This window comes from Anomalospiza imberbis, chromosome 3 (assembly GCF_031753505.1).
Source record: "Anomalospiza imberbis isolate Cuckoo-Finch-1a 21T00152 chromosome 3, ASM3175350v1, whole genome shotgun sequence".
Lineage (NCBI taxonomy): Eukaryota > Metazoa > Chordata > Aves > Passeriformes > Viduidae > Anomalospiza > Anomalospiza imberbis.
The window spans coordinates 86,274,959-86,346,253 of NC_089683.1; the positions used below are offsets into that span (position 1 = coordinate 86,274,959).

Genomic DNA, 71,295 nt, shown 5'->3' on the forward strand with positions numbered 1-71,295 from the left:
TTGGAGGCTCCTCTCAAATCTTTGAAATACAAATTCAGATTCTGCTTCTTGGATGGGGAAAAATCATGGTTCCGGCTGTTTCTGGTTAAGTTCAACTCCCAGCAGAACCCCTTGTGCAACTCAGGAGCAGGACAAAAGTGTGATGGGGGTGTTTAGCCATATGGGTTAGTAGAGTTGGGCTCAAGAATGAAGATGAATAAAGGAAGAGGCTCAGCATAATGATGTCCTGTCCCATGGGAAAAAATAAAGCTTGAGCTGACTTCAATATACAGGAAAAGCAGCAGTGGAACAGAGGAGGAGCAGCAGCAGCAGCAAAATAGTCTGGTGTGAGAAAAGATACAAGATCAATTTAAATCAGGAATGCTATTGTCAAGGGGTGGCTTCAAGAGGTGTCTGTAAGTACCCGGCTTCTGCCTGAAAAGAAAAGGATCACTTGCCAAACAGAAGAAACTCAGAGAAGCCACTGGGTAAATCTATCCCTTTAGGAACTGCCTTTTTGGAGCAAACTCTGCTCTGCTTGTATTACACACGCCAGCTCTTAAAACCTTCCATATATATGAAGATTTTTGATTTACACAAACATCAATTTTTGTCAGAGTCCACGTGCTGCATTTAAACCAAAGCACTGTGCACGCTACCTACTGGCCATATGGTCAAGGTTTCAGCAAGAATATCTTTGTATGCAGGGGTATGAACATGATCTATACAGCAAGTGAAGCTCTTTGCCCTGGGTCTGGGGGAGCAGGTGAGCCTTCTAATGTGCATTCAAGCACCCTCATCGCTTGGGCCAGCACAGATGGGTTTTGATCTGCTTTTCCATGAACCTAATCACCATTACACTTCCCTTGAGCAGTCACCTGCAGGTGGATTCGTATCATATGCTATCCTTAGCCTACATATCTCATTTCTGGGTGTTAATAGAAACTGGATTAGAAACAGGTACTCAGCATAAACAGGCAAGCTGCTCGAAATGCCCTGAGACTGCAGTTTCAGCAGCCTGCATCCAGCAAAAGAATAAACTTGAGTTTCAAGTGGTTTAACAGAGCAGAGGAACAAAGTAATATATTCATAGTTGAAAGAGTGCATATACACCTGCATATACATCCAAACAGCTGCACAATCACCAAAACACTTCCACAATTTAAAAGCACAATTAAGGCTGATATATAGATATTTTTTGACTTAAAGAACATTTTAAGGTCTTACCTCACATTCACTTCACTGAAAATGAAACTGAGAGCTCTTAAGACAGCATTTCATTTTCAGAATATAAAAAATAAACCTAAAAGTGTCCCCCCTCATCAAGTCTACAGCTATGCTGAGTTTATTCTGTACCTCAGAAGAGCAGAATGTGATGCTACACAGCTTTCAAAAATATATATTCTTTATGCATAGAACTGCAACCAGCTGTCCAAACATTAGGTACTCAAGGGCCTTAGGGAATTGATGCCTCATAAATTTGAGAGTATATATTAGGTGAGTACAGAACTGGAAGTTTTGTAGCAGGGGAAAGTAAGTATGATAATGAGGTAAATACATGTTCCAAAGAAAATACGAGCTAATCATGCCCCCTGTGCAGGAGACAGCAGCTTTAAACAATCACTTGGGGAATGCTGGAGCAAGGCCTGCAAGCTGCTACAGGATGGGCTCCTCGTTAATGACATCTCTCTGTGTCCTGTAGGTTTTTAATGCTGTAAACACAATTCTACAAGGGGGTAACCAGATAGCTGTTCTGCTCCTCTGAGTGCTTTGAAGAACCTTTTGAATGCTCCTTTCTGTTCCAAAAAGTGGAGTGTTACATGCAGCCTCAGTTTGCCTTAGACAAGTAAGACGAAGCATCCTTCAGGGACCATAACCACAGGTACAGCCGGGGGTCCTCCTTGGGTCGCAGGACACCTCAGGTGTGGTGAGGTCTGTGCATCGTGGGCTCCATCTGGAGGTTGTTTGCTCTAATCTGTGCTTTCGGAAGAAATTGAGAGGAAATGCAGCAGTGCTGGGTTAAAGTCACCAAGTCATCTGGAAAAAAATGACCGTGCAAGCTGATGTGGAGGTGTCACACAGAGGTTGGTGGGTGAGCTCTTCTTGCCCTTAATAAGGGGAACCTTACAGCTATGCCTGAGATTAAGCCTTTACTGTAAGTTTCCTTCTTATCCATTGGTTAATGCAGCAAACATGAGACAGAAAACTCAGCACACAGCCAAGACTGTCCTGTCAGACTGCTTATGGCGGAAGCAGCTGCCCTGACAAGTCCCCAGGGTGCGTATTTGAAAGTCTGTCTCTATCCCCACCTTCCAATGTAAAGAGGATGGTAGAGGAGACATCAGCCCGATCTGTGGCTTCCACAGAGCAAACACAGCAGTGGGAATGGTCACTCCAGAGGTTCAGGGTAAGGTAGCATGTGAAAAAGGAGAGGTTTGGTAATTTGAATTAGGTACTGATGCATGCAGCTCACAAAGCACTTGTTTGAGATGGGACAGAGCAAGTTCCTGATGACTTATTCCAAATGTCTGATCCTGGTGGTGCTGCTCAGGTCTTTCCCACAGTTTCCACTGCAGTCTTCCACTGTTATCTTAAGCAATAGGAATGATGAGAAAAATTTCAGACTGAGTCATTATGCTTGTGCAAAGTCAAAGAGAACTAACATGTGACCAGGCTTTCTGCCCACTACTCTGACAGTAAAAGCTGTTGGGAGTGGGGTACACAGGACCCCACAGCCTATCTCTGTTTTCATGTTAGACAAAAATTAGTGCTGCCTGGTTAAAACCCACCAGTGATGGTTCTTTCTGTTTTGCTGGAGGTCTCTGAGTGCTTGTAGCAGTGAGGGGTTGGAGTGGTGCACAACTGTTGAGCAGACCAAGAGAGCTTCATGAAAAACCAGCGTTCTGTGCATAGGAATGTCATGCTGAGTGGGATCTCTTTGTTCGAGGACCTGCTGCATGTTAATGTACTCATCATCCTCTTATCTGAATGGAAAAAAATGCTGGGGGATTCTTAAGCCAAGGAACCATTCTAGATATTTTGGGGCCCTTTCTGATGCAGTGAACATCACTGTGGGGTTAGGGAGGTCAGGAAAAGTATTTGGGGTGAGAAATATCTGTGACATTTGCCATACACCCTATAATCACAGCCATAGCTGTAAATATTATTGCCAGCTCTGCTTGCTGCATGACCATGCACTTCACACCACCAGAAGAAGGAGATGCACCAGCTGCAGACTGCTGCATGGGCCTGGGGAACCCAGATTGTTTAGTTCTGATTTTATATGAAAAAGCACCTCAAAGGTAGAGGCTGGAAGTGCAGTCTGTGCCATGAACAGGCCTGTAACAAGCCAGCAGCAGAGCTCCATGTCTGGGTTCAAAACCCCATGAGCAGGGCTCGGCTCTCCTCTCGAGATGGAACGTGCAGGAAACTGTGCGTAGCCCAAATTACATTTTTGCCATGGAGTGAGTGCCAGATGTCCCATGGGATGAAGGAGTGCCATGGAAAATTGAAGGAGAATGGGAGCTTTAGGGGACACGGTGACTTTAGTCAGCTACTTAATGACACAAGTTTCAGGGCTACACTTCTCTAACACCAGAGGCTATCATGGCTGCTCCATTGTCAGGCAGCTTCTGAAAGAAAAAAACATCTGCAATTAATTACCCAGGGTGTTAAACTGATGTGCAAGCAGAGTTTTCATTTTTTTTTTACATTTTTTAGTCATGAAACTAAGCAGTCTTCCCTAAGTTGTGGGTATTAAGTTATTGCAAAAGTTATTTCCTCCATTTTTTCAACAAAAAATCAGAGTTACGTAGGCCCACTTCCACAAGAGGATTATTATAGGCAGTACAGTGTGGTGCTTAAGGAAAAAAAAAAAGCAATTATTGACATGTACACAGACCATTAGGAGATCTTTGACTTGCAGGAAGAGCTGAGTTACTATTGCCAGCAAGATGTAAAAATTTGGAGGGAAGTTTACAGCTCATAGAGATAAGATTATGGTGATGGCCTATCACACAGTGGATGAGAAAGGAGTTGATGAAAAGATGTGTAGTATGTGCCCATGGGGAAGACAGTGTGGGAATGCCATGGGAAACTACAGTTGTTTAGGATGAGGCATTTCCCCAGAGTCCTCTGCCCCCATTGCAAATGAGCACATGCCCATCACCTGTCAGTTTGTGGTTGTCATCTCCCCATGTTCTGGAAAGTTCCCCATTCTCGTTGTTTCTAATGGTTCCCTCTGTAAACCACTTCTTCCCTTTTCCCTCATTGGCCCAGTTTATGTTACCCCATCCCTGCTCCTCCCTTACACCCTCTTCCCATTGGATCATTGGTACCCTAGGCACTCCTTCCTTCCCCAGTTATATACTCTGACCCCTCCTTCCCTGGGGCTCTCAAGAGTCTGCCTTCCCTGAGTGTGGTTGTCTCCCTGCTCCTATTTCTGCCTCCCTACTCCTTCAATCAATCCATAATAAACCTGCTTGGATTCCAGCAGCTCAAGAGTCCTTCCGTCTTTCTGGTGGGGATTTTAAATTTCACTATCCAGGCACCCATTGACCAGCCAACTGAGGGTCACCCTGTGGAACTCGGTCCAGGGTAGCCCACAAGATGAAGCTTTATTGCTGTGTAGATCCCTTTGTGTGTAACATGGTGACCTCTACTCCCATGTCTACATACTGGTTTATAGCTCTTATTGGAGGAAAGAGGTTTTTGATGAATGACATACATACCTGGCCCAAAATAAGAACATCAAACCTGTCATGCATTACACAGCTGTTGAGTATCAAGAGAGAAATTGCTTTGGGGATGGCAAAGTGATCATTGATGGGAGGACAACTTTCAAATATAATGGGTGCTTTTTCCATGGTTTTATCAAATGCCACCATGAAAATGACTGGAACCATCCGGTGGGGGTGACCTTTGGGTGTTCATGGTACATAATGAAGTAAAAGATGGATGGCCTAACAAAAGCGGGGTTTACCATCAGATTCAGATGGGAGCACAAGTGAGCTGCTATGAAAAGAAACAGATGGGGAGCTCATGGTCTTAGCCAGGACCAAACTGTCCAGGCCCTTATCCCCAGAGATGTTTTCTGGCAGCAGGTCAATGCCCTTTGTCTGTACTACAAAGCAGCCCCTGATGAAAAGATACACCAACCACCTACTTCAGGATGGTAACAATAAAGGTGCACTTACATTGGCTCTTTCCCCTAGTGCTTTTCATGAGCATAAATGGCAAATTATTATTTTCCCTGTCTGAAACCTGCCAGGCCTGCTGGTGCTGAATGGAACTCCCTTGCAGTTGCCTGGTACACCCTGGAACTGAACAACACTGTGGGGAAGTGCTACAGCTGTGAAACCTAAGAGGTCTGGCATTTTGAATAGAGAGGCAGCAGTCTTTCCTTGGATTACATAAAGATACGCCTCTGCCAGAAGCAGGAAGCTTTAGGCTGCCCAGCCTGGTGTGCAGATGCAGATGCTACATATGCTGAAGATTACAGGCAGAAAGATGCTGTTTCGTAGCTTGAGCCTGTTAAGTAAGGAGCTGTATGGTTATCCCTTCACCCCAGCTTCTGATGAAATCTCCTGTGATTTGTCCATGAGGATGCAACCACTGGCTGCTGGAAGCACCCCAAAGGATGTGTGTCTCTGATTTTCAAGACTGTAATTTCTAGTTTTCTTTGTCCCTGTATGGTTGTGCCTACAGCTGTTTAAACCCTCACACTTCCTGCATGACCTTGCCTTTACCACAGCACAGGCTCTGGGACAATCCCGAGTCACCCAGGAGATTCCTCCAGACAAAGACTATTTACCAGGCATGCCTTGAACTGCATTAAGATGGCACTTTGCTCATGTTGTAACACAAGAAGAACAGGCTCCATTATAGAATTTTCCAGGATATCCTTCCATCTGTTTCTTCTGTTACCCCCTGTGCCAAGGAGTGGCAGCCTCTTCAGTTCTTTGGCATTTCTGGACCTTTATAACACTATACACTCACTATTTCCTGTCCACTCCATACCAGGTATTCCAACAACTGCATAAGGGAGAAATGAAAACAATTTTCTTTTCAAAATACAAGTTGTTCTTTTTTCCACAGAAAATGAAAAAAAAAATGAACCCTCAAGTTTTAGGTTGTGTTTACCAGTATATTCAAACAGCAGCCACAGAAAGAAACCAGTAGTGTTTCCTATTTTAATTGCATAAACCCAATATGAATAAATTTTATCAAGCCTGTAAGTATACAGAGGTGTATTCCTTTAATATTTTTGTCTACTGTTATTTACAAAAGGAAAAATAAGCTTACAGTTTCAAGCCAAATTAAAAAAAAACAATCAAACAAGGCTAAAAGTAAAAGAAGAGGCAGAAGAATGTGTGGGCTTTTACTTTAAAAAAGTATCTGGAAGACAAACACGACACACAGGGAGAGCTAAGAGCCAGAGCAGCTGCTGATGCCCTTGAATTTAAATAGCATCTGAAAATCCAAGTCTCTTATCTGTCACTTACATGTTAAGTGAGAGAGTCCAAAACAGAGCAGTCCTTCAAGCCTCAGATGTACTCTGGGGCACTGGAAGCTTAGTAGCCATATTTTTCATTGAGATGGGTCTTGCCATCACCACTTTGACCTAATGGACAAAGAGGAAGAATTGAATTATTCCTTTTACCCCTCACCTAAGAGAAATGTGTATTCCTGTATGAAAAAGTCTCTAGGTAGCACCAGCCATACAAGCACAGAGGATAAAAAGTCAGACTGCATATTGCAATGTGTCTTTTGATTTACTCTTGGAATTCATTTAAATTTTACTAACAGTGTTAGGATTACATCAGGTACTCCTGTTTCTGTAGCTGTTTTGTTTGGGTTTTTTTTCTGGAGTCCTCATAATGCCAGCTTAGAAGGAACATTTGACTATTTATTGTCAGGCAGAACCAAAAAAACAGAGCTCCCTCTTATGGACAGCGCTTGCTTAACTATCCCAGATTGTACTGTGGAGTTACTGAATCCAGTATTCTGCTCCTGTGGATTCATATGTCAGAGATGTGCAGTCTTTTCACTGAAGGATGATTCACCAGATAACAGTTTTCTTCAGTGTAATTTATTTTTATTTCTATAACCTTGCAACAGCCTTACAGAAATTATAGTAATGAATCTATCAAGTGAAGGCTTAGCTTTGAACTTACTCTGAAAATCTCAATGCACAAAAATAAGTTTTCTATTTTAGAGGAACTGAACATTCATTACCCTGTTTACAAATAACTTCACCTAGCTAAAAACACCCTGGAACTAAAGATTAAAAAATATTCAAATTTAATCTATGTTGGATGAGTGCATTAATTATTCAGTGCCTTCATCGAAGCATTATTGAGACTTTCTCTGAAACAGCTGACCCAGTGTTTGTATTTCAATGATTTTTTCAAAAAACTGCAAAGAAGCATTTTTGAATTTCACAGACTTCTGTGAAAACTGAGAATACTAACAATGCTGAAGCATTTATCCCTAGGGAAGGTTTAAGCTCATCTTTCAACTAGGTTATCATACTACTATGTGTGAATGCAGTTAGCTCTCTCAGATGTTACAAAACTGAAAAACAAACTTCAGGTGTATCTCTCCATTGCCACGAAGCTACTAGAGATATGGTCTGTATTTTCACTGCAAGACTTGCATGGCCATACAACAAACATGGGGCATAGCATGCCACAAAACATCAGGTTCCGGGTAAAGTATTCCTGAAATAGCTTTTTTTAAAGGACTTGCAAGGACATCCTGACGACTTATTAGGAAGATTCCTGAGTTATGAGACTAAAACTAGTAAGGAAATGGTTGATACCTGCAGGAGGAATCCATATGCAGTAATCTGGGTCATCATCTGGGTACTGTGAGGAAAAAAAAGGTTGTTGGACCTGCAAAGAGAGGAAGATTTTTTAAGGTGATATACCCCTCCACCACTGTGTCACAGCCACTAAATCCCTCACTAATTCAGAGACAAATAGAGGTGAGGATTATTTGTACAAGAGTCAGGGATGAAAACAGTAATACAGAAGAAAAATCAATCTCTCAAATAGATCCAGTTCATTTCCATTAGAGTCACAGACTAATAAAAACACTGTTTAGAGGGGACCTCTGGAGGTCACCCAGTCCAATTCCCCCCTCAAAACAGAACCTGTCCACTTCTGGACAGTTTAATCCTAATGTTTGGTGATGTCATTTGACATAGGATTTCTTTATGCAGGGAAAAGCTTTAGAGTACGATTTTCAATAGGTGCTCTATTGATTTCAATGCACAATACCACTAAAGACTTTGGGTTTAAGGTGACTTTCAAACTGAAGCTTATAAAAGTTCAGGAGTTATATAAGGGTAACTTAGTTTTCAAAAAGAAAATAATGCTCATTGTTTTCAGGTCTCACTGGCATCCTGAAATGTTAAAGCAAACCACAACAGGTCACTTGCAATGGAATTGTTGACACAGCAGTATCTTTTTGTCCCTAGATTTTTAGATTTTCCCACATCAGCATCATTTTCTCAACAACTTCTGTTTTCAACAACTGCAGGTAAAAAAAATCATACAACTGTAGAGTTTGTAAGACTTAAGTGCTCAAAATAATACCAAGTTACACAGCACTGATTTGCATTACTCTGTAGCATCATTCCAGTCTAAAGTTATGCAGTTAAAACAAATTTTCATTCCCTCAATAACTTTTTTAGAAGACTAATGTTTTCCAAAACATTAGACATTAGACTGCAGAGTTGTACAGCTTTTAAATACGGCATGTGAACAATCACTTGAAAGTTGTTTTTCCAGTTTTACATGATTCAAAGTTATTGAAATATTACAAAAAAAAAAAACAAAAACAAAAACAAAAACAAAAACCCATAAAAACCCAACTGACTTCTGGTTGATACTTTCCATGCAAGATCTGAGCCCAAAGGCAGAGACAGCATGTGGAAAAAGTGATTTTTGATGGGAGAAAGAATACATCTAAGCCATCTGGCATTTGGAGAATGCTCAGTGTTAGAGCAAACTCTGTGCTGATGAGAGGTGCTGACTTGACTGACTCAGCATGAAAATCTGCCTTGTCCTCCCAGACTCATCAAAGTGGTAAAACTTGGGCTTTACCAGCATAAATAAACTCTCGATTTCTTCAGCATCTTTGGTGAGGCCAGCAACAATAGACAGTTCTGAGGACTGTGCCTACCCAATCCCTGGGTCCTCGGCCAGAACTAACAAAGCAGCAGTCAGCACACACAGGATGCAGGGATCTGAGGTTCAGTAAATGCTGCAGGGATAAAATTAGATGATCCCCACAAAGAAACTGTCCCAGTGGTCAGAACTCATAGTCCACCAAGTACAGTCACCAAGTCAGCTGAAGGGTGGGATGCCCTCTGAAGGGAAGAGCCTTACAATAATCATTAGGCTCTCAGAGAAGATATTTCCCAACTCCAGGAAGACAACAATTTACTGAGTCCCAAAATGTGCAAAGTTTACATACTTTACTACAAATTACTTCCTCTTAAGCCGCAGGAGTCGTGGTGGTGTAACTGACCTTGCTTGAGCTATTGATTTTCTTAACTTTCTCAGATGTCTCTTCAGGTTCCTTATTTACTACCTTGGATGCTGGGAAGAAAGCAGAATTGTTTTATGACACAGCAGAAACGACCAGTTCTACAGATATAAACTTATAGGAAGTTCACATAAAAAATTAATACATCCATAAGGAAATCCAAGATATCTCACTGCACCTCAGTTCTTACTTGAGAATAATACTGCTGAACATATTATTGTTTTTCCTAGATTTAACTTATGTTAAATACACTCTCAGTCGTGTAACTGAATGTAGTTTAGTAAGATCCTCTATTAGTGATTCTGTAATATTAACTTTTATTAACTTTTTAGCTGAGTTAATATCAAGATATTTATTTTCTAAAAGACACTACCTGTAATCACTGCAGTGATTGATTTAGAAAGGAAGGAGTAGGAAATGTGCAGGACAAATTTGCTTTTTTAAAAAAACAAACAAACAAACTCCAAACTTTAAGAGTTGATAGGTGAAAAGAATTCCTTGGTTTTCTGCCACTTAGCATTTGAAATACTGATACTCTCATGGCTCTCTATGGGTAAGATGATGAGGACAGATTCTAAGGAGTCTGAGTTACAAAAAAATAGCAAGGTCATAAAAATCTCCTCCATGTACACCGAACATTCTTCATTTTCAAGATCTGATTTTTTTGTGCATACATGCAGAGGCATCATCTAGGTCACCACCAGATTATTATCTAATGTTACTTGTCACTTTATAAAAGAAAGTTTTGTCCTTCTGCAGTGTTAAGAGCTAGTGCAAAAGAATAACGGAGGAAAAAGCATCATCATAGTCTTCTAAATTAATTATTCTTCTCATGCTGATTTTTTGGAACAAAAAACCTCTAAAAAGTTAATGACTATGAAAAGCAAGGACAGCTGTAATATAATGGAAGTGTCCAGTCTTTACCATACCCTTTCCACTTCCCAAGCAAAACACAATCTTCATTTCAATTCTAAATTCTTTAGGTTCTAGATTAGGCTCAGTTTCCTGTGACCCACATAAGATAGTAAGTCCTTTAGTCAGTTTCTAAACCTACATGCCATTACAAAATAGTCTGTATTGTACTGTTCACCTTGGGATTTCTCTTGTGAGGGTCCCATTTGACATTCAGTCCTCAGTACCTTTGGCTCAGGCAGAAAATCAATCCCTGTAACACAAAAAAGGAAGAGCTTAGCGGCACTACAGTAACTCAGATGAGGAGAGTGCATCCGTGAGACCAAGCACAAAAGAGAATTCTTTGCTACATTTGTCTCAGGAAGAACTCCTCTCTCAAAAATCTTCCAAATTATTTCATCCACCAAGTCCACTGCAATACAATAAAGAAAATTCTGTGATCTGTTAAAGCACTTTTCTGCAGCAACACATCCAGCATTAAGCCAAAAAGCTAGAACTAGCTTTCTGTTATCAAACATATTGTTCACTGAGAAACATCATTACTGACTTTTCGAATGCATCAGGCTGATACAGGAGAGGAGGGATTGGAGATACCTCACATGTACCTTTCCATTACCACTTTTGAAATTGTTTTTCCTCCTTACAAATGGATCTCAAGTTTTGCACAGACATTTGTTTTCTTATTATGCCACTTCTACTGCCAACAAAGCATTGCAGTTGTTTTCATTTGGACAATCAATTGAATGGAAACAGGGCGTATCAAAACAGGACTTCCTTACATCCAGGAGATTTGTTCTATTTCACCAAAAAGCATTAAAAACTGACTGCCAAGCAGTGTTTCACCTAGAACCATGTGAAACTCAGCTGCTACCACATGGACTCCGGACTCATGGCAAAAAAACTTATGGAAAAGAAATAGTCTGGAGAACCTGTGACTTAAACATTTGATTCACATAGCTCTTAAAAGTTCAGCAGTAACAGACTCATCTTCATTACTAGAAAAATCAGAAACAGTGGTTTACCATCCTGAAGGGATTCTAGATTTTTGTTACTGCAAGGGGAGCCATCAGGAGAATGAGTTTCTTTCTCTGTTTCTTTCTCTATTGTCATCTTCATTTCTAGATTTGACACTCTGCTGTTTACTGCATGTGCTTCTTGCTGCTCTTCCATTTCTTCTTCCTCCTCCAGTCCATCATCTTTTGTTTTTAACAAGCTTTCAGGGATGTCTGGACGCTTAACAGGCAACTTCTGCAAGACAAAGACTTGAGCATCAGTGCCAAGATAGAGGCAGTTGTCACAGATACTCATTACAGGAGAAGCACACACACTACTGTAGAGGAATTTCTGAGAGAAATGGGTCACGATCTGGATGTGCATGATTTATATGTTTAAAGTGAAGGTTGAGCTACCCCGCCTAGGCCTCAGATGTGGGCCTCGGTGAGGCCTCGAAGCCTGTGGCGCAGTTAAGAATAAGTTTGTGGCGCAGTCAGAAATTATGTTAAGGTATAACAGAAAGTACTGAGCTATCTAGGTGTGAATTAGTATAGGTCTGCAGTGTGAAACTTTAGCCACCTTAAGACAGGAACAAACAATGTTTGCTTGCCAATGAGAGTGTGCTCACGATTGTAAACTATCTAGAAGTATATAAAAACTACTGTCTGTAAACAATAAACGGAGAACGTCGGATTAACCATATTGGTTTGGATCTGCATTTGTTCCTGTCCAGCTCACCTTTTTATTTTTGGTCCCTGCATCACACTACTGTCAGAGACAGCTGGTAAGGAAACACTCTCAGAATGACAAATAATTAGGGTTTAAGGAACAGTTATGAGCAGTGATGGAAGATGAAAAAACATGTCCAGTCTATAAACAAGGAGTGCAGTCTTTTCATAAGAGGGACACTGGAAACTGCATCAATCATGGATATGATCTTGACTATGAGGATGGAGAAAAACAAGAAAAGGACTGGCTGCTGAGGCAGAGCACTGGTTCAGGCTCATGTCCCCAGACTGCCTCTCTTGATCCACTGCCTTTTGACCACAGCTGTGCCCCAGGCTGTACAAGGACACAGAATGGCAACTGCTGGCAGCAAATGACATCCAACAGCCCCTGCTTGTAGCCCATGCACCTTCCACTGCCACAGGCTGCACCTCCGTGCTGTTTCCATGCATGTTAGAAGACACAGTTGCCACCCACAGCCTTAACAGCCTGAGAAGGTGGTCCCACAAACAGCCACTGACCTGCAACACTTACAAGTCCAACTTACCCCTAGGCTTCCAGTTTTCAGTTTGAATTTGCTCCCCCCTTTCATTGCACCAAAGAGAGGCACGTTCATCTTTTTAGGCTTGTTCTCTGCATTCAGACTGTAACTCCCACTCCTAATAAAAATTAGACACAAAGGGAAGCAGTATACAAAGTATACAAAGTATCAAACAAATCTTATATATACCAATGCAAAAAAAAAAAACCACCAAAAGGTCTGCCTATGAGAAGTGGATATATAAAAATCCTTTTATCTCTCTCCCACTTGCAGCATCCAGGGAAGATGCTGCAGGAGATGATTCCTCCATCCTACATATATGTTGTAGAATTCAGACACATGCCATAATAGGAAGCAAAAAATAAATGAACAAAGGAAAAACCCCTCTGTATCACATAGACTCCCTTAAATTCAAATGCATACATGCACACATATTTGTATATAAAAACACACTTGGTGGCCAAGTGGCCACTTGGAGCCACTTGGATTTGGAGGCCAAATCTTAATTTAAATGAATTAGGTAATTAGCCTCTAATCAGGCTGCCACTAGTAAATGAACCCAGCACACATCCTCTCAAACTGCAGTGGTGCTGCTAGGCAGTAGCTGAACAGCTACTACATTTGACTTCCAAATACATTTCACAGAGTGAAAGTGGGTTTCATATTGCACATAGTATCTGTAAAATTCTTCAGTTCCTTTTGGATGCACATGGGAAAAAAATTAAAGAAGCTAACAGTCTGCTTTCAGTCCCTTACCCATGTCATCCTGCCAGCTTGGGCTGGTCTCACTCCAGTGCTGTGCATTTTCCTCAGCCATAGATGCTGCAATAGCCCAGGGGCACAGCAGCTCCTTAAAGAGATAAGCCAGGTAGTCTGGAAGGCTGTCCTGCTTTTGTGATTGGAAAGCTGCCTATTTACTGGGCTTGCACAACTGCCCATGGATAAGAATAAAGGGAAAATAATTGTTTTATGTTTTCACCAAGACTTACTGGGGCTTCAGCTCAGGCAGTTCTGTAGGCTTGACAAGGTTTATTAACCCTTTCAGTCTCTGCTGCTCTTTCTTCAGTTCAAACGACCGCAAGTGAAGCTTCTTTCGTGCCACACTGTCTAATGTGCATCCTGATTTTATTTCAGTCATGAACTCATCCAAAGTATCTTGAGCTGCTGGATGGGACTGGACTAAGCAAGATAAAGGGAAGATATATTATGTTATGGTGGGAACATAACTGTAATCATCAGATTCTGCCTTTGGAGAATAACATAGGAACAATTAACCTCTCTTTGAATTTCTGTTGAATTGTGAAATAATGAAGGTTGTTAGGCCTGGAAAGCATTTATCCTAACAAAAGCCTGAAAGTAAACTTTAATTCACTTCGCTAAAAAAGCCTCTCTTAAAACAGAATGTTTCTTTGTGAGTGCTATTCCTGGTTGCTCATCTCACTTCAAGATCTCCTCTCCCTAAAAAAGTGGCTTAGGGATTTTTTTGTAGTCACAAACTAAACTAATCCCAGCCACATGAAAACCTACACCACTGCATACGGAATCAGATTTTGACTTTCCTAGGATGTTTATGTCATAACATTTGCAAAGTTCAAAATCAATCAATGCTGCCTTGTACTCCTGAAAGAGTGCATACAAACTAAATTTCATGCATTAGGCCAATCACACAGAATGTACCTTTGTTTTGACTAGATCTTCTGCAAGAAAACTGCTTTGAACTTGAAAAAGAGTAATGACAGTCTTTCTACTCCACCTAATTTCAAAATATTAACAATATTATGCATACTTGACTAATTAAAATAAAACTCAGGCAGTAAAACCAAATCTCTAATGACTACGAAAAAGAAATAGTTCTAATACCTGGATTTAAAGTAACCAACCAAAAAGATCAAGAAAAATGCCTTTCTTTGGCTTGAACAGTGTTTCAGAAGTTGTTATATGGTATTCAAAAATAACCTGGAGGCCAACAAAGAAAAATGTTCTTGCCAGAATTTCAACAAGTCTTTTGACAGATAGTTTTCTGCCTTTTAATATTCAATGAAAAGTGGCAAATCCAATATGTATTTTCTGCTTTTTAAGTGTTTTTGTATATATGCACAAGCATAATTATTTGATCAATGAGTTATTTTCAGTTCAGCTTGAGCTAATTAAGTAGCACTTGAAATTTTAAATGCATAAAAATAAAACACACTAAGTTATTCTAAAGAGTACATATTTGAGCAGTTTTACAAGACTTAAATAATTAGGGGAAAATCTAATAAGACTCATGCTTACAAATTGATTCAATTGAAAAGGATATTTCTGATATAAAACAAAACAGAGTTTACCATTTGAAAATACACGAAAGCTGTAACAGTAACTGTTCAAAGCTATACAGAATTAATAGACTTCAAAAGATAAGAAACAGTTGTAGCATTCACCTCCATGCAAGCATAAATGATGACAAAACATGTCATAAAGAAATTCTGATAGAAATACTCTTTCTTTTCATCACAACTATTTATATGAACTGAGATTAAAACCAACAATGAGAAGGCATTGTTAACAATGTCTAAACTCCTTGCAGGGAGGAGCTGAGCAGAATGATAATTTGATTTAAACATAAAATTACAAAGATGTAGTTTAGTGAGTAGTCATATTCTTCAGAACAATCAAAGCTTCACAATTAAACCCAGAGCTTGCTGTTGCACTGCAGAGTGGTGTAAGTCCTTCAGTCAGTGAGTGATGCTGAGGGAGCTGAATCACCCCTTCTTGCAAATTGGATTCTCTGCTCAATTCCACCAACAGTGCCTAATATTAGCCAGTTCAGCTTGTAGGGTTACAGTTAGCATTCCTTATCTGCTGCAGCAGTTTCTACATTATTGAATTAAAATCTGACATTACTAGGAGGTGAATCAATCATGTCTATTATACTTTATATCCCAGTGACAAAAAGCTACAGGGCTATTTAATGCAACATCAACTTATTGATATTTTTCCTGAACAGGCAACCAAAGATGAGACTGAAGAGCTCCACACATTTGATCTGCATTCAGCAGCATCAGTGAATGAGTGATACCAAGTCAGTCCACCAGTAATTAGTTCTGAAAAACCCCAGGGAACTATTTGTGAACTTCTGCTAAGACTTTTTTTAGACAACTACTTAATTTCTCTAAGTGCTCGGTAAGAGGTGTAGCAATTTAGCCTGTCATTCACTCACTGGTGTCTCTACACTCTTGTCTTTAGGCTCCAAATAATCTTATGAGCAAACAAATGTGCATTGAGGTTTCAGAAATGGATGTAATGCAGCAGTTTTGCTGGACAGATCATGACATTGGTACAAATGTTCCATGGTCAATAACCCTGTTCCTGGCTTTCTCAACATCTGTGATTAACCTAAAGCATTCAAATAAGAGAAAACCAAAGGATCTAGAAAACACCCAAACAAACCAGCTGACTGATGCAATATTTGCTATGTTTTTTTTACCCTGGCCTAGTTCTAGGGAATTCCCATCCAATACTGAATGATTCTGTGCTTCAGCAAGTGCCAAGACTGCACCTTTTTCCAAAGCTCTAAACTAGCTGTGTAACCACCTGCAACTTACAAAACCATGTGCATTGGGATTGCATGACCAGGTTTTGGTAGGGAAGGGGCCTACAGCATTATATGGTGTTAGCAGAAGTATAAAAATGACCTGACTCTCTCTTCACCCACTCTCTACTACAATGTAATTCAACAGTCTTGTTGAGAAACAGTATCAGCAGAAACAAAGGTATCAGAAGATATGAAAGCTTGGAATTACACCTCTCAGACAATCTAAGCATTAGCTTATTTTGATGGTCAATTGCTAAATATTTGTCAAAAGTATAAGGCTGAAAACAATTCCTTCAAACATGCAGAACATCAGTTTGAATGGTGGAATGGTACTGCTTTTTGAACAGGGATCTGGTATAATCAGTCATCAACAAAGATTTTGATATAAATGAGTTTTGGTGTGGAGCTGAATAACTAGAAAGAAACACAGCCATGTAATTCACAGCAGATAGCCCAGCTGTCACACTGCTCTAGGCTTCTTGGATACTAAACTAATGGTGCAGCCTTTATTAATACCAACTCTGTTAGTAAGGTTTTTGTGTGAACAACCAGCCTAAACACATTTCCTTCCCACCTTCCTTTTACTTCATGAGACATCATCAGTAACAGGAAGCAAAATGCAGCCATTGGTACAGTTTGCTTTTAAATATAACTCACTAACAGATACCATCACTGGTCTGGAAAGGCTCTGCCTTTAGAGACAAAGGCATAATCTTAGAACCTGAATTGCACTCTCCTGTACTGGCATGTTCACTGTGTCAACTGCTTTGTCTCCACATTTCTCGCTTCCCACCTTTCCTTTATACAGTGTGTTTACAATGAGAGAAGTGAAATAAAATATATTATCTTTTCTATGAGTTTTTTCCTCCACCCTTATAAATGTTTTTTAAGGGAGTGAAAAAAACAGAGTTTCTCAAATTGGGTCACATTCAGCAATACAGGCAGATAAACAGTAATAATATTCACCCTCTCAGAACTCCAGGAGCTTGTGCACTTGTCACCTTACTTTAACTTAAGATGTTGCTTGCTTTGGAAAAAGCTGCATTCATTAGCAAGTGACTACAAACAGAGTACATAAACTATTGGATGAAGACTCTAAGAATTCTCTCGAGCTAACTCAGTGACCTGCAAACTTTCCTATCCCTTTGTGAAAAGTGGACACTGAAAAACAAAAACCCCAAACCTTTGAAAAGAGAAATCCCTAAGATAATTTTTTGCTCTGTATTATTCTTTATGGAAAGCATTGGGATGAAATAAACTTCATGCCTTACCTTTCCCTGAAACCTTCAGCTTCTCTGTTATTTCAGAAAGCTCATTTTCTACTTCTTTTAGCCTTGTGACCTGTGAGAAAAAAACATGCTAAGAAGACTTTACCTTGTTAAAATCTCATTTTAACAGTTCTCAAGTATCCTATCAAATTACTTCCACTTTTCTACTTCTGAGCTTTGACCAGGACTTCCTGGGCTGAAAAAAATTAGAAGTCTAGATTCTCCCTAACCAACTTATTTATTTTTTGACATGGAAAATTATTTAAACCATTTCTGAAACAAGACAGTATGCATAATTCTTCTGCAGCAGTGTTATACCACCACTGAACGCTCCAACACCTCCTATCCCTCACAACCTACTGTCTTTAGGATTTATTGTTGTCATATGCCTGTCAATCCAGGATTCTTATTCTTTGAAGTAGAATGATATATTTCTTTGGGATGTGTCCTGTGGACTTAAAAGCTTGGAATTATTTAAAACTAATTTAAAACTATCCTGTTCTGGCATTTCCTTCATCCACTGCCATGATCCACTAAGATTTCTTCTTAGTCATAATATAATACAGACAGGAGAGAGTAACCCTGACATGCCATAACAATTGTTCTTACCAGGGAGTCATAAGTCTCTGGTTTTTCTTCTATTTTACCAGCTTTCTTCATTCTGTTCAGTCGTTTCTTTTCCACAGCACCAGTTTGATCGAGGAAGGTGTCATCATCACTGTCATAAAAATCATCATCTTCCCAGTTCTTTGATTTCCTTTTTCGGGATACTGAGAAAGGCACAGGAGAAGGCAAGAAACAAAATGATTTGCATATTACTCAGCAATAAAGCAAATTCAAGATGGCAATCTCAATCCCTAATTTAGGGCATTTAGAATGATCCCAGTTACTCACCTGCTTCTTGCCTCAGTACTCCTCGAGCATCAAGCAGCCTGCAAGCTTCCAGTGCACATTGTATCATTGCTTCCTTCTTTTTTCCTGAATGGAGAACTTCTGCCACTAGCTGCTTCCCTGATGCATCATCCACAGGCAACCTGATCAGTTTGAAGGATCAGAGAACAGCTCAGATACAAACAGCTTTTCAGGGATGCTACTCAGATATTTTACAATGGCATTGCCATTTCATTTTAATCTTTTTTTTTGTGTCAAATTTTTCCACTTTTCATTTCATACAGAACCAATCAAAACACAAGCATGATTTCCTAATCATGTAAGTCAATTTGTATTTCACTGGTCCAAACAGTAATTTTTTAAATTCAATTAGAAATACAGGAAATTAAAAGGTTAAATGTCAATCCCTGAATCATTTCAAGTACAGGTATCTTGTCTCCATACAACATGGGTAACAAATAGTTTCCATGATGAAGCAAAGGATTTTTAAGCAGTACAATCATTACCATGTTGAGACTTGTTGACTTAATTTCCACCTCAACTTCTCCTGTCTTATAAAAGAATTACATTAGTGGCCTCTAGCAGGAACCCCTAAAAAACTGTTATACCATACAGGAACTGAAATTGGACACACGGTAGAATGAAGTTTGGGGGTTTTTTATCTTTCTCATTAGGAATTGAAAGAGATTGTTTCCTAGTTTCTTCTCTTGCATTTCTATTTTACATACTGCTCAAAAAAAGGGGAGCTTAAAGAACCTAGACCCTTGCTTTCCCAGTTTTCATGCCCTAGGAAAACCAAATCTTGTAAGAACAAAAAAGGAGCACAGACACTGAACTAGGCACTGATCCTTGAACCTCTGTCTCAGTATCAGGGCTTAAATATAAATTTAGCTGGCTTCCTTGCCAAGTGTGACACAACAATAAATTCCTTCAGTTTTGTTTGCAAATTCAACAGTCAACTTCCATGTACCAAAGAAATGGAGGTGTACGTACTTGATCCTGCACAGCCAGCTGTTGTGCCCACGATCATCATACTCATAATCTAACTCTTCTCCTAAAGAAGAAAATAAAATTGATGTAGCAACCAAAATTGAAATAAGCAAGAATGATCTTTACAGCAGAGAAGAATGTCATGGGACATTCTTCTAAACAAAGGAATAACAAGCTCTTGCTACATACCATGATTTTGCCTTACTTATGCTGATTTGGGTTTTTTTTTCAAAATCAAGGCTTTTTCAGACAAAAAAAATCTCCAAGTGGCCTGTTTAGGAACATGTAATTCAAAGAAAAAGAAATCTTGTCTCTGTATGTATTAAAGTAAATGATGCTGAAGCAACAACAGTTTGCAATCTGAATTCACAGATACTGCTTGTCTTCAAGGTTACTTTTTCACTTCAACAAGTAAGTGAATATTCTTTAAGTTTCACTAGCAACCACTGAAACTTTAGACCACTTAATTATTGCCTTTTTTAGATTTTCCCATTTAACAGTTATACACAATTACAGCCATCTCCAAAGAAAATAGTTTGGAAATTGAGGGGTTTTGATTTTTCCACATAGCTTCAAAGCATGGGTGAAGTTTGAGTGTCACTCCAGAGGATACAAGCTGAAGAATATTCCAGAATACAAGCTGCTCACTGCAGTTTAGAAATTAGTAACCAAGACTCAGATATACAGTGGTGAGCCAAGTTTTAATGAAAAAAACCCAAAACAAACCACCATAAATCCCCATCAAAACCTGATGAAACAAAAAAAAAAATGTTACCCACAGTGTAACAGAAAGTTTTGCTCCCGCGTGACACCTTATATCCCCCTGAAACATAAACAACAAAGTAACACTTTGCTGAGGTAAAAAAAATCACATTTAATAAAAAAAAGAAAAAATTACCTTCTCTATCAAAAAAGCCCTGTAAGGCCTTCCTAGGGTCTTTCATATAAAAGGCATCTTGAACATCCTGAAAATCAACAGCAATAGGGTTTTCTTCAACCTCATCTTCCTCAGCATCCTCACCTAGAAGACATACAAAGTCCAAAAAAACCCCATGAAACATGAGAAAGAGAACACCATCGTATTTCAGCTTTCATTAGTTTGAAAGAAGTAGCAGCTATGTCATAAAATTACTTCCCTTAAATTTATTATTCCTGTACCAATCAAAAAAATAGGGTTTTTTTGCTATTAGTTATTCCAATACATGATTCAGTTTTGCAGATCAATTCTGCAGTTTCAATACTTTCAAAGGTTTATGACCTTATATATTTTCTCTCAAAAAAGCCCAACTCACTTTGTTGCAAAAAGCTCATTAATTAGAATTTATCTAGCTCTAATATGTGGACTTCCTGTTTAAATGTAAAGATAGTTATACTGCATAGAAGTCTCAAGCAGTTAAATTTCACCTCTTGGGCAAAAGTGTGGACATCATCACAGGAGCAACCCAAAGAGCATTAATTATGCTCTAAGTTTCATGGCCTTTTATAGGTATAGGAAAATTACTTCCTCCTGTTTAAAAGGAGCTCACCGGATGTTAGCTTGTCACATACCCTTCCTTTTAGCAGCAGAAGGATTAATTTGTACTCAAAAACTTTGACTGGATTGTGACTCTTGGTAGCCAGTTGGAATATTAACCCTAATATTCAGTGAAAATGGGCTTACAGACCTTCTAATACATATCAGCCAATCAATACATCCTCACTTACCCATGCCCCAAGAGCAGCTCCTGTCACTATTATGACTCCTTTCATTTCTCTCCTCTTTCTCATCTTCCTCATCAGAGTCCTCTCCCAACATTGTCTTTTCTAATTTTGCTTGCTGCTGCTTGCGTAGTGCCTTCAGTTCAGTCACAGTTAGCTCTGACTCAGACTCCTGGTCCTCTTTGGGTCCCTAAGTCAAAACCGAAAATTAGAAGTGTTTTAAAAAAAAAACCTAAACAAGTATTTCCAGCACACATGCAGGTTACACATAATAACATCATTACACCACTCTTCAAAAAGTGGAATTATTTGACTATTAGTTATGATTTGCATTCCAAAATATATTAGTTTTAGTGGCATTTTCAAAAGAAAGGCAAGGAGAAATAAGCACTATTGTGTACTTGCAGTCAGATCCATCACACATATAACTGTAATTAGAAGGCTCAAGGCAAAAATTAATGTCAGAACTACATGGGTGAATCTGAGGAATGAGCAGCTTCTGAAGTGCGTGTACAACACACAATGTGCTGTCCAAGTTCCTACTAATAAATACTCTCCTTTTCCACAAAGAAATATTAGTTCATTATTTATTGGGGCATCACACTGTCAGAAAGATATTCCTAATACATCACACTGTTGGAGAAAAAGGCCTTTTGCACACACAGCACATCAGCAGAAACCCGCAGCCCCACACCTCACTGTACAGCCGGCAGCAGATAGCCACAGCTTTTCTCCCAAACAACCACGGCAGCGCTGGGCCGCTTCAAAACCGCCTCACACCCCAGGTGGTCACCCCATGGAGCCGGGAAAACTCCTGAGCCTGATCTGGGCCAGCCATTACCATGCCGCACACGCTCCGGAGCTGCCCGAGCCCAAGCCCCGACCCACCTGCAGGAGAAAGAGGCGGGAGCTGCCACCGAAGCGCAGCACGTGGCCCACCCGCACCCGGCAGTAGGTGCGGGGCGGCACCCGCGCCTTGTTGAGGAAGGTGCCGTGGGTGCTGCCCAGATCGTACACGTAGAACCCGGCGGCATCGGCGCCACTGGGGTCGTCGGGGGAGCAGCCGGCGCCGCGGTACTGCAGCACGGCGTGGTGCCGCGACACCGACGGGTGCTCCAGGGACACGGCACAGCCGGGCAGCCGCCCCACCAAGAACCAGCTGCTGTCCTCCAGCCGCACCGAGCCCAGCACCACGCCGCCCTTCAGCACCTCCAGCCCGTATCCCGAGCCGGCGGGCGGGCGGCTGCCCCACGGCGGCTCCTCGTAGCGCAGCGCGGGCGGCGCGGCGGCGGCTGTGCGGGGGGCTCCCGGCGGGCTGGGCCCGGGGGCGGCGGGCAGCGGGCGGCTCGGGCGCTTGAAGGCGGCGGGTTCGGCGGGCTCGGCCTCCGCTGCCGCCGCCGCTTCCGCCATCTTCCTGGGTCCGTTCCCAAACGGCGTCCTCCGGGAACGAGCGCCGCGGCGCTGCAGTGCCGGGGGGCAGGGCACAGGCCCAGTCGCTCCGCCGCGGCCCAGCGCGGCCCGGGGCAGCGTGAGGGGCGACTTAGGGAGGGCGGCGGGCGCTTTCCTCCTCCGGGCTGGAGGAGCACGGGTGGCGGGGGAGTCGCTCTCGGTGGCGGACCGGGACGCAGTTCCGGCTGGGCAGCCGTAAGGGGAACGGAGCCCAGGGGTAGGCGGGGGGCGGGCGAGCCGCGGGCCTGGGGAGCGAAAGAGGGCGAGTGCGGCCCCCGGAATTTCTCCACGCCGCGGGTCCCGCTCAGCGAGGCCCAGGTGGGTCCACACCAACCCTTGTTACGCACAGAAACGATTTCCGTCTCACGAGTGTGTTTGTTTCTGCCCCTTCTGCCCTCAGGAAAAGCTGCGATGCGATCTGTAAACTGCCAGAGTGGCAGCCTGATGCCGTCGAGGACACTGCGCTGCTCAGCGAGGCACTGAGCGACAGCGTGCTTGGCAGCCGTAACTTGAGTTGGCTGGAGCGTCATCCCAGCTCCTGTGTCTGTTGCTGCCCAGAGTGCTTTTCCCTGCAACAAGGGTCCTTTGTACCCGCAGTACTAGGTAGCCTTCTTCAGGGTTCTGAGTACGACAGGTAACCTATGCAAAAATGTTGCGATACTGGGGCGAGATCCCGGTTTCCTCCAACCAGGCCAACCGCAGCTCCTTTGACCTGCTGCAGCGTGAGTTTCGCACTGTGGAAGTCCAGGATCCTCCACTGCACCAGCCGTCTGCGAACAAGCCCCGTCCCACCACCATGCTGGATATCCCCTCCGAGCCCTGCAGCCTCACCATTCACACCATCCAGCTCATCCAGCACAACCGGCGGCTGCGCAGCCTCATCGCCGCGGCTCAGGCTCAAAACCAGCAGCAAGCAGAGGGCATAAAAACCGAAGAGAATGAACCTCTGCCATCTTGTCCTGCCTCCCCACCTCTCCCTGATGACCTGCTTCCTCTGGATAGCAAAACCCCCAAAATGCCATTTCAGCTGAGGCACAGTGACCCTGAGAGTGATTTCTACAGGTGTGTTGGTATTTCTTTAGGTTAGTTCTTGGCTGAAGGAAAGCTGAGTGTTCTGAAATATATATGTAGTTATGTTGATTCCCTTAGGCTGAAGGGTCAAGCAGTTGTATGTAAAGTATAAAACAGGCTTTAGAAAGGAAATACTTGGATTTTTCCTGTGTGAATAGCATGCATGTTGCTTGCTTTTGCTTCCTCTCTGTAAAATGTGAATGTGTGGTGCTGATTTCTGTCTTGTTAGTGCTACGCTAAATGTGTGTGCATGGTTTTGTTAGTGGTATTTCGACAGTTTTAGTTACAGGATGTGCAGTCTCTTCTGTTCAGATTACTTACAACTAAAGTTGTGTTACTGTAATTGCAAATCCAGAAAACACATGATTAGGTTTAGGCTGTTCAGCTATAGGTTCTGAAAAGATGATTTGATAATGTATTTGTAAGATTTCGGTGGTCAAGGACCTGTGACACAGTGACTATCTCATTCCACCCAATTTGGTGGTCTTCCAGTCAGAGGTGGAAATGAACACAAGTGAATTCTTGTCTCTCCTACTGGCTCCACCAGCTGGAGAAAGTGTAAAGAAAATTTGCACTGCTTCTACTTCTGCTGCCAGCCTTTGATTAAATAGTATTGCCACCACTTCCTGTCTATCCCTCTGACAGGCACTAATTTCACAAGGAGGTGTTGCATTTCTTGCAATATCTTACAGTACTTTGTAGGTTATGTGCATTTAAATTAAGGCATTAATCCTTGCTACTGTGTCCACTAATGAACATTTTGAGGGAAAGGATAACACATGCTAGTTTTTAAAATGGTAAATATGCATCAATGGAATGTAATTTATCAGTTTAGTGCCACTGAAATCTTTAATGGCCTGAGGTCGTATAAAATGAATTTTATTGAAAGGTGTTGCATTTGGTAACAGAGTATCTCTGAACAATAGAGTGATCCTTTAGCGCTGTTTCTGGAGGAACACCGTCGTCCTTATCAGAAGATACAAAGTAATTAGCAGAGAGCAGAGACTGAAGGGAAACACGATTTTGTGAGAGTAGTCAGAGCCTGTGACTCCTGCACTGTGGTCCTGTGGTTTGTAGAACTGAGAAGTAGTGTTCTCTTCTGTCCTCCTCAGTGGCTTCAGCTTGAAGTTGTTTACTATGGCTCTGGCCATGTTTTGAGGGCTGCTTTGTCTTTTTGTTGTTCCTTCCGAGTTTTTGGGGTCCAGGTAAAGAAATGTTATTTAGTGGTCAGCCACGTGGGGGAGTGTAAGGACTACGTTGTGGAAACTGGAGAGAGTTTTGAAATGAAATGTTTTGTGGTTGACAGAGTGGATTTATAATGAGCTGCAGCATATTCTAGAATTTAATTGTGTGCTTGCTAACCCAAACACATATATGCTTTTCCAGGGGGAAGGCTTTGAGTTGTTGTTGCATGTTTGTTCCTAACTCTTTTGAGACACATTAATTAAGAATAGTAGCTGTTTTATAGGTGCTGTTCTCGTAGCAAAAATGAAGTTCTATGATTTGCTGATGCTTCTGAGTGTGTAAAGTCAAATTAAAGCAAGAACATTCTTCCCCTTAATAAAACATAATAGTGCTTAATTCTGTGCTGCCTTTGAAGTACATTTGTCAGAATTACAGTATTTGGATTAATCCATATTTTAAGTCAGTTTTTTTGGTCAGTAGCCTGGGTCTGAGAAGTAGTGTGTAGGTACATTTAGATAGGGGAAGAAAGGAAGAGTTGCCAGCCTGAATCAGAACACAGGTTTAGTTAATGTAGGCCTGACCTCTTCTGTTTCCCTGTTACTCATTTTCATTCTTTGACATACTGTCCTCTTGTCTTTTATTTTGTTATCTCCTGAATTGGTTTTGGTTTTCCTCTGCCCCATATGTAACCCTTACCTCCTTGTATGATGAGGAAGAGACAGAGCTTAATTTATGGCTATTTTTGAGTTGATTTGGTCTTATCAATCCTCCAAAGTCTTTACTAACAATGGTTTTATAATTAGTACACTGTTCCTTTCCTACAGTTTTCCAGACTGTTTATAAATATGTTAAAAAATCATGATAAAAAATATGTTGATTCTGGCACAGATCCCCCAGGGAGGACCTGGACTCCAGAGTGGAGATCTCTGATTTACTTGCTTGTTGATAGATTTGGAGGACTCTGATAGGTTTGTGAAGCTGGTTTTACAGTTAAAAAAAAGTTCTCTGGGTTCTTTCTGAGCATAACATGTTTACTTGTGTGTCCTCTAGTTCTTTGAATTTCCCTGATGCACCAAAATATATCCATGCTTCCCAGCCTGCAGTTTTCCACATCTCTTCTGAAGGTATTAAAGAAAATGTTTTTACATTTTCTGTCTTCTTGTCCTCATGGGCCAAGGCAGTTTAAAGCAGGAGGAGACTCACCACAGCTATTCAACTATTTCATCCTTGCATTCCTTTAATATTCTTGGATGAAGTACCATCTGGTCTTGGTGATGTTACAGTTCTTGGAATGCACAATAAGGGATTAACATTTGGTTTTGCTTAGTGTAGAAATAGAAAAGAAGCTTAAAGTATAATTGATGAAGAATGAGTAAGGAACTGTAGACTTGAAACTACCATTTTGACAGAGGACTCTTACCATATAACAGCTGCTAACTTTTCCATCTTCTCTGCTCAGCTTCCTCAGATTAGCATGCATCCATCTTCAAAAGAAGCCTGACCTTCTCATGTGCTTCTTCTTGTGTGTGCATGGTTGGGTTCTTAACAGATTTTCTCACTCATTTGGTCATTTGCATTCCTGACCACGTTGGATTGCCTTAAAAGGTAATCTGTAAACAAAACTGGGAGCTTGTAATGGGAAGACAGCTCTTGGCAGAAGGACTTGTAGTGAAGAAATATCTGTACAGAAGCAGAGGAGTACATGTCAGTGGGATAGCATTTTTAATGTAGGGAAGGATTTGGAGCAGTGGTAATTAAAGTGGGCAGGAGGCACTTCCCCTGATGATCTAAGTGCTTTGGCTGAGTCCATTTCTAAGCTGACTGGTCTGGGTTATGCCACTGAGATCCAATTTATTTTTGCCGTTATCTATTGAGTATTTTTTTTCATACCTGTGCAGCCTTCTGTAGATGTAGCAGAGGTATTTAAAAAGAGACTTTCCCAGGATGAGGTGTAAAAAGGCTCTTTCCTGAAAGAAAACAGCTTTCTGGTTTGAGTTAGTGTGCTGTGTTCTTTGGTGCTCTTTCTTACTAGTGGATCTTGTTTGTACAATGTTCTCCTTTATTTTACTCCTTTGGGAAAATGGCTCTAAAGCAGCCTTGTTGCAGCTCATTTGGTAGAAATTCAACTTCACAGTGTAATGTTTCATCAGATTGTTCTGTTCATAGGAAAAGCAGTCCCTCCCTCCATCTGCTGCTGGCTTATGCTCACCTAGGAGGGAGCAGGGCACTTCGATCTATTCCTGTACTTGATTGAACCTGCTGATCCTTGTGCTGTCCTAGCCTGTGTCCTGAAGACAGTTACATGAGAAAGGAACCATGAGCTCTCCTTCCCTCTAAGAAAAACTGCCCTACAGGAGAGGAGCTTGTGCTGCCTTTGTGGGGTGGCTCACTGTCATTTAACTGACACACAGAAAGCGGGCCTTTTGTGAGCTCTGAAAACTGACTAAATCAGAAAATAAGTCTGATTGGTATAAATGGACACTATTTTCATGTCTTCTGTTGTAAAGTTGTGCATGTTTTTGGTGGTGGGAGAAGGCTGGCCTTTGGGTCTAATGAATTTGTAGCTTGACAGGTAGATTTCTGTTTGGAGCATCATTTAGTGTTGGTAACCCATATATACAATATATAACACTCTGTTAGAAATACAAAATTGAAGAGTGGCAAGTTGTCCAGTATTTGTGATAAATTTCATACTATATATTCTGTAGAGGAGATTGCCTCCATGTCACAGGCCTAATTCCCCATCCTATTAAACTCTGGTGACAAAACTTCAGGGATTAAGGCACTCATGTTTACTTGTGGATATATGACTGAGCCTTTCAGGAAAAGAGCTAAGTGCTGCAGAGGGTGGCATTCTGCATAATGATAATATCTGGATGGGTGCTTTTTTGGTGCTGAGTATCTGGATGAAATCTAAGACAAAGGCTCTTTAGCTATGATCATCATGGAAAAGAAGAAATTTGCTTGTCCTTTTTGGGAAGGCTTGACATTAGATAACTGCTTTCAACATAAATGTATCTATATGACTGTTTTTGTTCATATGGATTCTTACCAGAGGATACCTGGAAATTAAAGGAGATGAAGAAACATTATTTTTGTTATTGGTTTCTATTAACATCCACAATAATATTTCAGTTTTTGCTCTCTGTTCTGGCTTTTAATCATATTTATCTGTTGTTTATTATAAGGAACAGGAAAACAAGAGAAGAAAACATAAGGAAAACAAAATCAAATTGACTGGCATTACCAAGAGCAAGAGATGGAGATTTGGATTTGAGTACAGTACCTGAAATATCTTTCCTCTTTGTCTTTAATTGATTAGATTTCAAGTTGATTATATGCCTTCCAGCATAGTGACCTAGCTGCATTTTAATGCTCACACTTAGTTTCTTTTCCTCTAGGAGTGTAAAAGAGACACAATATTCTCTGCTCTTCTGAGCAATGATATGCATTACTGAATGGTTTTTAATCTACTTTGCAAGTGGCGAAGTATCCTGTGTGGGATTGCCAAAATATGTGTAATTTAAGTTTGTCCACAGTGTTTTTAGTGAATGTCTCTGTATTAATAGAAGCATGGCATTCAGTTTTTATAGCATAAGATGGTCTCCACTGCTGGCTGCTGGACAGCTAGGTATATCCTTTATATAAAAAAAGAGATTATTTTTTTATAGACATGAATTTTAAGATTGTTTTCTAGTTGATTTTCTTTGGTGGTTGTTAATTTCTGTTGTAAACTCTTAATCCTGGTGTTGTGTGAGACATATGGCTGTTCGTGAACTTCAGAATTCTGCTGCTGAGTTGCAGGGGGAGTGAGTGAGATGTAAAACTAGTATGGGTAACACTTGTTTTATAAAGAAACTGATTATCTTTTAATTCATCTTGTCAGGGTGCCTGCTGTCTGCTATGCACAGTAGTTACATAATTGAGTAGAAATCAGGATGCTAATAATTTTCCATCAATTAATAGCTGGGATGAATCTATGACCTGAGATTCAGATACTGTTCTCAGTATCTACTTAGAAATGTGATCATATGCCACTCTTAATATAGTGTGATTCCCCCTCTATTTGAATAATCAAGAAGTGTTGTGCTGGCATTCTTTAAAATGAATAATCTTCATCCTGATAGCTCGAAGTTTCACCTTCCTTTTCGCTCATCTTCACTTTTTTACTGCTGTGTTTCAGTGGTTTTACTGCTGTGTTTTCTGTGTGTCAGCTCTGAGGATCAGGGGAAGCTGAGGCTCTGTGGCCTAGCTTCTCAGTGAGACTGAAGGGTACCTCATGAATTGTTGGAGAGATAGAGTAGTGAGAACTTTAACAAGCCATCAGTACTGTCTGTGTGCTGTTAAATCAGGTCCTTCTACTAGAAAGAGTGTGTGGTGATGCAGGCGATCTAGGGTAACAGCGAGGAGACTCTCCCAGTGCAATGTGGAAGATGTTGGGAGAAAATGATCAGTAACAAATGGAGAGTGAAATTGTTAGCTCACTTCTGCCCTTGGTGCTGAATGGAGTGTAAAAAAGTGTATGAGTATCATACTTAGCAGTAATGGAATTTGATTTTTTGACATCAGCATTTGAAGTCCATGTTACTGATATGGGCAAATAGATTACACACACTTAATTGTAAGTTGATAAATCTGGTAGATATATGTTTCTCTATCAGAGGCCTTGCCTTAACTCCTCTAGGGAGTTTTTATCAACATGTTAACTCATGTTGATAAAACATTTGGTTGGCTGACTATAAGTCAATGAATGATGTTTGAACTGCTCATGTCAGCTGTTCTCCATCTCCTCCATCCTGTGTAGTCACTACTTTCTGCTTAGCAACAGAGAACGGTGGTCTTAAACCCAAGACCAGACAATGGTGCTTTATGGGCAAACTTCTCCAGACCTCCTCCCAGGGCCTGGTGTTTGCATCTTAGATTGTATATGGGGATACTTCTTTCAGTGACATGCTTGGTGACTACTGAAGATGAGAGCAGAGAAACAGTCTTTTTGGTTACAGTGTACCTCTATGAAATGGATGTGTGTCCCATTTCTTGCTTTTTCATGTATGTCTTTTGCTTTAGAAATTCCAATCTTGTCTATCCCAGAAGCCTTTGTATCTGACTATTAGGCCAGTGACATCAGAGATAATAAGGAGGAGCAATGTAATTAACTGAGAGGGGAAATTACTTGCATCCATGTTATTTAAAATGCCTTTTTTTGTTTGTGTCAAGGACCCATATAATTCACATCTTCAGGAGAAAAGCTCTTGGGTGGGAAGGGAGATACTTAAGGGTTCAGAAGATTTGCATCCCACATTCATGAATCACCCAAAGAAACTTGTGGCATTAGAAGGGAAAATGAAACTTGGAAGTGCTGATTTGGAGGGAGGAGAAGAAGGAAAAGCAGATAAACACTTATTAGGTGGTGTTCATATGTAACAGAAGCTGTGGAAAGCGCCAAACCCCCTGCCTTCCCTTTGTACATCACCTTATTGTTGACAGTATCTCATCAATTGATACAGTCCTTCAGGTTTTTGAAAGTGTGCTATTTTTTGTCTTTTCTGTTTTTCAGAGGAAAAGGGGAGCCAGTGACAGAGCTGAGTTGGTCCTCCTGCCGGCAGCTTCTGTACCAGTCGATGGCCACCATCCTGGCGCACACGGGCTTTGAGTGCGCCAACGAGAGTGTCTTGGAGACCCTGACAGACATTGCTCACGAGTACTGCCTCAAGTTCACCAAGCTGCTGCGCTTTGCTGTGGATCGAGAGGCTCGGCTCGGGCACACCCCTTTCCCTGACATCATGGAGCAGGTCTTCCACGAAGTGGGCATTGGCAGCGTGCTCTCACTGCAGAAGTTCTGGCAGCACCGCATCAAGGATTACCACAGCTACATGCTACAGGTGAAAAGAGCATTAGGGACCTGGCAGCACAAGAAATGTAACCCCAGTACAGTTGCTTATTCCTGGGACAAGTCCTGAGTCTTACTGAGGGGAAATCTTACTGGAAATCTCCTGGGTGTGGAGAGGAGTCATCAAAGGAAAGAGAACAGGAACTTTTTGACTGGAAGACAGAGCCCCTTATTTGTCTTCCTAGTGAGACCAAGAATGCTCTACTGATGGCTTGCATGAATTTAAGAAGAGTACCCCAGCTCTTGAATTACCCAGTCAAAATTATTAAGTAGAGTTAAAATCAGAACTGATTGAGGAACTGAATTTTCTCCTCTAGTAGGATATTTGATGGGTTAACATTTTGGAAAACATGTAAGCAAACATAAATTTCTAGGCTGTAGAGTGGTTTGTGTTCACTTAAGCAAGGAGTGACTTCCTTAAGCTTTAGGAGTGTAGGGTAGTATTTTGCTGATCTGAGTTGTCACACAGCTTGTTGTCACTAATTTCTTATATAAAAATAACATCCTAAAGAGTTGTCTTTGTTAGAAACATTCCTGCTCAAAATACTAGTTCTGTTTTTGTTCAAATGTTATTGTTCAGATGTTGTATCCTTTTGGAATCTGGATCGTTTTCTGCATCATTCTGCTGCTGCAGCTCACTCACACCCTGCAGTTGATCATCGTCTTAACAATCATTGTTCTTTATGCAGGACTGAGGTCCACAGTAGCCTCTTTATTTGGAAGTATGTCTTGAAGGGGGAAATAGGCATTGCTATTCTTTTTCCTCCTTGCTTCTGCTGTTAAAAAGTCTTGCGATTTTCCTGAGCACAGGTCACTGACTGTTGGGTGTTAGTTGTATAAACAAGTATTTGTTAGAAGCAGATGAAATCTGAAATGTTTAAATTTCATTGTTTATTTAATTGTTAAATTTCTGGAAGTACAGTGTAGTTCTAAATCCCATTCCTGTATTTTTTTTCACTTCTCTAACTGGAGAAAACTTGTGTTTTTTGCTGTGAATCTGGCAGAATATACTCTGGCTTTGCTCAGTGAGGACTACAGGGCTGTTGAAGATCTGAAGTGCTTGGTTTTTAATGCTGGGGTGAATTTGTTACTGGAGGATGGGGACAGTCTTATAGGTAAAACCAAAGAGTAAGACTGAGACATTTTGCTTTTGTTTCATGCTGTTTAAATTTCTGAGCCTCATCATCTCTGTTTATAAAATAATGGTGCTCATATTTATCAGTCAGATGTTAGTGGATTAAAACTCTCTTTAAAGTCCCTTGTTAAAGCACAGAAGGTGCACTTAAAGGGGAAAAAATACTCTCTTTTGTAGCTGGTAAGTTGTTTACTTGTTCATTCAGGTCAGATGTTAATAATGTTCATGGAGCAGAGTGCACTGCAGTGTAATTGCCATCAGAGCCTCTGGAGTCACTCTCACCTTTCTGGCCTCTTTTTCACCTGCTGATCTTTGACAGGTTAGCAAGCAGCTCTCTGAAGAATATGAGAAGACTGTCAACCCTGAAAAGGCAGCAGAAGACACAAAACCTGTGAAGATTAAGGAGGAACCTCTTAGTGATATTACTTTCCCCATAAGTGAAGAGCTGGAAGGAGATCTGGCTTCTGGTGACCAGTCTTTGCCTGTTGGAGTTCTTGCAGCTCAAAGTGAGCGCTTCTCTGCCAATTTGGAAGTAGAAGCTTCCCCACAGACTTCAGGTAGGGGTTTCTTGCTTCTCCTGGAAACAGTCTTTCAGCAGTTCCGTGTGATCTTGTTTCCCCTGGTTAGGTTTGGATTTGTGTCAGAGATTCGTATTCCTGCAAACTTGAAAGCCGTGTTCTTACATAGCTTAGGCACTGAATGAATTCTGGAAATATGAATGGTACTTGGTGATGTCCTCTATATTCAGAAATTACCCTGGTAATGACAGTCACTGTTTTATGAAAGCTTATCAGTGACTTATGTGAGATGGGCTCCTGGGAATCCCTCCTAGTGTCTGTACCCCAAAGTCTGCTGTACCTGGCCGAGGCCATGGAAAGTGAAACGCTGAGTGAATTAGTGCAGTTGTGGAGACCACTCTTTTCCTCAAAGTGCCATCCCTTGGTGACATTGAAGCACAGTGGTGGCAAGCATGGGAGAATCTGCTATGGCTGTGCCTGCTCTGTATGTACATAGAAGTTTCATTCCCTTCACTGTTCAATGAAACTGAACATGCTGGAATGAAAAAGAGCAGTTTTGATTTTGCATAGAACCGTCTGAACTCTGGAAGTCCCTGCAATAATAACTATTTCACTTAAAAATCTGGTTAAAAAACAATGAAGCTTGTCCTCCTATTAACCCTAAGCTAAGTAGCATATATACTGAGGTTAGAGTATAACTTTAAGTCCATTAGTTTTTTTGCATTATTACGAGTTTTAAGAAACATAAATCCATCTAATTTTTTTCTAAAAGCTCATACTGATTCCCATGTCATCTCTGAAATGTAAACTGTTTGCAGTATTGTCGGAGAAGGAGCAGCAGATTCCTCTGGCTCATCCAGGGTTGCAAGTGATTAATCTGGAAGGCTTTGTATTAGCATCTACCACTTTGAAACCAAGAGGTTAGCACACTAGCTGTATATTAAAATGCCTCTTGCTTCTCTGATACAGAATTGTTGTTTTCTAATTAAGAATACAAGTGCTTTGTTCCTCCCTGAAAATCCCTCTTCACTTCACAAGAGCCTTTGGAAATTTCATCTGTGAGAAGTTCCTCTAGACCTGGGCAGACTGGAGAGTTGAAATATCCTAAGGAGCAAGAAAAAGCTGCTGCAATTAGACCACTGCCATCTCAAAATGCAGGTGTGAACCCTGCAGGGAGGGCAGCGAGGCCTCAGTGTCTGAGGGCAAAACTTCATTACAGCTTTCCATGTTCTTCCTGTGTTTTTGTGGATGTCTGACTTTGCAGTTGTGAGCTGGCTGCTTACTTTCATTGCAGTTGGACAAATGGAGCCAAAATTGTTCCCCGTTCCTCTGCGTCTCAGGATAACGTCAAGATTAGCTTATTTCTGAAGTACTTTGAAGTTAAAGTGCTTTGAAGATGAAACATCCTTTGTTGATGCTTAAGTAATTTTAGTCATTAGTGACACTCTTAGTGGCAGGTGACGGAGCTGAAAAGGAACAAGGCTGAGCGATGAAGAGCAACTGATGAAGGAAAGACACAGTTTAGTTTAGTGAGCACCTTTGATTATTATGTAGACTGGAGCTGTAACACTGGACAGCATTTTAATGATGTGTCCATTGTTGTTGAGAGAGATGCATTTATTTATGATTGACATAGGAAGGACTTCCATTAAGGCAACTGAGCTAATGTAGGCTGTGTTATCAAAAAGGTCTCGTAAACCTTGTTTTTGGCTAAGCTGATCTGGAAAAGATTCTTGACTTCTTCATAAAGGAGAATTTTTGGCACAGACACATTCTGGAACATTGTTCTCTTTGTAATTTCTTCTTATAATGGCCTATTGTTACTAGTATACTGATAATAGAGAATGGTCATAGGTTTGGCTTAGGACAAGAGCTTTGGTTGTGCTTTCAAAATGTAGCCATACTCTTTAAGACATGAAGTTAGGAAAATGGTTGAAGATGGTTTGGAAAGTGAAGTTTATTAAAATGGTTTCCTATTTTGCTTCTTGCTTTTTTAGTGGGTCTTTTCTGTTCTTTTTGTTTTTTGGTTGATTGGGATTTTGGTTTTGGTGTTTTTTTAATTTTCCATGTGAGCTTAACCCCACACAAGAGAGAGAAGATTTCACAGTTTATTCAGTTCTGGTCTGTTTATGCCCATCTCAGCAAGGAGACCAGTTAGTGTGTTTTTAATAGGATTTTTGTCTCACTTTAAACTTAAACAGATATAATGCAATCTGTAATTACTTCTCTTGGGGAGAAAACATTTGCTATTATCAAGGAATATGGTTTGGTAATCTTGTACAGAAAATCCTCGGTCAGTGCTCAGATTGCACACTAGTCCAGAAATGTTTTATAAAAAAGTGAGGTGAGGGGAGCTATTTCCCAGCAGGGCATCTATGAGGTTGAGCCAAAAGGGTTTCTTTCTGCTCTCTGAAGGATGGGATGAGACCTGTGGGTGTTGAGTAGAAGGAGGCAGGCAGGCAGGTGGCTGACTGCAGCTTTGATGCCCCTGCATTTCAGTGCTGAAAGTGGTATTTGGGACTGTTCATCTACCTAGTCCTCTGCCCACTCACTTCACCTCCCCTGCAGAAGCCCAGGCTGTCTGACAGTTGCAAGGACCTCATAATGACTTCTGGACTGCCTAAAAGCCCTGCTTACGCAGGGTCTAGTCCATGTGCTGTTGGTGTACTCATTGCTGCTGGGACACTTCTTCTGGAGAGTGATGTGGAGTTGTTTCTCATGAAGAAAATCACATGGAGGCTAACAGTGAAAGGATGCAATCATATTTTTTGCAGTGGTAATTGCTGAACTATTAAATAAGTCAACAGATATTTTTTTATTGATCACAGTGCTTGGTGTGTTTTGTTTTCCCGCAGCGTAGTTAACCTGTGGCTTTGCTTTTGCTCCATCTTTACTTTTGCCGCTGTCCCTTGTATCTGCGTACTGTTTGTGATTTATCTTTTTACTCAGTTACTGCTGTTTGCTTTTTCCTTCTCCAGGGGCTGAGGTGAATGCTTCCCCACTGTGGAATTTGGCACAGGTGAAAATGGAGCCACAGGAAAATGAGGAGGCTAATGTACATGGCCACGGGGTTCTAGGCAGTGATGTCTTTGAGGAACCAATGTCAGGCATGAGTGAAGCTGGGATGCCACAAAGCCCCAATGGCTCTGAGAGCAGCTACGGTTCTCATTCTGCTGACAGCCTGATGGGATCCTCACCTGTCTTCAACCAGCGCTGCAAGAAAAAGATGAAGAAGATGTGAAAAGGAATAGTGTTTTTATGTAGTCCTGATAGTGTGCAACAGACACTTGAAAGGAACTAGTGGAGTACTGTGATGATTCTAGCACAGGGCTGACCCTGGTGTGTGAGGGACCTGCATAAAATTACTATGAGAGGTTTGATGTGTAGCTCCCCTCTTTGCTGGCTTCTGTACTCCATCCTGATTCATGAGACTGAAGATCACCCTTTACATTTGATGGTGGCATGGCTTGCTTTGGCAGATTAATGAGGAACGTGCCAGTGAAAAGTAATTGTGAGGAGATTTTCTAAGTTACAGAACTGTTGAATACTTTGGATTAAAGGGACCTTGTGTCATTTCTACTCCAGCCTCCTATTCAGATCTCAGCCAGTTAGAGCAGGTTGCTAAGGGCTTTATCCATATGAGTTTTGAGTATCTACAAGGATGGTGATACCAAATCTCTCTGGGCAACATTTTCCTGTATCTGGCAACTATCACAGTAAGTAAAAGAATATATTTGCATCTAGTTGGAATTTCCCATGTTCCAGCTTGTGTTCACTGCCTCTTATTCTGTCATTGTGCGTCTCTGAGAAGAGTCTGACTGCCTTCTCTAACCCAGTTATTAAGGGATTATATACAATGAGATCTCTTTCTAGCCTTTTCTCTTTTTACATGTGGAGAAACCAAGTTGCCTGAGCTCTCCTTACTTGTCCTGTACTCCAGTCCCCAAACCAGCTCTGAGACCTTCCACTGAAACTACTGCAGTGCCCTTGTAAGGGGGAGCACAAAAATGAATTACATTCTCCAAACACTATCTCGCAATTGCTGAGTAAAGAGGAACAATAATTTCCTTCAGTGTGCTGGCTACCAGCTTGCTGACTGTTGTGGGCAGCAAGAGAGTCCTAAGTCAGGTTGTATTAGTTGGAGAGGTGTCACTGGTGATGATGATGATGTAGCAAAGATGCTGTAGTGTGGTGTCACAGTGCCATTAGCCAGCTCCCTCAGTGCCTTCACATTCAGCCTGTTGGTTTCAATGGGCCTAAGTTCTCACTAACTCAGTCTTCCTCTGCTGTAGTCAATGCTTTATTCCTACATGCTGCTTGAAGGCTCGAGGACCTGGCAGGCCTTCAAGCAGAACTTACAGTGAAAACAGGTGAAAAAGATGTTGTATACATGAGCCTGAAAGTACAAAAAGCATTCTTTGGTACCATATTGTTTGCATTGTTGAACAGTAAACTATATTTTGTTTAACCTTCCTTTTGCTTCCAGTGTACTTAAAGAAGCCCTTCTTCTTACTTCTTACCAGTTTGATCTCTAGCTGAGCTTTGGCTTTCCTAATGTGCTCTGCGTACTTGGGTTGTGTCTCTATATCTCTTGTCCAGCCCATCCTCACTTCCATTTCTGTGTACCTTTCTGTTTGTGTTTGAGATCAGTCAGGAGTTCCTCAGTCATCTGTGCTGGCCTTCTGTCATGCCTGCTGTAATTTCTATTTGTCAGAAAGGACTGATTTTTTTACTTTGAGAAGGCTGTCTTTGAAGATAAAGCAGCACACTTGGGTTCCTTTGGGCAACCAGGACAGAATTTCCCTTGTGAAATTCTGCTGAGACATTCCTTGAATAAAACAAAATATGTTGACCGAAAGGTACAGGACTGTCTTGTACATGTTTCTCAGAATTTTAAATGCCACAGTTCTATTTCTTCTGCAGCCAAGACATTCACATTCTCCACCAAATCTTTCTTGTTAGAAATAAGACCAACAGAGCTTACTCCCTAGTTGATTACTTGATCATCTGTTCAGGCAAATTGATGTGGTTTTGTGGAGAGAATGAAACAGCTTTTACTAGTGGTGTGAGCCTGTATTGGCAATGCAAACTTTTCCTTTGCTGTCATTGAACTGAGTGCAGCAACTTCAGGCTGGCTGAGCTTTCATATTCAAGGTTGTTATCGTGACAGCTTAGTCTGAAACAGAATCTATTTTGCTGCTTGCTTTTATGGCTCAGCTGACTGATGGAATTTTTTTTTGTTCTTCACAATCCTCAGTTGATCAACTCAGTCTTTAACTTGATTCAGTGTGTCTCTCTCTCAAAAGAGCTAGAATGAACATGAATCAAGAATGAACAGCCACTTAAACTGGCTTTATACCTGTAACCCCTGGGGATGGTTGAGGGAAATTTACCAAACCTACCATTTCTCTTTACAATTGCAGGTTTATCTTTTGAAAGAAGGAGCTTCAGGCATAGTATTTTTGTTTCTGTATAACATGCCTGGCCTTAATTCTTTTTTCCTAGCTGTATTTCTCTTCCATTTTATAGAAGTGGAATCCAAACAGAAAATTCCTCAATGTCTAATAAGAATGTGTGACCATAGGCTTTTATGGACAATGGAGTTAAAATTATCCATCAGAGCTTTAAAGGTCTCTCCTGGGGGGTAAATTCTCACTATTTTAAGCCTAGTCAGTAGTAGAAGAGCATACCAGGAAATCTTTATTTTGATTCCCCCTGACTCACCATTAGCCAAGCTGCAATGTCCCTGTGTTCTCAGCTGTAAAAAAGAATAGTAATATTTGCCTTTTAGAAGTGTCTTTGAGATTTAGTTGCTCTGCAAGAAAAAGGTGCATTCAGAGTTTTCTGAGAGCTGCAAGCTTTTATTCCACTTCAGTTGGACTGTTTCTAGCTGGAGAATGCTTAGATGGTCATGGAAATGTCCTATATGACACAGATTTTAAACAAAACTGCTGATCACAAAGAACAACACAACTCTGCTGTTCAACTGTCCAGGTCCAAGGAAGGCATTTGGGGTGGTACCTTCTCACTTAGCTTTAGATGTCTGCATCTAAACTTGTTCCTTTGGGCCACACTTGCAGATGAATAGAAATAATCATTCTTTGGTCACTGTCCTTTTGGCCTTGAAGTAGAAATATAAAGCAGGTTGAATGAATGGCATTTTTAGAAAGGTCTATTTTTACTTTGTGTGCCCATGAAGTGAGTTCAACTTGACTATCTCAGCTGAAGACATCCATGCTGTCAGTGTATGAGTTAAGTGATGTGACTTAAACCTTTCCTGGATGGGAATCAGAGACTTCCTCCTGCTGGGCCAGTGCTTTTTCTTTTGTGCACATTTACTAGAGCTTGCTGTTCAAATGGTAGTACAGGGCTAAGAGCAGGCTGCCCATCTCAGCTAAACCAGCGGATCCAGCAATCCCCACAAGACACAGAAAGTGCCAGGATGGGGCCTTGAGGCTCAGCTTGATTTGCCTCTTGTGTCTTTGACACTGTGTGAGAACACCTGTCATTGAGCCTTTCTCTGTAGGTGCTTTGCAAACTGGTTCTTGTAGTAGTGTACTTGCAGCCAGGGTATTTATGCAAAGTCCATTGCACTATTTTTGGGAGCCAAATGACAAAGTGACTGCTGCCAGCATCGCTTGCTCATTTGCAAGATTTCAAGTGGGCTAAAAGTGACAATCTAGTGTTCTTTAGGGCTTTGGTTAAACCTCCTAAGGGTTAATCTTAATCTTAAGTGCTTTTTATGTATTGTTCATGTACAGATGTTCTGTCTTAACTTTTGTGATTTTTTTTTTTATTTGACATTCCTTTTCCACACCCATTTCACCCTGTAACACACTCCACAGCAAGCCAAGCCTGAGTGCTCAAGTGTATTTAAATGCAGTGCATATTCACTGTTTTTTGAATCAGCTGTGTTGTTGCAGTGTAAGGGAGAAGTGCTATTGATTCTCTTGGGGATGCATGTTTATGCAAAGGTTGAGAAACCCATCAGCATTGCTTATACACTTAAAAATAAAGGCAGAGTAATAGCTGTACCTCTTGTTCCCCCACTGTGCTAAGGGTTGCAGCTGACTTTTGTGTGCTTGACATTTCCTTTTATGCATGTGGAAGCTTCACCTTCTGGGTGAGCCCTTCACCTCTGAACATTTGTGGTTCTTATATTTACAGTGGTGTTGATGAAATAGTGAAATTTAAAACTAGCTCACAAGTCAGACACAGACTATATGCTCTTTTGATGAATCAAGATTTTGCTAGGTGTTAATGCAGCCTTGGGCAACTAGTGAGGTGTGTTCATTGACCACGTAATCCCCAAATTTTAAACCACAGTGAGATTATGCAGTGGGTTGGAATGAAGCTCTGTTTTCGCAGTTGCTGTTTCTTGCTGATGGCTGGTGAAGCATTGCGCTGACCCACCTGCTTCAACAGTCTGCAGTTTTTACAGTTCTTTCATCTTTCTCCTTTCTCTTTTGAAAAGTGGGTGGATGAAAAATGGGAGTATTGTGCATTGACCATATCCACATCCAGTAGCATTGACGTCTTACAGTGATTTCTTTTGCCATGATTTAAATTGGTAGGAACTTTGCTATCAGTTTGGAGAGCAAGATCTGTAAATTACTTGGCTTTTGAAGTGTTTTGCATAGGAATCACACAGGATTTTAGTTGAGAGAGTGCTGTGTATCATATTCCTTTTCCCCTCTAGCAATACCTTTTTATTCCTTTTGAAGAGTTTTGCCTGATATCCAGTAAAGTTCTCTGTATAAGTGGCAGTGTAACAACTTATGTGTACAGCAGTATGTCAGACTATGCTACCTAGTGATTTAATTCCAAGGCCATCCATGATAATTTGAATATGCATAATGCTGTGCAGAAAAAGAGATGTTTCCTGCATAGAAATGTACAATTTAAAAAGAAAACAGGAAAACAAGATTAGGTAGGGTAGGTGAGGCCAATCAGATTATGTGCTCAGTTCTGAGACTAATGCACATGTTATGTGTGAAGGATGTTTTACTTAAAATGTTTTTGTACATGCATGTGAAAGAAATATGTAACTTTGCTATGTGTTTATATGGAATAAAATTACTTGGAAATATTTCAGGGTTGGGTTGTTTTCCCTTGCTCTCCTGGAGAGAGTTGCTTTGTAATTTCTAAGAAAATAAATAAAACTATTCAGAAATAAAAACTCTAAAGGTGTTGTATGTGTTTTTTGGTTTGTTTTGGAGAACAATGCTGTGAACACAAAAGCATGTCTTGGGATTTTGTCTACCCTTATGTGGGATCTGGAGGAGACATTTTGTAGGCCTGAATAAGGTACTGGCATGATATATCACAGCCAGGAAGACAAGAAATGTTATTCAAGGATGTGGCCAGGGGAAATGGAAGTCTTACTTTGCACTGGTACCAGTCCTAGTGAGCCCCTGAAGTGATATTAGAGCCACAGTGCTACTATTGGTATTCATCCAGCATAAAAGCAAGTGCTGTTTCTGGGGCAACTACTTATATATACTTCTACTACTTATATTAAAAGACTACCTAGGAGCCCCACTCCAAGCCATGTGCTTTGCTCTTTTATGTGCCGGTCTACTTATTTTACACTGCCTTTTTTTTTTTTTTTTTTTTTTTTTTTTTTTTAATTGGGAAGTGCTTTAGACTGCAGTGAATGAAGCACAGTGTGCTTTCCCCTTCTGCTCTGTCATGGTAGGGCTGAGGAAGGAGGTTTGATGCTTGCTAGCTGTGCTAAGCAATTACAAATAGCACACCCTGAATTAGGATAGTGGCCGGTGCCACTTGCCAGGAGAAGGAATAGTGCTTGCTTTCCATCACGCATTGTGCTTGAGCGCAGTCCGCCAGCACAGCTGGTTCTTCCAAGCCTGTACAGCTGAATTGATTTCCCGGTCCCAGTCCGGGGCTGCCAGGACCGGGAGGCAGAGGACAGCAATCCCTCTTCCCGTTGCCCCCCAGCAGGTTAAAGCCTGAGCCCTCGGATTGCTCCACTCCAGCAGCTTCGGGAGCTGCTGGGAGCCCGGATGGCAGCGGGCCTGGGGGTGCCCGACACCGCGGCCCTGGCTGGTGCCTGTGAGGGCCTGGCATACACTCTGTGCTTTTCTCTCAAATCTGGGCTGCCACCTCTGAGCCCAGACTGTGCCTGTAGATGTGCCTCACTATCAGCGTTGTGCCCATCCAAACATCCTGCTGCCTCTGCTCATCCTGGCCACCCAGGTTTGTCTCGTCCCTCCCCTGACCTTCACTGCTCATTCTCCTCTTGAACTCCTGACAGCATTCTGTGCTCTTGCTGCCCAGCTTCTTGTGGCAATTATTGTTGTCCATCTTGAGTTGCAAACACACTAAGGAAGCAACTTTTTTTCCCAGAGTGAAAAAAACCACCAAATTATTAAGATTATTTATCTGAGTTTTAGACAAAATTTTCTTTCTCTTGGTGAAGGAAAGTAAGTTGGAACTTGCTGTAAATATAACAGTTGTAAAAGCTGATGGCTCTTCTCAGTTATTCCATCTTGTTGCTGTTGGACAACTGTCCAGCATGGAGGGTGTGCTGGATTCCAGCTCTGGTATAACCTCCTCGATCCCTGATGCCTTCTGGCTGAAGTGGGGGGACAGGCAGAACTTGTACAACAGAAGATGAGGCAGGGGGCTCTGCAGCAGCCGGGGCTGAGTGCCGCATGTGCTCTGGGGTGGGGTCTGTGTTACCCTGCTGTGCCAAAGCTGGCATTTGTTGAAAGGTAAGCCCATGAAAGATTTTGTGAAATACAGTTTCTTAGCCTTTGTGGGTATCAATTTCAGAGTATTTGGAGAAAGGCTGGGAAAATTATAATATTTGCCAATAGTAATTATAAAAACAAGAAAAAACAGGCCCCTTTTTTCCTTGTTGGCGTGTCTGGGGACCTCTCCCTCTCCCTCTCCCTCTCCCTCTCCCTCTCCCTCTCCCTCTCCCTCTCCCTCTCCCTCTCCCTCTCCCTCTCCCTCTCCCTCTCCCTCTCCCTCTCCCTCTCCCTCTCCCCCTTTCATTACATTTTCCAGTCATAGAGCAGCCACAATGTTGGTTTTGGTGTTCCTGATTTTGCTAGAGGAACTTCAGTGTGCTTGGTGAATGTGACATTGGTGCTGCTGCAGCAGCTCCTTTGAAGACAGTGATGCTGAATGTTTAGCCAAAGCCTTCTTTTTCATCTGCAATGCCCAGTAGTGAATAGACTTGCATGGATGTATCCAGACCAGTTTGACACTCTCCATCTTTCCTTTTTGACAGTCTTTTGACTCTTGTAATACCATAATTTTGCTATTATTTGAGTAGATACAAACTCTTCTATTGTACAGCAGTCCTGGATTTCTCTAGTGAAGAAAGGAAACAAGGAAACCAATTGCTGGTAACTCTGAATGCCTAAAGAAAATTACATGAACCAATTCTAATCTAAAAAGCTGTAATATAATCTAATTTAATAAATTAAATAATAATCAATAATCTAATAATCAATTCTAATCGAAAAAGCTGTAAAAACTGTCTCAGTCTTCCTTTTATAGTCTAAAGAAACAAAACCACACCTCCACTTCCAAGCTTCTTTGATGGTCACATTTAAAGCAAATTAGTTCCATTTATATTGTGATATCTGAATTAATTTTTTTCTGATATGGCTGAGATGTCACAACCCTATTAACTACAGATGCTCTATAATACAGTGTCTTTTTAAACAGACAGGTAGGGTAAAATAAAATATGATTCCTTGTCTCCTGAATGGATTTTTCTGTGGGAAACAGTGAAGAAACCAGCTACATCTCAGTATAACCAAATCTTTCACAATGACTTCAAAGGAAGCAGAGAAATTAAATAACTAGAGAGACACTGTCCTTCATGTATTCATTTCCTCTAGCCCAAAGCTCAGAGACCTTTCTACACTCAATTTTAGTCTTTAAAAAATTAGCATTTCACAAAAAATCAGCAGAGCTCTACAGCTCTCAATAATGATTTCTGTTGTCCTGTTTTGTCATTCTGTTTGCATGCTCAGTTTTGATAAATTATGTTCTTCTTGGGTTGGGTGCAAAATGGATTTCCATAATGAATAAATGTACTTCTTGCTATAGAGCATCTAATAAGATACCCTCTAAGATCCCTATCTTGTGAGGTGTTTAATTATACAGAATCATCCTAGAAAATACTAGCTGATGTCTGGGTCCCGAAGAAAGTGTGAATGAAAGATATCTGATCTTGAAATTGTGGGCTAGAAAGGAGATTGTGGGCCAGCTTGTGGGCTGGCCACAGACCCTTATGCAGAGACACTGCTTTTTCCGTTTTATAAATTCTTCATGAGCCTGACATCTTCTACAGTAGTAAGCAGTTTCAGAAACTACAGACACAGACTTTAGTGCTGTTTGTGGGAGTTTCTAGGTGGTTTTAATGAGGCACAGAGGTAATTTTGCAGAGTCATGCTGCAAGTATATGTACCTATGAGCGCCAGTGTGGGACTGTGAAAGAACTGGTTTCTTTTTGAGTGGCAGATAGAAGAGAAAGCGACAGTCTGTGCAGAAAATCTGTGTGCAGCCTCCTCATGGGGAGAAAACATGAGCTCTTGGAGCATCTACTGAAAATTCATAGAGGGTGAAGGATTTAAAAGTGAAAGGAAAGGCAGAAAAGAGAAATTTGAAACAAATTGTTCTAGGAACTGCAGAAGTTAAAAATTGCAAGGCTTGATTCCTTCCTCTCCCTCTGCCTGGAATCCCTCTGCATCTATGAGATGTCAGTGATTCAAACTGACATAGGGAAAGCTGAAGAGATAGCAAGGGCACTATATGTGGGCATGTATTTAGGATTTACTGAATTAGGTGGTATTTGTATATGCATTTATCAAGGCAGCAGTTATATTTGTGGCTGTGCTGTTGCCATCATATAATTTACAGTTCCCAAGGATTATGAGTAGTTCCTGTGACACTTCTGTCATCATCTTGTGGGATGTGTGACCTGATGAGTTTTGGGTGCTTGAGATAACCACGTAGTGCTCCCAGTCTTTCATCTAGCAATTCAGATAAGCACATCTGTGATTTTAAGTGTATGAAGAACAGGGTGTGGATGTGCTTTGAATTATGCCTATACCTCAATGCTTTGCTGAATAGGGGCAGTACAGCAGAAAAAAAGCAAAATTAAAAAAAAAAAAACCACAAAAAAACCCCAAAAAACAAAAAACAAACTAAAACTGCTTATTGGGCTATATTTAGGTCAGGATCTGCAGTTCATTTCTTTGGACACCTGATGCCTCTAGCTAACTGGCATGACTAGGCTGCTCCAGGAATGATATTTTATTCCACTGATCTGACAACACCCTTCCTTTTCTTAAACACAGATGTCCATATCACTAAATCACCTCTGTCATTGTTAGTGCTAATTGGCTCCCTGACTGTAACCTCAGAGGAGCTTGATAAGCCTGAATGGAAGCTAAAGGCCTGTCTCCCCACAGAATGGCACTGGGACAACCTGTGAATATATAACAACCTCTGCTTTCACATTATGCTCCCTGGTCTCACTACAGAGAGGCTTTTAAAAGCTAGGGGTATCACCCTCACCATTTTCTGCCAGGACTGAGTTTGCCCACACAGAAGTTGAAGCGTACTAGCCACTGGTAAATGTTTGCTTTCCATCATATTTTTCTGCTAGTAGGTGCCTGTGTGTGCAGTTGAGTGCACTGGGCAGGCTCCAGCTCCTGGTAAACAAGAGAGACAAAATGGGGACACGAGCAGAGTAGGAATGCAGATGGGTGTTGGCATGAGGTCAGATGCTTTTACAAAATACCACCCTTCATTTAAGCTGTGTCATGCTTTCTGTTGTGTCATATCTCAGGACGGATTAGACAAAGCTAGCAATTTTTTGACAGACTGAACAAAGCTTATGAAAGAGTAGATCTTTTACTAAATTTCCCTTTCAGAATCCTTCTGAGAAATCTTGAATTTTCCTGGAAATTCTGCTCTACATGTAGAAGTTCAGTGTGTAATCCTGAACAGATTGTAGGTTTTGAACAGTAATTCTTTGAGGACTAGTAAAAAATGTATTCTTTGTCTTGCAATGAATTTTTTTATCCTTTTCCAAAAGGAGTGATGAGCTTCTCCTATTAATGAGAATAAGAGAAAGGGAGAAAGGGAGTGGCAGAGCTGACATCTGTAGCTCCTGTATCTGAATTGGGTTCCATCATTTATTTTATATAACCAGAAAATCTTCTTTTGAGAAAGGAGAAATGAAGCAGGCTGTGGAGAATAGAAGAATCATTATTGTGTTCCAAGGAAAGTGAAGGAGGAAAACCAAAACTCTGCCAACAGAAAACCAGTGTTTGTCCTCTGTCACTTTTATTGCCATCCCACCTAGTATAGTGGAATCCCAAAGGGAAATAGAAGTAACCAGAAGGTACAGAAGTATTTTCATGTTTTTCAAAGCATGTTGTCAGGCAAAGCTATTTACATTCTCTCTTTATCTTGTCAGTTGTAGGCCTTGAGGGTTTTCTTGTCTTTTTGCTTTCATTGTGTGTGGGTGAATTGTGGCGTCCTCTCTGCTCCCCTCCATCTTATTTAAGGTCTCTGCTTGATTTCCCGGTGAGATGCACATAGATTTTCTACTTGGCAAAATGTGGCATCACTATTCTACACTCCACTCTAAGTCTTATGTGTCAGTCTCCTTCCAGCTTTGCAGGTTTTGTTTGCATAAATGAGCAGATTGCAACAAAAAGAATCTGGATTGGCAGCTCTGAAGACTTTAATCCTCTTTTCATCCACAGAGCAAAAATAATGCAACAGCAGCGTGACTGGGATGACTGCTATTCTGGCTTAAACCAGGGGCCAAACTGGAGAACTTCCAGAGCTTAAAAGCACAACCCCTTTTATAACCTGAGCTGAGGCAAGAGGTTTGCATGACACCTGTAAGCTCTAGGGACTGGGAAGGCAGAGGGACAGCTGGGCCACAGCTGGCTGCTCAGGTACATGCCTTTGCTCTGGAACTGAACTCTTTCCAAATATCTTGGCTTTACAGCAGTGCAAATCCTGTGCAAATCATTGCCTAAGTGATAACAGTATCTTACTGGCCATACCAGAAATTGGATTCAGTCCTAAACCTTAGGAAGACTAATCCTTAAGTCAAGTTAATCTTAGATTCTCTGCAGATGTTACTGGCAAGTTTACTGGGATTGTTCTCCATTACAGATTCTGTCATGGTTACAGGGTTAATTGTGCTCCCGGCTGTTCCTGATGTCAAGCTCTTGGATGAACTGGGTAGTCATTCTCCTGTGCCTCATCTGGAATCCCCTGTGCAGAAACAGAGCTGTCCTGCAACAGGTCTGCCTCAGAGTTCATTAGAAATACAGAGGTGGAAGAGATGGCCCTGTAGTCCATTGTCTCATTCAGGATCACTGTTACAGAAATGATTAATGAATGACGTTTTTCTCCATTTCTCCTTGAAGATCATGAGCGATGGGAGACTCCACAGAGTCTTGGTACATGAACAAGCTCTTCCCTTACTTTTTAAATGTAATTTCTAACGAGCAGCCTGCTGTCAGAACCCAGAATGTCCCTTGGACACTCTTAGATGTTCCGGGCCCAGGTCAGAAGCATTTGAGACCCTGGAATGCAGCCACAGACCCCTGTGGCTTTGAACCTGATCCATGGAACAATTTACCAACCTTGCAGGAAGAACAAGAAATCACAAAAGTTTAGATATTATAGTAGAAGTAGTCACAAAGTGAAGGGAAGAATTTTTGAGTGCTGTACAGGAGGGTTTTAGGCCTTGTACAGAGGGGTCTGAGTTTTGTACATGGGAGTCAGAAGATCTAAGATGGAGGGATTTTGGGTGTGCCCTGTCCTCTTTCTTTCTTCTTCCTAACCTCCATGTTCTTGGTGATGTTGGCACTCACAGATTGGTTTAGAGTAGAAAGTCACTGTTCAATATAGGTGATGGGCATTGGGGGAAAACCATAAACATCTAATACGTAATGTATGATATTAAAGAGGGCACCAGCCCCCTGGGTGTCAGAGTGTGCCTTTGCCCGACTGCTGAACGGACCGCAGCATCTCAGGGAGAAATCTTTTAGATAACATACAATAAACTACCTTGAGACTGGACGACTGAAGACTACTGAGTCTTTCTTTGAAGGCACGGGTTGGAGGAGAGACTTTTCCACCTTTCCGGGCTACCCCAATCAGGGAGTGAGCCTGGGCAGCCTGTATGTTCTTTGCTGCAGGTTAAGGTTCCATAGGGTGTGTTGTTGATTTCCTGTAAAACTCCTATCTTATCCATGCTTTTAAATCCTGGTTTTGTACTTGTGGTTATTCAATTGTGTAAAAGCCCATGCACACCCCTTGTGTAATGCTTTCCTTTCCCAGACCATTTCTACAGCCTTTTAAGGTCATGATGAGTTCTGACCTTGTTCTCTGCTGTACGTGCAGTCCTGTGCAGCTTAGTGCTAGCAAATTTAGTAAGCATAATCTCTCTTCCCTCAAGCAATCTGCAGTGAAAAAAATGGATAGAAGCAAGCCAAGGACAAGACATACAGACCAGTTTTGGAGAAACAACAGTGGCAAATAACTGAAGGCAGGTCATATGATTTTCAAAGCTAATACTTTTTGTTTTTGCACTAAATTCTGAGATCTGGGAAATTCCTATTTGAATTCAAGATATTTTAAAATAATTTTAATAATGTTTTCACTAGCTGTTGTACCAGAGGGATCTCAGTCTCAAGGTTACATTTCGCCATTCTGAAATTATTTCACAGAACAGAGTGGCTCTACTCATTGCCTTGATTAGGTCACTTCCAGACAGGTGGCTTATCTCTCACTGAGAGGGCTGCACTGCGCTGGCTCCAAGACTGGCTGTGCCAGCCAGACATCACACTGCCTTCACCAGCTAGAACATGGGCAACTGCTCTCACAGAGTCAGTGGCAGAAAACACAGGATTTCCCAGAAAGGTGGGAAAAGTGCTGCTGCATAAACTTTGGCAGACTTTACCCCCAAGATACCGAGTCTGTTCTGGGTAGGACGCTCCACCGTGAGCAGTTCTGGCATATAAGTTTCACAGACCCGACTGATACCTGCTCATTTAGAGAATAAATAAAATAAATATTAAGAATTAGTACACTTACAAGTCTTTTTTTTTTTTTTTTTTCTGGATGATGGTATCATACCTTAAGAAAAGTATCTGATAGAATTACTTGTAGAAAACTACAGGCAGGTAAGCAGCTTCCTGCTTTGTCGACCTCTTCCTACTCCCAACATGACGTTGAAAAAATACACAGCTGGGGACCCTTGTGGGAGGTGCCACAAAGCAGGGGTCTGACCTTCTTTTTATATTCTGCCTGTGTCATTTATTCACTCTGTTAACAAATGTCAAGAGAGTCCTGAGCCACAGTAGTAAAATAGGGGTGAAGCTCCATCCTGTTCTAAATAAATTTCTCCAGAGACTGGGAGACTTTCAGTAGCATGACTAATCTCACAGTCTCCTGAGCAGCTTGAGGAATCACAGAGCTTGTCCCAAGCCAGTGGCCAAAGGTTCTGGCAATCCTAAAAGTGACATTGGCCACTGGCCCCTTCTTTAGGTGGTGAGAAGAAAAAATGCCAATGACGCACATCTCCACCCAGATATGTGTGGGTTGTTGTGCTTATCATTACCAGTGTTCATTTGCTGCAAAGCAGGTGTTAGCTCAGAAAAAAAAAAACATAAAAGCTGCATTCTGGATTGTTTGTTCCTCGTTAAAATGATCTGGGCCCCCGTGGGCATGTGTTGTCTTAATATTCTGGTGCTGAGAAGTGCCGCATTTTCATAATGAAAGCTGTTGCAGGAAAGCAATTCCGACCTCAGATAAAGGGAGAAGATTACACTTGCCACTCGAGTTATGGTATTAGAACAACTGATTTTATTTGTTTTCATTTTCCCTGTCAGCTGCTGCTGAACTTCTATGCAGTGTTCTTCAGAGATGTTAATTATATTTTGTGTGTCTGGATCCCCCTAAGAAGTGACAAACATTTTCAGTCACAAATTGGATGTCTCTTTTCATTTAAACATCAACAAGGAAAACTAATTTAAGAATGGTGAAGCTGTTGTTCCAGCAAGGGCCCTAATATGTGATAGGAGCTGACAGATAGATTTAGGGATATAAAGCAACAAATTCTGTGCTGGGAATGTAAATCTATAAGATACTAATTTAATTTTTCCCCCAGCTGGGTCATGATTGAAGAAAAAGAGCCGCATGTATGCAGTAGGACAAAATAATAAAGTAACTTCATTCAGTTTTCAGGGGTACAGTTGCATAATTTAGGTCCAGCACTGAAGTGGACAGAGCAATCTTTGGACAAAATTCCCAGGGACACCTCCATAGGTGCCTTTGCCTTAAGAAAGACTGGATTGCTTTTTTTAAGTCTTGAGTGAAAAGGAGAAAATAACAGATAACATGCAAAGAGATAAGGAGAACATTGAGTACATGGATCTGTGCAAAGTGGGATGTGGGAATAAATCAGCGGGTCCTCCAAACAGCTGAGCTGCCAAATGGAAAGGGAAGATGACCAGAACCAACACTTCTGACAGAGGTGCCTAGGCAAATTCCCCTAACGTGACCAAAGTCTTGTGAGGCTTTCACCTGAGTACAGTACAGTCTGAGTTCCCTAGATCTGGGAACTCAAGCCCAAACTTGAGTCTGTCATCAACACGAACAGGTATTTTAAGAAGAGCTGTGCACCCCATACTGGAAGACTTCACAGTGCTGAGCAAAGATGAAATTAAGGTGTTCAGCAGGTGTTAATGATTCTCTCAGATGTCCTGGAGAAAAAAGACCCCAGCAGAGCACACATCCCTCTCTCAGGTACCTCTCCCTTCCTGTCCTCTGATTCTGCATGGCCAGATTACATATGGTAAAAGAGCACGTGAACATCAGGAAGGCAGTGAAATATTTTCCTTTTGTTTGCAAGTCAGTGTCCAACACATGTTTCAGAGCTGGAGCTCTCTTCCCATGAGTTCAGGGTCTGTTGCTCATGGTTCTCAGTTTCAAGCTAGTGTGGGTGTGCTCCAAGCAGAAGGAGCTTTGCAGCATTTAGGCAGCAGACACTTTCTGACAGGTATTGTGCTCTCTGGTGAAATGTGCAACAATCCTTGACCAGAGTCAGTCACTGTGTTCTTCAGTAAATGCTTGAATGTTACTTCAAATGCATGTTTAAGTCACATTTCTCTTGTCTCAGTGCTCAAGAGAAAAGAGGCCATCCTGTAGCTGCTGGAGCAAGACTCAGCTGCTGTGCATCCTATTGGGCCATAGCCTCAGCTTACACATTGTGGGGATGGGCTTTCTTATCTCTAGGCTGGGTAAAGCAAATTTCCAGCCTCATAGTCCTTTGTCTTTCCCTGTGGCTCCAATAACTTGTCAAACAGGAAGTTCAAAGGATCTTAAAGCAACCTTGCTCCTTCTTTTTGGTTGGTGCTGAGTACAGCATAAATCCTCGTGGAGAACAGTTGCCTGTTAACATGGAAATTATTGTGGTCAGCAAGGAAGCTGAGGGGACAGGGACTGCCATACTGAAAATCTTTCTGGAGCAGCTGCATGTTCAGCCCATGACATGAAAGAGTCACTAAGAGCTTCCTTATTTATTTTCTAATTTTCTGTTTTGGGCAATAGGCAGAACTGCAAGAAAGCTAATTCTGAGGGGAGATGGCTCTGCCTGCCTGCATCCCTCAGGGTGTAACTCATCAGGTACAAAAAGCACACAGCATCTCCCAGCACATCCTGCTGACTGTAAGTCAGGTTCTGGAAATTTTACCTGTGCTAAGTAGCAACTTCCTCCACAAGTGATCGTCCTGCAATCAGTGCAGTAGGTTCCTACCTGAGTGAGGAAGTCAGACAACAGCTGGTTCTCAAGAGCTGTGAGTTAAAAGTGTAGCAAGCAAGCTGATTTCCATAAAAATGGAAATGAGTCAGAGAGGGAAGAACTATATTTAAGTGCAAATGCAAGCAATTAGCTCAAAGCCATTACTGTAATGGCTAGAAAGACTTTTTTTTTTTTTTTAATTATCATTACTGAAATGCATTAGCAATATCTTTTTTTAAAAATGTAAGTATACACAGGACAATCCCATCTATCTGCCAGAGCATGAAGTAACCCCATTTCAGTGGTATGTGCAGAGGAGTCTGTGGAAACTCTTAACTACAAACAGAACTTTACACAGGAATATGAATGAAGGCATTACCAGGGAGAACTTGAGAAAGGCAGCTGTGATTAGTACCAACACAAATATGTGCTCAAATGGGAAGCTCGACTTTCAGAACAATTTCTAGGATTACCTGCCTGGCACTACCTGTCTTCCTGGCCTTGAGCTGTGCTGATGCCCCTCTTCCCCAGAGCACTGCTTTTCTCTCCTTCCTCAGCAGAGCCTTTGGAGGATGCCTGGCTCAGGTATAGATCTCACAGGTTCCATCATAGGACATGGCAGCATGGGGGACTTTCAGGGTCCTGGTGGTGTGGGGAACGTGTGTTGAATGCAGTGGTACTCAAGGTACTCTTGGACAGCCTTGGATTTTTGTTTAAAGAGAGTTGTCTTGCCACTTCATCTATTCTCTGTAGTTACATTTGCAACTACATGGTTAAAATAGGTGGCCAATGAATTAAAAGTAATTTCTGTGAAAATGTGATGAAAGTGATAAGCTTTGGTTTCATTCAAGCTGGGAGTATGTGGAGGACTTCTCCCTGCCTGTGAGTGGAAGTGGGTTGATTATTAGGTTGCATTTCTCTCTATCTTCTTTTTGCCTTTGAAACAAAGAAACAAAAAAAGAGAAAACTCCCAATTCCATACTATAACAATTGTTTTGGCCAAATGCAAAGTTCAGCTGAAGGGTTTGGAGCCCTGTTGCCCACCTGCAAGGTGAGCTGTGCAGCCCACATCACTTTCACATCGCCATTGTATTTTTTGAGGAACTGTATCATCAGACTGAGGTAACAGAATGAAGCATTACTTGCATGAGAGCAACTTTAGACACAGAGAGGAGGTTCTCAAGCATAATCCAGAGATGATTTGAGGGAGACACATCACACTGACGTAAAAAAGTTCTACTATTCCTGAAACTCAATCCAGGAAGCATTATTGCAACCATTCCCAGTGCTGACAGAGTCTAGGACAGCAGGCAAAAGGTTCTTCTGGTGAGCTGGGGAAAGTATCTATGTTTTCTAGGTTTTCAGTATAATTTATGAATTTAGGTCCAAAACTGTGCTTCCTTGGAAAATATTTGCATTTGGAGGGTTTTTCTTGGGCAGCCACAGTGGTGGATGGTGTAGGGTCGTGCTCTTGTGGCTCTGCAGTCCTGCTTCAATACTGGAAGAACTGCCCAACTTTTCACATAATTTGGTAGAAAAACACCTGGCAAAGCACAGCATTACCAACATTTGCAAGTTCCCTGGTGTCCTGGGGTGACAGGACATTTTCATGCTTTGTATCCCAATCGTGTATTCCTGTTCCCGTGCTCTCAGTTTGTTTTGTCTATAGCCGTGTCCCTCCCCCGGCTGCTTGCTATGGCTTGCTGCTGCTAGCTTTAGGCCTGCTTCGCTTGCTCTGCTCGCTTGCTTTTTTTTGTTTTTTCTTTGCTTGCCTTATTTTGCCATTTTTCTATTTTTGTTTTTCCCTTCCTTCCTCCCCTTCCCTGAAGACATCGGACCTGCTTCGGACCTTGATTCGGGAACGTCAAGGAACTCCTCCGGAGTCTGCACTACAGAGAAGCTCAGCACCCTCCTCAGCACTGAGACTGCCCAAGCCGTTCGGTCTCTCTCGGACTGGTGAAAACGTTTGTTGTCATCTCGGGCTGTTTTTTCTTGTGTTGGGGAGTGTTTTTTTTGCTCTTGCTTAATAAACAAGTTTTTTCCACTTATCCTCCGAGGAAATTCCTCCCGAACCCGGCAGTGGGGAGGGGGGAGGAGTTGTGGGGGTTTGTTTCCTTTAAGGGGCTCCTTCGGAGATTTTCCCCTAATTTGTCCTAAACCAGGACAATATATTCTTTGGTGGCCCGTACGGGGAAATCGACCAGACAAAGTGGAAAAAACTTCATTCTAAATAATATTTTGGTCTCAATTGTTTTGTGGGTACATTGGTATGTCTGTTTTTGAAGTTATAATGTCATTTGGATTGAAAGCCTGCCTCTATTTCTGGTCATTAGGGTTTTTTGAAGTTTTAATACCTTTGTGGTCCCTAGGTTTATTTTCTTATCCAGAAATAGCTCCGGTATTGTCCCTAATGCGTAGCTTTTGTAGCAGAGGGGCACTAACCAGAATATTTATCGGGTTGGGCTTGGTTGTGATGATTTGCAAGAGGTTTATAAAAATGTTGTTATCGGTTCCAGGAATGTATGGTTCGTGGTTGTGGCTGTGTACTCAGTTTGTTAGGGGAGAAGCAGGGGAGGAGGCTTTTCAGCCTTTGCTTTCCTTCTTCTCCTCTGAATTATTTACATCTCTATTAGAAAATGTTTGGTTCTCCCTGACTGCCAAGGACACCATCTTTCTGGCATTTAATTTAGTAAGCTTTCTTTATACTGTCTGCAGTTTATATAAGATGAAGGCTGAAATTTCTAGAGGGGCTGGTGAGACTCCTGATTTAGGAGTAAAACCAAGGGTGAGGAGTCCTGAGTGGTGTGGGAAATGGGAGGATATGGGCCAAATTTTAAAGGAGTTTTCTGATCCTATAGTCTGGGACTTTCCATCTGAACAAATTCAGAATCCAGCTGAGGTGGTAAAGTACCTGAAAGAGAGGTGCCATGGTAACACTAAGGAGGAAAAGATCATTGCAGTGAGCTGGGCCCTGGCACATGCTTATCGCACCCTGCTAGACACTGTAGGGCAGCAGACAGAGGAAAGGGAACAGGGAGATAAGTTAGTTACTATCCCAGTCACTCAGGCTGCAGCCAACATCCCAGGCTCCAGGCCAGTAGTTAAACCAGAGAGTAAGCCTCAACCAATGGCTGTTGCTGCTAATACAAGAGGTGGAAAGTGCAAAAGCAAGACTGACCGAAGGGTGGAGGATGATGATGATGATCCAAGAGAAGGACCATCACCAAAATCAGAAACCACACCAGATGGCACAGATTCCGGAGCCAATATTGATTCCTTCTCCCTGAAGGACCTTCGAGGCCTAAGGAAGGATTATAGGCGACAGCCCGATGAATCTATAATTAGTTGGCTAGTCCGCCTTTGGGATGCAGCAGGGGAGGCTACCATTCTGGATGGCACTGAAGCGAGGCATTTGGGATCCCTGTCACACGATCCTGTGATCGACCAAGGCATGATGAGAGGGGCTAGCCCTCACAGCCTCTGGGAACGGGTCCTGGACAGCGTAGCACAAAGATACCTATGTGCAGATGACCTCTATATTCAGCAGACACGGTGGAAGACCATAGAACAGGGGATCCAACGCCTGAGGGAGATGGCAGTGGTAGAGGTCATTTTTTCAGATGACATAACAACTAGGAATCCAGACTTCGTACCGTGTACACCTGTAATGTGGAGGAAACTTGTGCGACTTGGGCCACCTGAATACGCTTCTGCTCTAGCAATAATGAAGCGGGATGAGGTATATGAGACTGTACTCGATATGGCGAAGAAGCTTCGAGCATATGCGGATGCTGTACATGGCCCGACTCATGCCAGAATTGCAGCTGTGGAAACACGACTGCAGAAATTAGAAGACAAAATAGAGGAAAGTCGTAAGAAACTCAGGGAAGAGATTAAGGAGGACCTCCTCCAAATCTCAGCTGTACAAATTAGACGCCCTGCTATCCAACGCAAACGTTCCATTGTTGGGGAGAGAAGGTACACCCCACGAGCTGAGTTGTGGTTCTTCTTACGTGAGTCTGGAGAAAACATGAGGAGATGGGATGGGAAGTCTACTGCTGCTCTGGCACAACGGGTGCGTGAATTGAAGGAAGGTAAGAAAAGGGAAGCAGCTCCAGTTGCCCGTAGTCGAATTGTCAGGCATAATGATGACGATGATTTGTCGGATCCCCTGGAAGGAACCTCCAAGACATATGTCTCTGGAAAGAAGGATAACCAGGCTTAGAGGGGCCCTGCCTCTAGCCAGGTAGAGGTTAGGGAAAATCGAATCTTTTGGACAGTGTGGGTTCTATGGCCTGGCACATCAGAGCCACAGAAATACAGAGCTTTGGTTGATACTGGTTCGCAGTGTACCTTAATGCCTTCAGGACATGTGGGAACAGAACGTATTTCCATTGCCGGGGTGACGGGGGGATCACAAGAATTGACTCTGATGGAAGCTGAAGTAAGCCTGACCGGGAAGGAGTGGCACAAACATCCAATTGTGACTGGCCCCGAGGCTCCGTGTATTCTGGGCATAGACTATCTCAGGAGTGGCTACTACAAAGACCCTAAGGGACTCAGGTGGGCTTTTGGAATAGCTGCTGTGGAGGCAGAGGGCATTAAGAAATTGAACACCTTGCCTGGATTGTCAGAGAACCCATCTGCAGTAGGACTCCTGAAGGTAGAAGAGCAACAAGTACCTGTTGCCACCTCGACAGTGCATCGCCGGCAGTATCGAACAAATCGAGATGCTGTGATCCCCATTCACAAGATGATTCGAGAGTTAGAGAGCCAAGGGGTGGTTAGTAAAACCCACTCACCTTTCAACAGTCCCATTTGGCCTGTACGTAAATCTGAAGGAGAATGGAGATTGACCGTGGATTACCGTGCATTGAATGAAGTGACACCACCACTGAGCGCTGCTGTGCCGGACATGCTGGAACTCCAGTACGAGCTGGAGTCCAAGGCAGCAAAGTGGTACGCCACAATCGATATTGCCAATGCATTTTTCTCCATCCCCCTGGCTACAGAATGCAGGCCTCAGTTTGCTTTCACCTGGAGGGGCGTGCAGTACACCTGGAACCGACTGCCCCAGGGGTGGAAGCACAGTCCCACCATCTGTCATGGACTGATCCAGACTACACTAGAAAAGGGTGAGGCTCCAGAACATTTGCAGTACATTGATGATATCATTGTGTGGGGAAACACAGCAGCAGAAGTGTTCGAGAAAGGAGAGAAAATCATCCAAATTCTCCTGGAAGCCGGCTTTGCCATTAAGAAAAGTAAAGTTAAGGGACCAGCTCGGGAGATCCAGTTCCTGGGGGTGAAGTGGCAAGATGGGCGGCGCCAGATTCCTACCGATGTCATCAACAAAATCACAGCTATGTCCCCACCAACCAATAAGAAGGAAACACAAGCTTTCTTAGGTGCTATAGGTTTCTGGAGGATGCATATTCCTGAGTATAGTCAGATTGTGAGCCCTCTTTACTCGATTACTCGTAAGAAGAACGACTTCCATTGGGGCCCTGAGCAGCAACAAGCTTTTGCCCAGATCAAGCAGGAAATTGCCCATGCAGTAGCCCTTGGCCCAGTCAGGACGGGACCAGATGTGAAGAACATGCTCTATTCTGCAGCCGGGAACCATGGCCTGTCCTGGAGCCTTTGGCAGAAGGTGCCTGAGGAGACCCGAGGCCGACCACTGGGATTCTGGAGTCGGAGCTACAGAGGGTCTGAAAGTAACTACACCCCAACGGAGAAGGAAATCTTGGCTGCTTATGAAGGAGTCCAAGCTGCTTCAGAGGTGATTGGTACTGAAGTACAACTCTTCCTGGCACCTCGACTACCCGTGCTGGGGTGGATGTTTAGAGGAAAGGTTCCCTTCACCCACCATGCCACCAGTGCTACATGGAGCAAGTGGATTGCCCTCATCACACAGCGTGCCCAAATTGGGAAACTAAATCGTCCTGGGATTTTGGAGGTAATTACAAATTGGCCTGAGGGTGAAAACTTCAGGCTCACTGGTGAAGAGGGAGAAGAGCAAGTGACCCGTGCCGAAGAAGCTCCACCATATAACCAACTGCCGGCAGAAGACATACATTACGCTCTTTTTACTGATGGTTCCTGTCGCCTCGTAGGAATGAACCGGAAGTGGAAAGCAGCCGTATGGAGCCCCACACGACAGGTTGCACAAGCTATCGAAGGAGAAGGTGGATCGAGTCAACTTGCGGAACTCAAAGCTGTTCAATTGGCCCTGAACATTGCTGAAGCAGAGAAGTGGCCAAAACTTTACCTTTATACTGATTCCTGGATGGTAGCCAATGCTCTGTGGGGATGGCTGAAGAGATGGAAGGAGGCGAACTGGCAGCGCAGAGGAAAACCAATTTGGGCTGCTGAAGAATGGAAAGACATCGCTACCCGACTAGAGAAACTACCTGTGAAGGTTCGCCATGTAGATGCCCATGTCCCCAGAAGCAGGGCTAATGAGGAGCAGCAAAACAATCAGCAGGTAGATCAGGCCGCAAAGATAGGGGAGTTGAAGATAGATCTTGACTGGGAGCACAAAGGAGAGCTGTTCCTAGCACGATGGGCCCATGATGCCTCAGGCCACCAGGGTAGAGATGCCACCTATAAGTGGGCACGAGACCGAGGGGTGGATCTAACCATGGACAGCATTTCTCAGGTTATCCATGACTGTGAGACGTGTGCCGCCATTAAGCAGGCTAAGCGGGTGAAGCCCCTCTGGTATGGGGGGCGGTGGTCCAAGTACAAGTATGGGGAGGCTTGGCAAATTGATTACATCACACTGCCTCAAACCCGCCAAGGCAAGCGCCACGTACTAACCATGGTAGAAGCCACTACGGGATGGTTGGAAACCTACCCCGTGTCTCATGCTACAGCCCGCAACACCATTCTGGGCCTTGAAAAGCAGGTCCTTTGGAGGCATGGTACTCCTGAAAGGATTGAGTCAGACAATGGGACTCATTTTAAAAATAATCTTATTAACACCTGGGCTAGGGAACATGGCATTGAGTGGGTGTACCACATCCCCTATCATGCACCAGCTGCAGGTAAAGTGGAGAGATACAATGGATTGTTAAAAACCACTTTGAAAGCATTGGGTGGGGGGTCTTTCAAGAACTGGGAGCAGTATTTAGCAAGGGCCACCTGGTTAGTTAACACTCGGGGTTCCACCAACCGAGCAGGTCCTGCCCAGTCTGAGCCCCTTAATATAGTCGATGGAGATAAAGTCCCAGTGGCCCATATCAGAGGTTTGTTGGGGAAGACGGTATGGATTAATCCTGCTTCGAGTACAGGCAAACCCATTCGTGGGATTGTCTTTGCCCAAGGACCAGGTTATACCTGGTGGATAATGCAGAAAGATGGGACAACCCGTTGTGTACCTCAGGGAGATCTGATTGTGGGATGATATCATTATTTGCTGAACGTTACCACCATTGTCTGTACGTTACATCATACAGACATGAGACAGAAGGAAACGTGAAAGTGTCAAAGGTCTGAGCAAGTAAGATGGAAGGAAATGTGTTAAGTGTGGAAGGTTTGAGCACGTGAGATGAAAGGTTTTACATTGTGTTCATTAACATGTTCACGATATGGGATAAGGGGTGGAATGTCCTGGGGTGACAGGACATTTTCATGCTTTGTATCCCAATCGTGTATTCCTGTTCCCGTGCTCTCAGTTTGTTTTGTCTATAGCCGTGTCCCTCCCCCGGCTGCTTGCTATGGCTTGCTGCTGCTAGCTTTAGGCCTGCTTCGCTTGCTCTGCTCGCTTGCTTTTTTTGTTTTTTCTTTGCTTGCCTTATTTTGCCATTTTTCTATTTTTGTTTTTCCCTTCCTTCCTCCCCTTCCCTGAAGACATCGGACCTGCTTCGGACCTTGATTCGGGAACGTCAAGGAACTCCTCCGGAGTCTGCACTACAGAGAAGCTCAGCACCCTCCTCAGCACTGAGACTGCCCAAGCCGTTCGGTCTCTCTCGGACTGGTGAAAACGTTTGTTGTCATCTCGGGCTGTTTTTTCTTGTGTTGGGGAGTGGTTTTTTTGCTCTTGCTTAATAAACAAGTTTTTTCCACTTATCCTCCGAGGAAATTCCTCCCGAACCCGGCAGTGGGGAGGGGGGAGGAGTTGTGGGGGTTTGTTTCCTTTAAGGGGCTCCTTCGGAGATTTTCCCCTAATTTGTCCTAAACCAGGACACCTGGCAGTATCCGGTCCATGCACAGTCATTGTGTAAAACTAGTTTTTTTTCACACCAGTGGTCTGCAAGTATCTGAGGTGTCACTGTGTTGAGAAGGCAATGTAGCATGACAGTCAGCTTGTCTGAAAATGCAGTGGTTTTGCTTTGTTAGACACTTCAGGTGAAGACTTAGAAGCCAACCTCTGCCTTTCAGTACACCTTCATGGTTCTCAGTGGAATCAGTAGGAAGAATAGGCAGAAGTGGTGGTGATTGAATCATCTGTGCACGAGTTTCCCATACAGGAAGGTGGTCAGTTCACCTTGTTAGGTGTTTGTGGAAGTTCCTTTGTGCACACATGTGCATGTAATCTGTACCTTCCTTCAGGAGCCTTAGGGAGGCTGAACCTGGCCTGCAGATGATACAGAAGACATTGTCTGCTGGAGAAAGATGTATCATATTTCATACCTGGATTCAATGAGGTGACAAATGTGAGCCTGTTTTTTATTACCATGTGGCTGCTGTATTTATCACAACTGCCTATCGAGGGTTGTCTGACAGAGACAGAAAGTTCCGGGTTGTGCGTTTCTGTTATTTACATTCTAGGTCACTCTCTGCCATCCTTTCAGAGAGATGACTGATGCCCTCAGCCCTCTGCACAAGGTTCTTTCCTCCCCCTGAAACAGTTCAAGGTGTGGGTGCTTTCAACTGGGGTCCTCCTCATGTCTAACAGACCCTTGATTCAGTGATACTTCGAATCATGTGCCAAATCTGGGGTGTGCAAGTAGCCACACCAGCTTGTGGCTCAGTTCACAGATGTGGCTAATTCCACCAAACATGCATTATGGACCAACAGAAGACATTCAGGCAGCTCTGGTGCATGACCCTGTGCTAAGCCAGTCCAACAACAAGTGCTGTTGCTGTTCTATCACTGCTGTAAGTGCAGAGGGCATCCTGTGGCCTGGCAAGAGCCTGACAGTTCCTGCCCCTAGGTGGGCTCAAAGTCATGGCACTGTGATGCTTTGGCGATAGAAAGCTGGGGACATGGTCCTGGAATGATCTGACAGCACAAAAAGATTGGCACTCCTTGCCAGCAGGAGCCTTGCTGGAGCATTCTCACTCAATATAGGCTCATCTCTGAACTCAGGGACTTTTTTCTAGGATGGGTCCTAGAGAGCCAGTGGTTGAGGCACTGTAGGCATGACTCGATGTCCTCAATTATCCTCCTTCCAATTTACTTTTGTGAGCAGCATGTTCCACTCCTGTCACATTTTCTGTGTGGGAGTGGGGGAGGTAGCAGTCTGGGGCTGTCACCTTCCTGTGCTTCCCCAGCAGACAGATTCTGAAAGGGCATGAAGCCCTCTCTTGAGCCCCTGGCTGAAGATGGCTGCCTTGTGTGATTTAAAGGAGTCAGGATAAGGATAAGGAGTCAGGGCCAGATGAAGGAACTACATCTGCTCATTTCATGCACCATGGCCCCCTAGAGACAAGATAATGACACTCTGAGAGGACAGCCATGTGTCGTGGGTCTGGAAGGATTTCAGTGTGACCACTGCTGGGGAAAGGAACACTAGGGTGAAACAAGAAGAGAAGGATTTATTTAGCTTCAGCCAAAGATGGCCATCAGTTACTGACATCATCCATTAGTGGAGCTGTTTGTTATACCAACCTAATCGTGTTTTCAGAAAGAAAAGGGGAAAAATAATCAATATGCCTAATTTATTTTAAAACAATAAATAACCACAAGTCTCTCCCCTGTCTCGTATGTAATATTGTTCTCAGCTGGGAGAGTGAAAGGTGGCTATTTGGCCAGCAGAATCAGGCACTGTGGATCTCTCTGATCTATTTTCCTGCCTCCAGGTGCTGAAAAGAGGTCTCACTTCTCAAAGGTGATGCATGGAGCAGCTGCAATACCACCACTGTCTAACCTGAGCTTTCCCACCTGTCATTTACTCCTTGCTGCAAGCTGCTTTTCCTGCTCCAGCCATTTTAGCACAGCAGATCCCAGCACTCTCTGTCCCAGTCCATAGCCATGGACATTATTTCTTCTATTCCAGCATGACCAGCAGGTCGAGAGAGATAGTTATAAGGTAGAAATTCATTACTGTGAGGGTAGTGAGACACTGGAATGGTCTACCCAGAGAAGTTGTGGGTACCCCATCCCTGGCAGTGTTCCAGATCAGGATGGATGGGGCTTTGGGCAACCTGGCTGTTGTGGTTTAGGAATGGCACTTCCTAATTCAATGCCCTCTCCCCTGCCCCATGGCAGTCCCCCCACATCACACACAGCTCGCTCACTCTCCTTCCCCTGAGGAAGTCATGAAAGATTCTGGGTTGAGGTAAGAACAATTTACTGGAAACACCAGTGAGGTAAGGGAACAAACAGTAATGACAACAATACTAATGGCAACAGTGTATGAAAGAGAGGGTGATTGACATGCAAAAATATTCACCGAGCCATGAACAATGAAAACAAATGTTGGACAGACCCTCCATGTGCCCATTCTTTGTCCCTACTGCAAGCCATGCACACCTTCTTCTGGAAGCGTGAATCCCTTCCTCCTGCCCTCCGACAGTGAGGTGAGCTGGTGTAGAATAACAACGTGGACATGCCCTCACATCTCCAGGTTCCACCCCCTCATAGCTAATGCAAGAAAATTAATTCTGTCCTGGCCAAAAACCAGGACATAAGTCTAGTAGAAGGTGTCCCCTTCCATGGCAGCGGGGTTAGATTAGATTATCTTAAGGTCCTTTTGAGCCCAAACCCTTTTATGATTTTATTCATTGTATCTGAAAAGAGAGTCTAAATCAGAAACTGCAGTGCTTCATGCAAAGATTGTGAAGGCCATAAGTAAAACCTTGTCTCAAAGCTTGGATCATTTTTTGCTTTGTAGTACACAGGGCAAACACATGCCCTGAGAAACCATGGTGACATGGAGAAGGTGGGCGGGAATCATGTCAAACCCAGACCCCCTGATCAGAAACCACTGTACATGAACCAACCACGTAGTCCAGAAGAGATCAGAGCTCATTTCTCCTGTATACCCTGATGTAGCATAACCCATGGTGTAGGAAATACAATAATGAGTACAAAACATAGAGTATTTCTTTTTGTGGTGCTTGAAGAGTGCAATTTTAGCACTATTTGCTTTCACACATTTTTTTCATGAGTGTTATGTAGTTCTTGAAAATTCATGGGATTGGCAGGGAAATCAAAGGATTAATAAGAACAAACTGCAGGCATTTTTTTAAAAGATCTGTTAAATTTCTAAGTCTCTTTCATCTCATTGCAAACAGAAGGAGAAGAAATGCCCACAAAAATAAAATGAAAGCTGAAGATCTAGGTGTAGAACTCTAAGACACACTGTAAATATTGCAGAAATTATGATGAGCCTATAGCAGTCTCTGAGAAATCTATCTACTGAAAATAGAGTCTCTCAAAGATCAGGACCATAATTTAGTCATGTGTGTGGAGAAATATACTGTAAGTGCTTAACAAATGATAAAAAATAATAATAACAATTAATAATACATGAAACATAAAAAAAAAGATTAATCACTGCATTAGAGAACACAATAAATATCTTTGTTTCTTGTCAGGGATTCTGTGCTGACAACTGTATATGCTATAACAGCATATGCTGGAAAAATGCTATGAGATGGGGCTCGGTTACTCAAATTGACAAACTGGCTGATTGGAATCTGGCCTGTAGCGTGACAGTCTCATAAATCAGTGATAAAACCTCGCTCTGCACAGCTTGCTGAGATGTGAAACAAGTACCATCTTTGCAGAGAATGGCTTGGCTGTATGGTGCTTGTGTGTCTGGTCCTGGGGTGGATGGAGCAATGCATGTGGGAAGAATTTTGGAGAAACTGGTGTCACACAGGGTGGGAAGGTGTCAGTCATGGAGAAGACCAACTCCTGATCACCAGCTCCATACAGGTAATTGAACAGAGAACTGTTCGATTTCCCAGTGTTTTCTGTGTGACAGTTAACCAGCTCCCTATGGACTTGCCAGCAGACACAGATGAACATCTGTGTCCTCTAGCTGGTTCCGGGGGCTGTCCTGAGTCAACTGCTTGTCTCCCAGGGTGTACAAGCAGGAGCATCCTGCCTGCTCAGGCCAGGGTGCATTTGTCCTTACAGTGAGTTTATCATCCACATGGGAGTGCAAAGAATGTTGTGTGGATGATGGAGATCACTCCCCTGCCTGGGGCTTCAATTCTCAGAGCACTGATCCCAGGGAGAGTAATGTGTTGCAGCTGCCGAGCAAAGAGGGATTGCTTTGCCTTTGCTAGCAAAGGAGAAATCTCAGCTAAACAGCTAAAAAGTCTGCCCAGGGCATGCTTGAAGGCAGAAAAAGCCAAATATGCTTGGAAACATTAGGTGTATGGTAGCATTTCTTTTTCTACTTTTAGAATCCTTTTAAAGACACATTTCTACTGGCTTGTTTACTCTGAACTGAACAGATCTGTACATTGGAGATTGATTTTTAGTTATAGAAGGGTTGTTTTTCTTATATTGAAAACATAAAGGAGCCATAAAATAACAATAAATCACCCTTTTTACTATGTGGAATCCTCTTAACATTGCCAAAGTGACAGAAATTTGCCTGGGTGTAAAATGAGCCTTAAACCTAAATTGCATATTGTTCTCTTAACCTCTGTCATCTTCTCTCAGAGTATAAGATCTTGAGATGTGGCTCCATTCTTCTTCAGTGTTTGGAAACTGCTCAGCATGCATGACAGGCTATTGTAAACATGTAATAAATAAGTACAGCATGACAGTTTACAGCTTCAGCTTCACACTGTTTTAAAGAGACAGTGGACACAGTGGCCAGCTTGAAGCTCCTTATATTTTAAACAGACAGAACTTTTAAAAATAAATCATCCATATAAAAGGTACTTCAGAAGTTTTCTAACCTGACTAGTGAAACAGGGAGACTTCTTCACATCTCCTCTCATTTCTTACTGAAATTCTTATTTTTCCTTTTAGAAAATACACCATAATTATGGAATACTTTGATCTTTTCTTCAATGCAGTCCTTATGCAGCCTTTCAACTACACAGAGAAAAAGATCTTTAAGTATTTCTGTTGCTCTTACACCACAGATAGACAGAAAGTTCTTTTGCCTCAGTCTTTGTTAGCGTTTGCGCATAACAAAGTGTTAAACTCCCAATTTATTTATTTTTTTTTTAAATAGAAGTGGCAACCTTTCCCATACCATTCTTTCCACTTCATCTTTTCCTTCTTTTTACCCAGGAAAATTTCTTTGCCATTTCTGTCCTTGGGCTGACCTTCCCATTAGGATGTACTCCTGGTTCTACTCTTACTGTGTTTTTCTGCTCACTGCCTCAGTGCGGCTTTTGTTCTTCTCGCTCCGGTCTCGGGCATCTGGGGCACTCAGCTAGGCACTTCCTTCTGGTGAGACCAAGGCTGCCGTGTGCTGGAGGCTCTAGGGCTGAGCACTCCGGGGTGGGTAATGCAGCTTTTGTAGCCGTATGCTGAGAGGAAGCAAAGGGATGAGAGAAGGCACACCTTGCCCTGTGTGGCTGAGAACTGTTTATTTCCCACGTGGCTGCAGTGGTGGTCGGAGTGGCGTTCCTAGGTCATGCACGTGGACAAAATGGCGATTGAACAAAGGAAGCATTGGGTTAAATGGGGGGGGGGGGGGGGCAGACAGGGGCGGAAGCCCCCCTCGCCCAATCGGGACAGATGACAGGGGAGTGATGTGGATCACAGCAACCTACAGGAACATTACAGAGGTGGGTACCATGTGGGACAAATAGGATTGCAAGGATGGGGTGACTGACACAGAACTCTCAGGAATAAACAGGGGGTGGCTATAAGATGGACCTGTAAGAGCTCCTATGGTAGACAGCTTGGAGCAGACCATTGTGAGGGGGAAATAGGGGTACAGAGAACCAACCTAACTAACATTTATTAAAATCCCTAACTGAACCAACCCAGCATACAAACCTCAGGGCCTTTTAACACAAGATGGTGATACCGGTAATAGAAGGAATATCAAATATCATCACTATTATGAATGTTTCCTGCAATTCATCCAGATGATGAAATATAGCTATTGATAGAGCAAGAGCACCTAAGAGACCCTGTCTCTGGCCAAGGTCACTTCGGCCAATCTTTGCACAAACACAGAACAAAATGGCAAGTATTGCTTCTTGATGAAAAAAAAAAAAAAAGTCAGTTTATACAAGGCAGTAAGGTAGTACAACACAGAGAGGGGTGGCACATTGAAGCTGAGTCATGTCAGCGTGATTTCAGCATGGCAGGAAGGAGAGACTCCCCTATGGAAGAGCATTTCTCCTTGTGAGCTGAAACTTGGAACAGAACCTTTCCCTCCATAATGGACTAGAAGAGAAAATCAGCTGCGTATAGAAGTAGTCAGGACTGAAAATTCCACTGCACCTGATGAGAACATCTGTCTCTACCTAGCATGCTTGTGCTCACCTTGGTTCCAATTACTGAGGGCTTTTTATGCAACCTCTTTATCAGCTCTCAACTGTACTTTAAGGATGAAAGTGAAAAAATTCTAGGTTGTTTCCAACGCTATACCTCCTTTCCCATAATCTGAATGACAGTTTGACACCCAAGTTTCTATTGTCAGCTGTTCCTCCAAGGGGATGAGGGAAGAATAATTTTGTGAGGTTTCCAATTACAAGTGTAATGATCTCTATGCAACAGAATGCAATACCTGTCTGTAATGCAGGCAGGTTGAAACAGAAGATGCAGAAGAGGAATAATAAAAATGGGAGCGTGACGCATACAGAGATGCCTCTGACATCTATCCCCCACTGATCCTCTGTCATTATTGCTGGAAAACTCAATTTATTTGTTTGGAGATGAAAAAAGAGAAAACCTCCAAAACCCAGAAGCAAAGAACTGTGTGGCTGAAGAAGGGGAATGTTCTTCCATCCTATCATTTAGAAGATTTTTGGAAAGCTGATTCCTTTGACATGAAGCATCATCTGGTCATCCTTGTGGGTATCTGACAACATCTAATTCCTAATGTCAGGTAGCAATTGGAATTTTTGCTGGTTTTGTCAGCTCTTGAACCCGACTCCTGTCTCAGCTCTGTTATAACTGGTGAAGTTAGGCCCTAATTCTGCATCTTCTCTGGTGCTGCCATGGTCAGACCTTCATTCATTTTGGGCTGTCAGGTTATCTATAATCTTTGCCAGTTTCTCTAAATAAAGGAAACATTTGCCCTTGTCTGTAGGGAATATGATCAGTGTGGTGAAATTGGTGCTGTGCAGGATGGAGTTCCTTGTTTTGTCACCTGTGGCATTTTTTGGCTTTACTTCGAAAACAAACAAAATCATCAAACTTTACTCTCTACTAATTTAGCCTTTATTCTTTTTGTTTTCCTGCTTCCTGGGGGGATTTTGTAACCAGGCCTTACAGGCTGATTGACTTATCAGATGCAGTTGTAGGTGATAAATGGATGACTTCTAAGAGCAAATAGTGCAACCAGCAGAGATGCCAGGCACAGCATAGTTTTGCCAGGGTCAGTTATGGAGATTGGTTATCCCCTTAGAAACTGGGCTTTACTGAATTTAACATTTCTTTTGAATCTGGGCTTTTTCCTAAAATCCCTGATCCTAGTGTGGAGAGGCTGTCCCTACCTGTGATGAGTGTCTGTGCTGTAGAGCTGTAGGTGTGCTCAGGGACAAAGGCAAGAGGAGCCTTTCAGATTTCAGCTGCCTCCAAGGAGTGAACCACACGTACACAGATAGGTCCTGCCCCGAGGAAGAGAGGCTAGAGTGACCATCAACTATCTTGATATCTTTTGAACATCTTGGGGTAGGTAAAGGCTCTGGCATAAAGTAAATAATTGTGGCCTGATAAAGTAAATAAAAGTGGCCTGAACTGCAGTGGCTGGGGATAAAAAGGAAGGATACAGCTTAGCTTACTTCTCCTTGAAGTTTATTAATGCTTTGAAGATGTTTTCCAGCTTGTTTACTGAAGTGTGGAGTATTCCAGGTATTCTTATCATTTTTCATCATCTCACAGTGACTTGCTCTTTGCCTATGGGTTCTGTGTTTGCAGACAGCCTGGGTGATCTTTGCAAATCAAGCCAGTGTTCTACCAGTTTAAGAAGTTGTTTTGTGGACTTTGATGCTTATTGCAGTTTGGGAAATGCTCTGAACCAGATTGGCAGAGGCAAAGATTAGCTGTGTTTCTGTCAGAAAGACTTGCTGGAATAATTACAGATCTCTGCATATAGTGAGCAGCCCCTCTCACTGCACATGCAAATTTCAGGTATGTGGAGTGACAGATACTTTGGGCTCCAGCCAAAGGACTGGGATGCACTTTTGTTGCATCGCGGTTTGGGGTTTAGGTTAGGAGTTCTGATCTGTTAGCTAGCCGTGTTCTGTGTACCCCTGTACACTCCCTTCTGTTCCCCTTCCCCCCCTGCCGCGGCTGTTCACTCCGGGTCCCTGACTGTTGGAGCTTGTGCTGTCACTGCTGTGACCGCTCCCTGTCCTGCCCGGAGGGTTCAGTGCCCCTCACTCCGAATTCCCATCCCCTGTCCGCCCCAGAGCTGGGGGTCTGCCCCGGTCATATCCCCGTTGGGTGCTGTGTTCCATGTCATTGCCACGGTGCCTGCCCCCATTGGGCAGGAGGGCCCCTGCTCTCCTCGCCCCGCCCCCAATATAATCCCATGCCTCAGAGTGCCCGATGCCGTTTATCTTCACATGCGAGCTGGGAGCAGGTCGCGGAGCCTCAGCGCAGCTCCCCGCGACAGTAAAGGACTTTCAGCCTTCCATGTGTGGGGAATCCGGACGTTCCTTCACTCTTTACTGGTGTCTCTCGCTCGTAGTGGTGAGGAATCCGCTGGCACCCTTGCCCGGACATTGGCACGGAGCCGAGTCCGGAAACACGTGGCGATCCCAGGTCCCGGAGAGAGGCAGTACCGCTCTAGGTGCTGGAGCTGCCCAGGGACCGGGAAAACACAGAGAGACGCCGCGAGTGGTGCCCAACCGTGGGGCCAGGGCCAGTGGAGCCATTGCAGAAGGCGGAGAATCACCACGAAGCACTGGGAGCCGTGCGGGGAGCCGCCAGCACGGGGCCACGCCGTCCGCACCGGGACAGTGCTTCATGCTGGACTGAAAACGGGAGCGAAGCCTCCTCAGAATAAGTCAGTGAACTCTCCGCCACTCACAGGGAAGCACGCAGTGCTTTCCCTGCATGGGAGGGGAAGTGAAACTCTTCACGGCCACGAAGAGCCTAAGAAGAGAAACTTTCCGAGACCGAGGACCTTGGTGGCAGCTTTTATTTGCTAAGATTCCAGTTTGGTGAGTATTTAGCGACGGGGGGTATCCTGCTAATACTTCATGGGGGTGGGCTCTGCTGCGTTTCTGAGGGTACGGATCAGGTGCGTGCGGCGTGAGCGGCGGGCCACTGGGGTCTTTCATTTTTTTTTTATTTTTTTCCATTTTTTCTGCACCAAGGGTGGGGTCGGGTGGGTAGAAGTAGCATGGGGACCGTGCTAACTACCCAACAGAAGGAACTATATTCTCTAGTTAAGGCTATCCTCTCGGTGAAGGGCCCCCACTCTAAACGTTCTGTTAAGCAGTTTGTATGATGGCTTTGCTTTTCCTTTCCACGTGTAACCACAGAGGAGGCTCGCAAAAAGGAGTTCTGGGAGAGGGTGGGAACAAAATTTGTGGAGGGAATTGAATGTAGGGATCCCTCTGTTAAAGCTTGCATTGCCACCCTTCATTTGCTGATATTGAAGGTTGTAAAAGCGGGGTCCGCGCGAGAAGCAGGCAGGGAAAGTAAAGAGCCATTGGGCAAAACTGTTGTTTCCCCTGAACCCCTGAACCCATTTCCCCATCCCCCTCTCCTACCCCTCTTTCCCCTAACCTGGGTAGGCAGGGGGTTTCTCCGCTGCTCTAAGGTGCAGGGCAGCTCCACAGATGTGGACCGTGGTCCTGGCTCCCCCGAGCTGCCCTGGCACCCCTGCCTTAGCGGAATTAGCTACTCTGCTGAGGAACTGACCCCAAACCCCTTTTCCAATCCCTTTTTCCCAGTTAGAAGTCCTAGTTCTGGCGCTACCCTCCGCTGCTCTGTTCCTTTGAATCCTTTCCTTTGTCCCCTGCGGAAGCCGCAGCCACGTGGCTGGGGCCTTTGTCTTCCCAAGATGGAGGACGGCCACGTGGAAGGGCTTCTTCTTTCCATAATCCCTTTACCTCCTTTGCTCCCTGTATCCCCACCTTTGACCCAACCCCCACCTGCTTTCCTTTGGGTGTGGGCGCTGCCCCCTTGGGAGATCAGGTCACTTCCTCACCCATTGTTCCCCCTCGTGTGGGCATTCCCTCCAGTCCTTTACATGTTCTACCAGTTGAGTCATTGACCCCACCCTCTCCCTCTGGGGAGAGCTCTGCTGTCTCCGCCCCGCTGCCTCAGGAAGGAGGCAGCGCCTGTCCTGTTCCCCGAACCCTGTCCCCATCTTCCCATGGGTCCCGGGAATCAGGTGGGGGGGAAGAGAGGGGAGGGAGGAACAGGAACCTCTACCTTCATCTTCCCATGGGCCCTGGAAATCCGGGAGGGGGGGAAGAGGAGGGAGGGGGGAGCAAGAGCCCCCGTTTCTGCATTCCCATGGTTCCCGGAGAGCCGGGAGGGAGGGAAGCAGTGGGAAGGGGGGGCAGGAGCTGGTTTCTGAGCATTTTGCAGATTCCACGGATCAGGTAAAAGGCACAATTGAGAGACATGTAGAGGGACCAGAGGTCCAGGACAAGTTCGTCCCAGAAACGACATCCATGAACGCTGACACACAGCTTGAGATCCCTGAAAAGCCCAGAAACCACGTGGTTGCTGTGAATGCCATGCCTCCAAATAACACTGTTCTGAGACAACCTCCATTGAAACGCCAATGCTTCCACTGTGATCCGAAAGGACATTTTGTAATCCAGTGTCTGTTTTTGGGGAGGGCACCCCCAGGGATAGCAGGAGTGGAGAGGGGGAGGGAGACCCCACTTTCCCAAAAAACTGAAACAGGAACGCGCATCTGCCTTTTGTGAGGACAGAAATAAGGCAGGTCACAGCACCTCAAGGGGGGCTGTGATTTATCAAGTTGTGCAGGTGGTGAGTTAAAACATCGAAGCACCTGTGGGAGCAGCAGATGACCCCACCAATCGGGGGGGTGGCATCAAAGCGCAGGCAATGCAAGGAGAAGAGGGGAAAATGCTGCATCCCTCTATAAAGAAAAATTTCTTCCCCCAAAGCCGCAGAAAAACCCATCCTATTACCCCAGTCTGTGTGTGTCCCCAGTCCATGTGTTGTAATAAAGTTTTCCCAGTTCCCCTACACCCAAACACCCAGAGAAAAACCACACCCAGCATCATCGTAGCTGACCCTCTCCATCTGCAAAGGCCAGCCGTTGCTGCAGCAGAAGCTGAGTGAAGAAGCAGCAACCAGACGAGCAGCGAAGAAGACCAAGCCGTCGTTCTTCTTTATCTATTGAAAAAGAGTGATATGTTGCATCGCAGTTTGGGGTTTAGGTTAGGGGTTCTGATCTGTTAGCTAGCCGTGTTCTGTGTACCCCCATACACTCCCTGCGTCTGTTCCCCTTCCCCCCCTGCCGCGGCTGTTCACTCCGGGTCCCTGACTGTTGGAGCTAGCGCTGTCACTGCTGTGACCGCTCCCTGTCCTGCCCGGAGGGTTTGGTGCCCCTCACTCCGAATTCCCATCCCCTGTCCGCCCCAGAGCTGGGGGTCCGCCCCGGTCATATCCCCATTGGGTGCTGTGTTCCACGTCATTGCCACGGTGCCTGCCCCCATTGGGCAGGAGGGCCCCTGCTCTCCTCGCCCCGCCCCCAATATAATCCCACGCCTCAGAGTGCCCGATGCCGTTTTTTTTCACATGCGAGCTGGGAGCAGGTCGCGGAGCCTCAGCGCAGC

At 43.2% G+C, this 71,295-nt stretch overlaps 2 protein-coding genes across 2 annotated transcripts; one reads left to right on the forward strand and one right to left on the reverse strand.

The window, feature by feature from the left end:
• Nucleotides 1-6,156: 6,156 nt before the first annotated feature.
• On the reverse strand, nt 6,157-22,552 carry SLC4A1AP (solute carrier family 4 member 1 adaptor protein). Its single transcript, XM_068185539.1, has 14 exons — nt 22,016-22,552; nt 21,134-21,317; nt 20,328-20,450; nt 19,433-19,493; nt 18,443-18,582; nt 18,158-18,318; nt 17,552-17,621; nt 13,696-13,885; nt 12,713-12,824; nt 11,469-11,694; nt 10,625-10,699; nt 9,517-9,587; nt 7,802-7,874; nt 6,157-6,601 (listed from the first exon to the last, which is right to left on the reverse strand). The coding sequence occupies exons 1-14, from the start codon at nt 22,535-22,537 to the stop codon at nt 6,552-6,554; spliced, it is 2,058 nt and encodes a 685-aa protein (XP_068041640.1). The 5' UTR covers nt 22,538-22,552; the 3' UTR covers nt 6,157-6,551.
• Nucleotides 22,553-22,820: 268 nt separating this feature from the next.
• SUPT7L (SPT7 like, STAGA complex subunit gamma) lies at nt 22,821-40,554 on the forward strand. The gene is made up of 4 exons (XM_068185540.1): nt 22,821-23,638; nt 30,390-30,714; nt 32,177-32,414; nt 35,354-40,554. Exons 1-4 carry the CDS (start codon nt 23,226-23,228, stop codon nt 35,614-35,616), a joined length of 1,239 nt encoding a protein of 412 aa, XP_068041641.1. The 5' UTR covers nt 22,821-23,225; the 3' UTR covers nt 35,617-40,554.
• The last annotated feature ends 30,741 nt before the right edge of the window (nt 40,555-71,295 follow it).

Excerpts from the sequence above, each read along its gene's own strand:
- SUPT7L (XM_068185540.1), top strand. The coding sequence starts at position 23,226 with ATGTTGCGATACTGGGGCGAGATCCCGGTTTCCTCCAACCAGGCCAAC. Across the intron at positions 30,715-32,176 it reads ACCACAGCTACATGCTACAG|GTTAGCAAGCAGCTCTCTGA; the intron begins GTGAAAAGAGCA and ends GATCTTTGACAG. Across the intron at positions 32,415-35,353 it reads AGCTTCCCCACAGACTTCAG|GGGCTGAGGTGAATGCTTCC; the intron begins GTAGGGGTTTCT and ends TTCCTTCTCCAG.
- SLC4A1AP (XM_068185539.1), bottom strand. The coding sequence starts at position 22,537 with ATGGCGGAAGCGGCGGCGGCAGCGGAGGCCGAGCCCGCCGAACCCGCC. Across the intron at positions 11,695-12,712 it reads TGAAAACTGGAAGCCTAGGG|AAGTTGCCTGTTAAGCGTCC; the intron begins GTAAGTTGGACT and ends TTTGTCTTGCAG. Across the intron at positions 10,700-11,468 it reads TCTAGAATCCCTTCAGGATG|GGATTGATTTTCTGCCTGAG; the intron begins GTAAACCACTGT and ends TTTGTGTTACAG.